Consider the following 72,089-nt stretch of genomic DNA (forward strand, 5'->3'; position numbering starts at 1 on the left):
CCAACTCTCAAAACCACAAAAGATTTCCTAATCAATGATGTGCATTCTAAGGCAATTCCTAGGGAGATCGACCCGGGATCAATACTCTCGGTCATAGATTTTAGAATTGTTTGATGCGATATTTGCGTGTTGGCGCCTGATAAACCACTATTTTATGGTTTATAAAGTGTTTAATTGTGTGGTTTTATCATGATCTTTACCCACTTATTCATATGATTAGCATGCATTTATATTTCCTTCCTAAAATTATTACATGATTGAAAACTTGCTTCCTAGAGACTTTTAATTATGTATTTTAATTCTCTTTTATTCCATTCGATGCCGTGATCTGTGTGTTAAGTGTTTCAGGCTTTATAGGGCATGAATGAGTTGGAGATTGGAAAGGAAGCTTGCAAAAATGGAAGGAACACAAGAAATTAAGGAGATGACCAGCGAAAAGTGATGTAGCCGCATGGCTCACGCGACCGCGCAGAAGAGAGGAAATCGTAGTGACGCGGCCGTATGGCTCACGCGACCATGCGGATTGGAATAGCACAAGTTACGCGGTGGCGTGGACAACGCGCCCGCGTGGCAAAGCAAAACGCCGCATGACGCGTCCACATGAATGACGCGATCGTGTCACATGCGCGATCTGTATAATCTGCAGAATTCGCTGGGGGCGATTTTGGGCCCTGTTTTGACCCAGTTTTCGGCCCGAAAAAGTAGACTAGAGCCAGTGGACATGCAGAAACCAAATACAACATTCATTCTGCACAGTTTTAGTTTTGAGATCTAGTTTTACTCCTCCTCTAGGTTTTCTCTCTACACATTCATAGTTCATAGGATTTTTTATTTCTATTGCTCTTTGCATTGGGATACTGAGAAGAGTTATTACCTCATCAAGACTTCGTCATTCTAGTTCGTTTTCTTTACTTGGATTTACTCTTACATGTCCTTTAATTTACTCAATTTTACTATTGGATTATTTTAGAATTTACTAATACAAGAGTTACTTTTATTTTTAATTGTTTCCTTTGAGTTTTATTTATCATGTCTTTCTTTAATTCCCTTTCCTATGTTATGAGTTCTACATTCACAATGAGCGAGTAGTTCCCTAACTTGATGGAGAGTTGATTGAAAGGAACCCTTGAGTTGGAATGCTCAAAAGAGAGATTGTAATTGGGTTTATTGTTGGATGGCTCTCTAGTCACTAACGCCAGTCCTTCCAAGTAAGCGGATTGGGACTCGTGAATAGAAACAGCATTCCAACTTGTTTGACTTTCCCTTACCTAGTAAGGGATAACTAAACAGAACAACCTTCAATTATCAATTAATCATGAGAGTCTTACAACAAGAATAGGGCTTCCAACTAATCTACCCCCAGTCAAGGCTTTTATTTAAATTACTTAATTTCCCCAAATTTAATTTCCTGTTTATTCAACTCAAACTCTTTTTGAAAATATCTGATTAATAAAGTAGTACACTTTTCTGCAACTCGTTGGGAGACGACCTGGGATTCATACTCCCAGTATTTTAATTTTAATTTTTGTGACAACCCTTCTAAATTGATAAGCGAATTTTTGGTTGGTTAAGAACTATACTTGCAACGCATATCTTACAACAATTCTTGACTCGCCCATTTCCGCCACGTCAATTTTTGACACCGTTGCCGGGGAGTTGCAATAGAGTGCTAAAGTTATTGATTGGATTTTATTTATTTGCATTTTATTTTATCTTGATACTATGAGCTGCTTGTTTCTTTCGTTAGATGACGCGTTCACTTCCTGATCCAAACTTGCCAGCATTCGATCCTGAGATTGAAAAAACTATTTCACGAATAAGGCAAGCTCGACGTCGGTTAGTCCTCTCTGAGGGCGAATCTGAAACGTCACTTGAGAAGGAAACCAGCCCCCGTTCTATTGATTTGGTTGATTTACGTGCAGGTAACATGGCAGCAGCTAGGAGAGTTACTATCCAGGAGGCTGGAGCCCCTGATTTTACAATTCAACCATTTCAAGTGCATCACCTAGCTGTGGCTACAGACTTTGAAATAAAGGCCGCACTGCTCAATTTGATGCCCAAGTTTCATGGTTTGCCTGCTCAAGAGCCTATCAAGCACCTGAGAGATTTTCAAGCAGCCTGTTCTACCGTCAGGCGTGATGGTGCAGATGAAACTTCAATTTTGCTGAAAGCTTTCCCGTTTTCTCTTGAGGAGAAGGCAAGAGAGTGGTACTACACTCAACCAGCAGTAACTGTATCCAACTGGGATACACTGAGAAGAGAATTCTTGGAAAAATTCTTTCCAGCTGAAGTTGCTGATAAACTGAGGAAAGACATTTCCATGATTGTTCAGGATGAATCTGAGACTCTCTATGAATACTGGGAGCACTTCAATAATCTTCTGGAAGCATGCCCCCACCATATGATTGACAAGATAGTATTACTCGGTTACGTCACACAGGGCATGAGGCCCCAAGATAAGACCACATTGGAAAGTGCTAGCAATGGGTCTATGAAAAAGTACAAGACCACTGACGAGGCATGGCAATTGATCAGCGACTTAGCTGAATCTACTCGGAATCATAGGCAGAAACAAGGCCGTTCAAAAGCCATTGCAGAAGTATCCTCTAGCAGAGAGACTGCTGCTCTGACTCAGAGTATCTGTGAAATGACCAACTTGCTGAAGTGGATGCAATTGAATCAACAACAAGTTTAGCAAGCTCAACCTTCTCCACCACAGCAAGGCCAACAGTTAGTCCCACAGAGAGTTTGCAGAATCTGTGCTGATTATAGCCACTACACTGATGAATGTCCGCAGCTCCAGCAGGAAGACAACACCGTGGCAGCCACTCATAACTTCTATGACCACCCCAACCAAGGGTACAATCAAGGTGGCAATTACAACCATAGATGGCAGGACAATTCTAACCAGAATTGGAGGGACAACAACAACAACAGAGGAGGTAGAGACAATCAGGGAAATCAGAGGTGGAATAATAACAACAACAGGCAGCAGAACCAGAACCAGCCTTACAGAGCACCTCACTTGAGACAATCCCAAGGACCACAGAATACCCAACAGTAGACCTCTCAAATTACTTATCCTTCCTCATCTTCTAATGATGATTTACTACAATCCATTGATTGGAGACAACAGACCATGGAAAATAACATTAATGCCACTCTAATTGGTCTGAACGCTACTTTGCAAGCTCTTGTCTCATAGATTGGATCAATGAATAACTCCAATAACCAGCCTTTGAGCTCCAGTGGAATTCCCTCTCAAGCATTACCCAATCCAAAGGGTGGCATTAATGCCATCACCCTAAGGTCCGGAACCACACTACAGGAAAGGAATCAGGAGGAGCCAAGCCCACCCGAATACGCCTCAGCTGAAGAGGTAGTGGAAATAGAAGATGTTGAAGAGGAAGAGGACATACAGGACATAGTTGAAAAAGAAGAAGTTCAACCACAGAAGAAAGCACCATAGGATGCAGATATTGCAGAAGACACCACTCCTATTCCATTTCCACAACTTGCAAGGAAGCCCAGGAAGCAGCTGGAACCTGATCCCAAAATGGTAGAGATATTCAAAAAGGTTGAGGTAACTGTTCCTCTTTTTGATGTTATTCAGCAGGTACCTAAATATGAAAAGTTTCTAAAAGATTTATGTATACATAAAAACAAAATTATTGAATTAGAAACTATTCCTTTAGGTAGTTCCATATCTGCTTTAATGGGAGGTTTACCTGAAAAGTGTAGTGACCCAGGTCCTTGTATGGTTAATTGTACTATTGGTGGTGTGATAATTTCTGACTGCATATGTGATTTAGGAGCATGTGTGAGTATAATGCCTTTGTCTATATATGATATTTTGAGGCTCCCTCCCTTAAAAAGGTCGGCAGCTCGTTTTGTGTTAGCAGATAAAAGCATTATTACAGTGGTTGGAGTTGCTGGAGATGTATTAGTGGGCATTAAGGGACTCACATTCTCCACTGATTTTTATATTCTGGAGATGCCCCAAAATGACTCAGAGAAGCCATCATCAATCCTACTTGGAAGACCTTTCCTGAAGACATCAAAGTTCAAATTAGATGCTTTTTCAGGAACATACTCTTTTGAAATAGATGGCCGGTTAGTAAGTTTCAATCTGAATGGAGTTATGAAGCACCCTCCAGAAGATCATTCTATCTTCCAGTGTGACATCATTGACGAAACCGTAGCTGAAGTTCACCAGGAGGAGTTAGAGGAGAAGCACACAGGACAAGGTCCGAGTGTGGGGACACTCTTGAACAACAATGAGGGCACTTTGCCATTATCACCAGCTTCAGACAATCCAGAGCCTAACCATGAGCAGTAGTTAGAGTTAAAACCCCTTCCTTCACACCTCAAATATGCTTACCTTGAGGACAAGCAAGAGTGTCCAGTTATCATTGCAAGGGAACTCACTTCTCAACAAGAAGAGCAGTTACTTAGTGTGCTGAGGAGGCACAAGAAGGCAATTGGGTGGAGTTTGGCAGATATAGTAGGCATCAACCCTTAAATATGTGAGCACAGAATATTTTTAGAAGAGGGAGCTAGGCCCGTTTGTCAACCCCAGAGAAGACTGAACCCCACTATCTTAGAGGTTGTCAAAAAGGAAGTGACCAGACTACTGGAGGCAGATATCATCTATCCCATCTCAGACAGTGAATGGGTAAGCCCAGTACAAGTAGTGCCAAAGAAGTCTGGAGTCACTACAGTGAAGAATGAGCATGGAGAGCTCATAGCAATCAGAGTACAGAATGCTTGGAGGGTCTATATTGACTACAGACGCCTCAACCAAGCAACCCGTAAGGATCACTATCCTCTTCCATTCATTGATTAAAGACTACTTTTACATGTCCTTTTGGGACTTATGCTTATAAGAGAATGCCCTTTGGCTTGTGCAATGCACCAGCTACCTTCCAAAGGTGCATGATGAGTCTTTTCTCTGATCTTATTGAGGACTGTATGGAAGTTTTTATGGATGATTTTAGTGTTTATGGCGATTCCTTTAGCCTTTTCTTAAGTGGATTATCTAGAGTATTAGATAGATGTGTTAGTACAAACCTTGTATTAAATTTTGATAAATGTCACTTTATGATTAAACAAGGGATTGTACTAGGACATGTTGTGTCTAATACTAGCATTTCTGTAGATTCAGCAAAGGTGGACGTTATTTCTAGTTTACCTTACCCCTCTTCTGTGAGGGAAGTCCGCTCGTTCCTTGGCCATGCAGGTTTTTACAGGAGATTCATTAAGGACTTCAGTATGGTAGCACTTCCCTTATCCAGACTACTGCAGAAGGATATTGAGTTCGAGCTCAGTGAAGATTGCAAACAAGCGTTTGATAAGCTGAAGACCGCCCTGACTCAAGCTCCAATTGTGAAAGGACCAGACTGGAGCTAGCCATTTGAAATAATGTGTAACGCTTCCAACCATGCAGTAGGAGCAGCATTGGCTCAGCGTGAAGGTAAGGATCCTTTTGTTATTGCTTATGCGTCTAAAACTCTAGATGCCGCTCAGTCCAATTACACTACTACTGAGAAAGAGCTTCTTGCTATTGTCTTTGCTCTGGATAAATTCCGAGCCTATTTACTTGGTACGAAGGTAGTAGTGTACTCGGACCACGCAGCTCTAAAGTAACTATTAGCTAAAAAGGAGTCCAAACCAAGGCTTATACGTTGGATACTGCTATTACAAGAATTTGATTTAGAAATTAAGGATAGGAATGGTAACCAGAATTTAATGGTAGACCACTTGAGTCGCCTTGAGCACATTTCAGATGACCCCACTCCTATAGCTGATAATTTCCCATTTGATAATCTGCAAGCAGTATCTGAGGTAGTCCCTTGGTATGCACCTGTAGCTAATTATCTAGTTAGCCGCATCTTTCCTCCAAACTTTTCTAAGCATCAAAGAGAAAAGCTGAAAAGTGAGTCTAAATATTATATATGGGATGACCCATATTTATGGAGATGTGGCGCTGACCAGGTAATTAGATGGTGTGTGCCTCAATCAGAATTCCAGTCCATCTTAGAGGCCTGTCACTCATCTGAGAGTAGAGGACATTTTGGCCCTCAAAGAACAGCTAGAAAAATCTTAGACTGTGGATTCTGGTGGCCTACACTTTTTAGAGACGCTGCTGAATTTTGTAGATCTTGTTTCCCATACCAAAAATTTGGTAATATATCCAGGAGGGATGAGATGCCTCAACAAATTATGCTTTTCTGTGAAATTTTTGACGTCTGGGGAATTGACTTCATGGGTCCATTTCTAAATTCTAATGGTTATTTTTATATATTGTTAGCTGTGGATTACGTTTCCAAATGGGTGGAAGCAATTCCTACCTGCACTGATGATGCTAACACTGTTGTTTCCTTTGTGAGAAACCACATTATTTGTCGCTTTGGATCACCACGAGCATTGTGAGCGATCAAGGCACTCATTTTTGTAACAGGAGGCTAACAGGATTAATGAAGAGGCATGGAATCATTCATAAGGTTGCAACAGCATACCATCCTCAGACTAATGGGCAAGCCAAGGTGTCAAACAGAGAGATAAAGCGTATCTTGCAGAAGATAGTCAAACCTCATAGAAGAGACTGGAGCACCAGGCTACAAGATGCACTTTGGGCGTACAGAACCGCATACAAGACACCCATTGGGATGAGTCTTTTCCGCTTAGTCTATGGAAAAGCTTGTCATCTCCCTGTTGAAGTCGTGCACAAAGCCTTTTGGGCAGTAAAGGAGTGCAACATGGGAATTGAGGAAGCCGGAGCTGAAAGGAAATTGCAACTGCAAGAATTGGAAAGCCTTTTCCTAGAAGCTTATGAGAACTCCAGACTATACAAGGAGAAGATGAAGGCTGTACATGATCAGCACATTAAGAGAAAAGAGTTCCAACCTGGGGACTTAGTCCTCCTTTACAAATCTCGACTGAGACTCATGCCAGGCAAGTTGAGATCAAGATGGGATGGTCCATATAGAGTAGAGAAGGCCGAACCGTACGGAGTTTATCACTTAAGCCATCCTTCAAGCTCTGAACTTATCAAAGTTAATGGACATCGTTTAAAGCTGTACCATGGAGAGAGGATGCAGAAAAACAAGGAGCTTGAGATCTTCCTCTTGGAAGATCCTCACATAGCCGAAGATTGAGCTAATGGAGCGTCCAACTTACAGATGTTAAAGCAAAGTGCTAGGTGGGAGACAACCCACCACGGTATGATCGTTCTTTTCTTTATTTTTAGTTTTTCTATTTAATAACTCTTCTCTTTATTAGTACATTTCGTGTATCTGCATTTACATACTTTTAATTTAAAAAAAAAATTTTACGTGACGCGACCGCCTCATTGACGCGTTCGCGTCGCAGGAGATGGGAGGAATTAATAAAATGAACAGAGAGTCACGCAAGAGCGTGGCTGGAGGCGTGCCAATGGCACAAATTACCCCACGCGACCCGTCGCTGACGCATCCGCGTCACATGGGAACATTGGCCTCCCACGCAACCGCGTGACCCACGCGGCCGCGTGCCCTGGATTTCGACGTAAAAAGGGTGCACGACCGAAAGTTGTGCAAGAGTGGTGATGGATTGGTGCTAACGCACAAATTCTTCCCACGTGGCCGCATGACCGACGCGACCGCGTCATATCCTCATAAATGGCCACTCACGCGATCGCATGCCTCACACGATCGCGTCACCCAATATTTGGCAATTAATGATTTTGAACAGAGAGTTGTGCGAGTGCGAGGCTGCGCTCGCGCCAGTAGCATAAAACGGGTCACGCGACCGCGTGACCGACGCGACCGCGTCAATTATTATAAGCGCAAATCGCGCGACCACGTGCCCCACGCAACCGCGTTGATTGAGCCGCACAGCTCCCCTGATTTGCCACTTATCTTATCTTTTTCTCCTCAAATCATATTTTCTCTTTTCCCTCCTTATTTCTTCCTCCTCGCTTCTTCCTTCTTCCTTCTTTCTCACTTTTTACACTCTCACTCTCTCTCTCACCCCCATTAACAAGGTTTTTCTTTTTCTTCTTCTCTCCTTACTTTTCTATTTTTCTTCTTTTTTTATCTGTTATCTTCTTTTCTTTTCTTTTTACTTTCATTATTCATATTTTTTTTTTCTTTCTTTTTTTCCTTTTTACTTGGTGTTAAAAATTTATTTGAGTCATTATTTCTCATTATATGCTTGTGGATTGTTCTAAATTTTTTTGGCAATTATATAATACTTTTTAAAGGGTTGCTTGCATGTTCAATTTAATACTTTCCATACATTATTTCACCATGCATGCTATGTGTTTGTGAAAAAGCCCATATGGCATTATGCACTTTTCTACGTTATTCTATTCTACTATTAAATGCCCATTTTCCACAAAACCCCTTTTATATTTTATTCGTTTTAAATAATTGTCAATGCAAATGTGATGGTTTGTTACAAGTGATGCTTGATCTATGCTACTCATGCGCTTGCCGGCATGCCAATAAACACCTTGCATTCACTTGTCATCATATGCACTAACTCTTTTCCATTGATGACTTTTCACATGTAGTCATGACCATGTGTTAACATCATTTACCTTTTAATGTGCATTCATAACCACCCATTTCCATTCTCTTCCTTGCTCTATCTCTTTGAATTTAATTTACTTTCCCTTCCCTTTTTCAGAATGGCCACCAAGAAGGGAAAAGAGAAAGCTACTCCCAAATCAACAGCAAGGAGAGGAACAAAGAGAGCACTAGCGGCAGAGCCTTCTTCAACTATGGTAAAGCCCTCAACAAAGAGACTTAAGAGGATTATAAGGTTGATGATAAAGAAAAAGCCTTCCCAGCAAAGGACACTGCGCGATTTTCCAATTGCTACTGTGAGCAGATGTTCCCCATCCTGGCAGAAAGGAGCTACAACGACGAATATCTTCTTATCCTTCCGCCCAATATTGCTGCCTTTGTTGAGCCACAAATTGCACAAAGACAATGGGGTTTTCTCAAGAGACAGCCGAGGCAGGTCAATCTTTCTTGGGTAGTCGAGTTGTACTCCAACTTCCACCTGTCAACCCTGTAGTCTGTCTTTGTCCGTCAGAAGCAAGTCCCCATTACAGAAGAGGCCATTCAAAAAGCTTTAGGTCTTCCCCCTATTCCAGAAGGTTTGGACGCCTTTCAAGAAGCCGCACTCAAGCGCCAGATGTACCAATTTGACTGGGACGCCGTTCTCAGAGTTATCGCACTACCTGGCAGCCGATAGATCTACGGATACCATCATACGCGCCCTAAGGGAATCTCGGCTTTGGCACTTACCTTGGCGACTCGCGTATGGGCACAGATCATGTCCCATTACGTCTTTCTGAGCACTCACGAGTCCTCCTTCACTATGGACATGGCCGTTCTACTATGGTGCATCCTTACTGACCAACCTCTGAACCTACCAAGACACATTCAGAATACGATGGGACACGTACAAATTGCGGGTAACTTACTTTTTCCCGCCTTGGTCTCAGATCTCATCTCCGCAGCCGGAGTTTCCTTCAGAGCTGGGGACACCAAAGCCATGCTTCCACGGGATGATCAATATGTCCCTAATGAGAAATATATCAGACCCTCAGCAGCCACTACAAGCCAGCCTATTGAACCGGCTACAGACATTCCTCCTTCAACACCACAAGCACCTACCACAGACCAACTGCTCCATCAGATACTCGAAAGGTTGGATCGACAGGAACACAAAGCTAAGATGAGAGAGCGCCATAACAAGCGCCGATTCACATACCTCAAGGAGCTGATCATGGGAAAATTCAAGGACTCAGACACTCCGGACTCCACTTCTTTTACCAGCACAGGGAGCCATGATGGTCCCGACTATGGAGATACTGCTACCAGCCCACCCCTGTTCCTGACAGATGGCACCGAGGACGGTGCAAAGCCTTAAGTGTGGGGAGGTCGGTCAGTACCTGACTTCCGAAGGTAATTTCTCTTCCCTAAACACCAATAAATTAGGATATTTAGTTAGTTTTTCTTTTATAGAATAGGATAAAATGCAAAGTAATAGATTAGTTGCATGCATGTTCTACTTGATTGAAAAGACAATAAGTTTCTTCTAAGACTCTATTTTTGGAACAAAATTTCACTAATTTTAATAAAAAATTTTATGTTAAATTTGCTTGAAGTTGTATTTGGAACATGATTTTTGAGCTAAAGAACACACAACCTGTGAGATTTGAGCCTTTATGCATGGTTACATTATTTAACCATAATTATTTTATTCTTGTGTGTTTACTTCTCTGTGATTGTAATCTATATTTTGTTTCATCCTATATGTCCAATATTTATTATATTTATATGTTTGCATATGATTGAGGCCATTAATTTTTTAGCTCACTTATCCAAATTAAGCCTACCCTTTCAATTACCTTTGTTAGCCACTTTGAGCCTTTGAATCCCATTTGTTCTATATTTTGCCACATTACTAGCCTTAAGCGGAAAAATAATTATATATCCCAAACTGAATCTTTGGTTAGCTTAAGATAGAATTATGTGTGCTAATTAAGTATGGAAAATTGTGGGAACAAAAGATAATAAGGGAATGTGTCATGATAATATAATGGAAATTTGGAGACCTACTCATGTGAAACTATAAAAAAAAAATTGAAAATCTATGTGCATTGATAAGCTATGTTTATTTTTATGCTTATGAAAAAAAATATTCAATAAATAAATAAGGGGACAAAATTACCCCAATGTAAAGTTAAGAATTCAAAGATCAATGCATGTATGATAAAATTAAGATAAAAAGTTGACACATGAGTATGGAATGTGAAAGGAAAATTATGGGTGGCTAGGTATGAATTCTAAAGTTATATAGAATATATATAGGTTATGTTAAAGCTTGGGTTAATTAAAGATTCAGTTTATAAGCTTACTTAGCCATATATGTATCCTTACCATTACCTTAGCCCCATTACAACCTTGAGAAGACCTCATGATGTTTGCATTGATATATTAAATGTTGTTGATTGGTTAGGAGAAGCGCAAAAAAATTAGAGAGCATGATTAGAGAAGGATAGCGTGATTACCCTATACACTAGAGAGACCAGAGTATACATACATCATCAGTGAGGGTTCAATGCTTAAAATTCTATGTTCCCTGCTTTCATGAGCTGCCTTCTTGCATTTTTATCTGTTCTTACTGCATGAGAATTGAATTAGTGGAATTTGATTTATAATTGTTTTGAAGAGCTTATTTACTATTGATCAAGTGGACAAGAATCATATAGTTGCATTTACATATATAGGTTGCATTGCATTGCATGAGTTTTTACATGTTCCTACTCATTTGTTTTATCTCCTTCAACTAAGCATGAGGACATGCTAATGCTTAAGTGTGGGGAGGTTGACAAACCACTATTTTATGGTTTATAAAGTGTTTAATTGTGTGGTTTTATCATGATCTTTACCCACTTATTCATATGATTAGCATGCATTTATATTTTCTTCCTAAAATTATTACATGATTGAAAACTTGCTTCCTAGAGACTTTTAATTTTGTATTTTAATTCTCTTTTATTCCATTCGATGCCATGATCTGTGTGTTAAGTGTTTCAGGATTTATAGGGCATGAATGAGTTGGAGATTGGAAAGGAAGCTTGCAAAAATGGAAGGAACACAAGAAATTAAGGAGATGACCAGCGAAAAGTGACGCGGCCGCATGGCTCACGCGACCGCACGGAAGAGAGGAAATCGCAGTGACGCGGCCGCATGGCTCACGCGACCGCGCGGATTGGAATAGCACAAGTGACGCGGAGGCGTGGACGACGCGCCCGCATGGCAAAGCAAAACGCCGCATGACGCGTCCGCATGAATAGCGCGATCGCGTGACATGCGCAATCTGCATAATCTGCAGAATTCGCTGGGGGCAATTTTGGGCCCTGTTTTGACCCAGTTTTCGGCCCGGAAAAGCATACTAGAGCCAGAGGACATGCAAAAACCAAATACAACATTCATTTTGCATAGTTTTAGTTTTGAGATATAGTTTTACTCCTCCTCTAGGTTTTCTCTCTACACATTCATAGTTCATAGGATTTTTTATTTCTATTGCTCTTTGCATTGGGATACTGAGAAGAGTTATTACCTCATCAAGACTTCGTCATTCTAGTTCATTTTCTTTACTTGGCTTTACTCTTCCATGTCCTTTAATTTACTCAATTTTACTATTGGATTATTTTAGAATTTATTAATACAAGAGTTACTTTTATTTTTAATTGATTCATTTGAGTTTTATTTATCATGTCTTTCTTTAATTCCCTTTCCTATGTTATGAGTTCTACATTCACAATGAGCGAGTAGTTCCCTAACTTGATGGGAAGTTGATTGAAAGGAACCCTTGAGTTGGAATGCTCAAAAGAGAGATTGTAATTGGGTTTATTGTTGGATGGCTCTCTAGTCACTAACGCCAGTCCTTCCAAGCAAGCGGATTGGGACTCGTGAATAGAAACAACATTCCAACTTGTTTGACTTTCCCTTACCTAGTAAGGGATAACTAAATAGAACAACCTTCAATTATCAATTAATCTTGAGAGTACTACAACAAGAATAGGGCTTCCAACTAATCTACCCCCAGTCAAGGCTTTTTTTTAAATTACTTAATTTCCCCAAATTTAATTTCCTGTTTATTCAACTCAAACTCTTTTTGAAATTATCTGATTAATAAAGTAGCACACCTTTTTGCAACTCGTTGGGAGACGACCTGGGATTCATACTCCCAGTATTTTAATTTTAATTTTTGTGACAACCCTTCTAAATTGATAAGTGGATTTCTGGTTGGTTAAGAACTATACTTGCAACGCATATCTTACAACAATTCTTGACTCGCCAATTTCCGCCACGTCAGCGCCGTTGCCGGGGAAGCATTGGTTGAGATAAGAGCATGTTGCTTTTGTTGAAAATATTGGGAAGTGGATACATACTCATGTGTTAATTAAATGTATATATATATAGAAAAGAAAAGAAAAAAAATATATATATATAGAAAAAAAAAGAAAAAAGAGAAGCAATAAAAGGGCATAAAACGCCCCAAAATAAGACTTAGACACAAATCAATGCATATGTGTAATGATCAAAAGTAAATGCATGAGTATGTGAAAGAGTGAAGAATGGGTAGCTAGGTTAGTCCATAATTGTATAGGATGTTATATAAGTTAGGAGGGGGGCTTAAGTTAATCAAATGATTCAATTTTCAGCCCACTTAGCCAATTATATAACCCTACCTTAACCCTAACCCCGTTACAACCCAAGGAAAGACCTCATGATGTATGTATGCATGCATAAAACAATTGTTGATTGTTAGAGAAAGAACAAATTTTGGAAGAGCATGAAGTAGGAGAGGATTGAGTGATCAACCCTATACACCGAGCGAATAGAGTGCAAATACTTTCGGTGAGGGGTTTGAAGCTCAATTCCTTGTTCCTGGCTCTCGCGAGCGTTCTTCATGCAAGTTATGCATATTTCACTTTGGGTGACTAAAATTGGTAGAATTCATACATTGCCCATCATCTTGCCCTATGTGCACGTATATACGTATGTTCTAGGAAGATTGAATTGCTCTTGACCAAGTAGATAATGGCATACACCCTAGTTGCATTCATGTAGGTAGATTGCATCCCATGAGTCCCACTCTCTTGTGATCCTTTGATCTTTTGCTTTCGTTTAGCATGAGGACATGCTATACTTTAAGTGTGGGGAGGTTGATAAACCCCGTTTTTAGGGTTTATCATGTATAGAATTTAAGGGTTTTATCAATTATCTTCCATACTTATTCATATAAAACTGCATGATTTTGTGTTCCTTTCCCCATTTTGCCTCATAGATGAAAACATGCTTCTTTTGCATCAAAATTGATATATTGTAATCCTCCTCTATTACTATTCGATGCCTTGATCCGTTTGTTAAGTGGTTTCAGAAGTTATAGGGCAAAAATGGATGAGAGAAGTGAAGGTAGCATGCATGAATGGAAGGAGCATGGAATAAAGCAAGCTTTGAAACTTGGGCATGTGCGCGCACGCGCACCGTGCGCATATGCGCGGATGTGTACACCCAGAGCCGGCTGGGTGGAGCTGAGACGAGAAACTGGCGCGCTTATACGGCTGGGTCACAAGTCATTGGACGCGCACGCGCACTATGCGCCTGCGCGCAGATCGCAGAGGACCCCAGGTGCGCGTACGCGTACGCGCCGATGTGAGCATGTGATTTTTTAAAAGGAAAATGTGCCCAGCAATTTCAGGGAGTCCCAGGCCCTGTTTGGAGCAGAATTTTGGAGGAAAAAGCTTAAGAAGACCAAGGATTAGGAGTGTTAGGACAATTAGTGATAATTCTAGATATTTTTAGGGAGTTAGTTACATTTTGTTTTTAGAGAGAGAGGAGCTTCTCTCTAGGATTTCACTTCCGCCATTGCAAGTTTCCTTTGATTTCTTGGGGAGATCTATGGCTAATTCACTTTTGTTTTGATACAAGTTGTAAATTCACTCTTCTTCTACTCTTAATTGATGTTCTTTTAATTCAATCTCTTAGATCTAGATTTGTTTGACTTTGTTACTTTGATTTTGGATTAATAAATAATGGAATTTCATTCAATTGCTTGATTGTTGATGATTGTTTGGATTAGATAGCTTTAATTCAATTTTCTTCTCTCAATTACATCATGTCTTCTATGATTGCCTACCAATTGTTTGTGATAATGAAAACCCTAGCTATGGAGTAGATTTCTCTTACTTGGCTTAGGGGTTGAGTCATTGGAGACACTTGAATAGTGGATATCAATTGTAGATTATGAATTGAGAATTGCTAGTTGACTTGGAGTGCACTAAAGCTAGACTTTCCTAGGGTGAGACTAGGACTTGTGACTCAAGTTAGTTACTCTCACTTGACTTTCCTCCATTGTTAGGGGGTTAACTAAGTGAAACAACAATCAATTCCTATCATAATTGAAGGAAGCTATAATGATGGAACTTTCAATACCTACCCTTAGCCAAGGCCTTTATCTCAATTAATTGTTGTTTGCTTTTATTAGCTTGAATTCTTGCACCAACTCTCAAAACCACAAAAGATTTCCTAATCAATGATGTGCATTCTAAGGTAATTCCTAGGGAGAATGACCCGGGATCAACACTCTCGGTCATAGATTTTAGAATTGTTTGATGCGATATTTGCGTGTTGGTTAGACTATACTCACGATTGAATTCATTACTAATTTCTAACCGGCATAAGTATATTCGGTTCATCAAACACACAAACACAAAGTAGAATCCAAAAATATAAATTTTGCACCAAAATATATGAAAATATAATGAAACTTAAACAAAACATAATGAAAACTATATGAAAATGATGCCAAAAAGCGTATAAAATATCCGCTCATCAGTACGCATGAGAGATTCCTAGCCTCCTCCAAATTGGTAAATGCTCCCCTCTTTGTGTTTCTTGCTTATAGTTATTCCTAGGCTCTTCTTTCTCTTTAATCTTTGCCAATTCTCTTCCAAATTCTCCTGTAATCAATGAATGCACACTAACTCAGAGTATTGCTCAATATACCATGAATCATTGCTTATCTTACAATAATTCTTAGTTTATTGAATAGAATTCTAAGGGAAAAACAATAAAGATGCAAACGCATCGCAATACCAAACTTAATATTTTGCTTGTCCTCAAGCAAAAGAGAAGAAAAGAAATGAGTTGTTTTAAATGAAGTGGGTTAAATCATTCTTGAAGCTCATGCCTCTCTTAGGAGTGGGATTTAGCAAACCATATGAGTGTCACTAATTCTCTTCCTTGTCAATGAATCTTGAATTCTTAGGAATGAAGTATCCCTAAGAGTTAAGGCTCGGATCAAATTATGAGACCCTTCTTGCAAGTTTCTTTGATTGATCCTTAAATGCTTTACTTATAACGGAGTGCTTTTTTGGTTGACAACTCTAAATGCTCCGTGTTCAAGGCAACTCTTGATCATGGGCATTCGATCGATAATCCCGGGCCAGTTGGTCCAAGTTATTGGGTAATAAGGCACCCCTTCGATCTAATTACACGAGCCATTCCTTGATACGTTTGCACCATAAATATATAATTAAAGACTTTAAATTACTAGCCATTCATGTCCAGAGCCTCTTTGGACTTCTAAATGTTTTGTCTCAAGGGAGCTCTTGATGATGGGTTTTCGATCGATAATCTCGAACTAGTTGGTCCAAGTTACTGGGTGATGAAGCACCCCTCGGATCTAATCACCCGAGCCCTATCCTTGGACAATCAACAACATAGACATATAATTGGGCTCTTTAACCATTGATGCTCAGAGCATTGTGATGCGTGAGCATATTTTCTATCTTTTCCTAGTGAATTTGCATTCAAATTGTTGAGTTTAATCAAGATTTAAATATCTTTTAGCCACTATAGATGCTACTTTGAGTCGTGTGCAATTCAATTTATTTCAGGTGGCATTCAGATGGATTTGATGGAGTTTCTATAGAAAAAGAGAAGAAAGCAAATGATGCTGTCAACCCTGACCTCCCTACACTCTAACATAAATAACTCAAGCTACAGAGGTCCAATTGACGTGATTTCAGTGCCATTAGAAAGATAACTTCCATAGCTTTCCAACAATGTATAATAGTTCATACTTATTTTCCAGAAAATTGGCAAGGGTGGTGCCTAACTTGGGATTCTCCAAGTTAGGCGCCAAGACAAACTTAATCCATCAAGTCAAGGCTGCATAGGTGGCGCCTAACTTGGGTTTTACCAAGTTAGGTGCCAGGAAAAAGGGAAAGCTTCAACTGGTTGCTTCCAAGGTGGCACCTAACTTGAGGGTTTTGATGGGGGAAAATTTTCCACACAAAACTCACCGGCAAGTGTACCGGGTCGTATCAAGTAGTAATAACTCACAAGAGTGAGGTCGATCCCACAGGGATTGATGGATCAAGCAATTTTAGTAAGGTGATTAGTTTAGTCAAGCTAACATTGGTGAATTAAGTGAAATGTAACCAATAGAAAGGAAATTGCTAGGAATTTTAAAATACAGAAAGTAAATTGCAGTGAAAGTAAAGAGCATAATGTAAATTAGCTGAAGCTTAAATGACAAGGAAAGTAAAATTTCATCAGATCTAGCTTGCAAGAAATAATTGACAAAACCTTAAAGAACAAGGAATGTAAATTGCATCAAATGTAAGGGGGGCTGGGTGCTGGAAAATTAAATGAAAGTAGTAGATTGATCTCAGAACAATTGCAGAAAATTAAACTTGCAGGAAGAGTAAATCAGATTGAATCAAGAACAGAAATGTAAAGTTGTATAGATGTAGAAGTGCAGAAGAGTAAATCAAGCTCAATGAAAACGAAATTGTGAAATTGAATTTAAGACTGAAATATGACAATTACAGAAAAATAAAAGTGAATCAAAGAGAGCTTTCTATTCTATCCTACTCCTACTCCTATTGCTCTCTAGCAGAGCTAGCCTTCTCTAATGAAATGAAATTGATGCCTTTATATAGACTTTACAAAATGAAAAATGAAATTGAAATTGAAAACAAATTACAATTTAAATAAAATTCCTATTCTAACTATTTTTTGTGCCTTTGAGTGATGATATTGGGCTCTGCTTGCTTTGGGGCTTTTGTTGGTTTGGCCTTGAATAAGTGTGGGTTAGGGTGGTTTGGTGCAGCTTGGTTCAAGTGGATCAGGATGCATTTGGTTGTGCTCCCAGTGGAGCGTTAAGTTCACTTTGCCAAGTGTGCTTCCTCACGTGCCAATTTCCCCTCTAGCGTTCACTTAGTAAACGTCACGTTCACTTGTTGAACGTTGCTCCTTGGTTGAGCACTCTTCCTTGTTGAAAGTCACGAAAACGTTAAGAAAGTGAATGCTACGTTTGCTTCTTTGAACTCTAGCCAAGTGTGGTTTTTGGGCCTTAAAGATTCCTTTCACTTGTGCTTCAATTTCATGCCAAATATAGATTGTTATATATTGTTGGAAAGCTCTAAATGTCAGATTTTCAACGCAACTAGAAGCACATCAATTGGACATCTGTAGCTCAAGTTATGGTCCTTTAAAGAAGGCATGGTCATGCTATCAGTGCCAAGTTAACAAAAGTGAACGCCAAGTTAACAAAGTGAACGCTCCCCTTGCTTTCAGGCTAAAATTCACGAGAAAGTTAACAAAAGTGAACGCCCAGTTAACAAAGTGAACGCTGATTGTGAACATGGAGCATGCTTTCTTGATTTAGTTATGGGCCACGCTTTTAAAAGCGTGGCCTAAGGCTCTAAAGTGTGCCTCCAAAATGTGCCCAAAATTCCTCTTTTCTTCCTTTTAGCTTATTTTGTGCTTTTTTGCTTCTTTTTCTTCTTATTTCCTACAAAGTTTATAAAATCAAAAGATAAAAAAATATACCATTTAAGCACAAAAAGCATTCAATATTTAAGCACTAATCATCAATTTCGTGTATGAAAAAGCATAGAAAAACATGAGACGATGACATGTCATCAGGTTCTCAAGTTACGTGCCAGGTACAACAAACACACACAATTGGATTCGGCCAACATGAAGTTAGGCGCCACCTCAACTAAGTTAGGCGCCAAGGCATACTCAACTTGCCCAACCCATGCTGCCTCCTCTAAGTCTAACTTGAGGTTTCTCAAGTTAGGCGCCACTCTTATGGAAGGCAACGGTCCCCACGTCTTTATCAAGCTATGCAACGAAGATCTTTATTTATTTTTTATTAAACTTTTATTTCATTTATAAATAGGAAAATGTATTATTTAGTTTTAGAAAAAATATTTTGCATTAATTAGGATTAGATATAAAAGGGAAAAGAATCAGCCCTTCAGGCTCTTCTCTTCTCTTCTACCTCATTCTGCAATTTACAGTTTTACAGAATGCTAGTTTCCTCTCTGAACCATGAGCAACTAAACCTCCACTGTTAAGGTTAGGAGCTCTCTCTATTGTATGGATTGATACTATTACTTTTCTATTTTAATTCATGTACTAATTTCTGTTTCAAAAATTATTTTCGTTCTTTATCTTATGAATTTGGGTGGAACGGATGTATGACTCTTATTCTAATTGAGTTCTTGTAAAACTTGGAAAAGCTCTTTACTTGAACAACAACTTGAAAATAATTTCTCCTTAACTTCTAATTATCTGGACTTAAAAGGATATGTGACATATAATCCTCTTATATTTGGGTAATTAGGGTTTCTGTGGCATATAAACTAGAATTGAACTTAACCCTCTAAATCTAATTGGAATCAAGTGACAAGGAATTGGCAGTTGATGAAGGTTAGAGGAGACTAAAAAGGTCTAAGGAATTAGGGTTTAGTCACATATAGTTTGCCATGAATTGAATCTTGCATGATTAAAATAGTTAGTAAGAAAAGTCAATTCGGAAGATAGATATCTCTGAAACCTTAACTATTTTCTCCATATATATTTCACCTCAATTTACTGCTTGTTTTCTGATTCTCTAAATTACTGTTTGATGCATTTGAACTCTCAACACTCTTTTCTATTTGTCTAACTAAGTAAATCACTTAACCATTGTTGCTTAGTCCATCAATCCTCGTGGGATCGACCCTCATTTACTTGAGGTACTACTTGGTACGACCCGGTGCACTTGCCGGTTAGTTTGTGGGTTATAAATTCTGTACCAAGTTTTTGGCGCCGTTGCTGGGGATTGACTGTGATTGACAACTGTTAGTTGTTTGATTGCTTAGATTAGGCATTTTAGTTTTAATTTTATTTAATTTTTCTTTATAATTTTTCAAAATTTAGTGCTATTATTTTTTCTTAATTTTTGAAATTAAGTTTGGTGTTACCTAGTTAATTTTATTTTAATTTTCCTGTTTAATTTTATTTATATATTTCGAATTTCCTAGCTTCATTTTAGTCATCATTTTCAAAAATTTTTAGCTTTAATTGTTTAGTATTTTATTCTATTTCTTTACACAGGTTACCTCACTGGGAATTCTCTACACTTTGACGTCGAGAATCCCACTTTCCTTGTTTTCTGTCTGTTTATGAGCAGGAACAAAGACAAGGAACCTCTTACAAATTTTGATCCTGAACCTGAAAAGACTTTGAGGTGGCGCGCAACAAGCTAGACTTTATAAGTTTAGTGAAAATCTGACAGAGACCTTTGAAAGGGAAGCTGTAGAGTCCACCATGGATCATAATCGTGCTGTCAATGCCAATGTGGCAAATCTGAATGAGAATGAACAACCTAGAAGAGTGCTTGGCTCATACACTGCCCCCAATGCAGATATTTATGGGAAAAGTATTGTGGTGAAGCATCAGCTAGTCACTCTTGTGCAACAAAATTGTCAGTATCATGGACTTTCTCAGGAACACCCAAATCAATTTATTTCTAATTTCCTGTAGATTTGTGATACTGTGAAGGCAAATGGAGTGAATCCTGAGGTTTACAAACTCACGCTCTTCCCATTTGCTGTGAGGGATAGAGTAAAGCTGTGGCTAGATTCTCAACACAAGGAGAGCCTGAACACTTGGGATAAGGTGGTCACTGTATTTCTGACTAAATTTTTTCCACCACAAAAGATGACTAAGCTAAGGGTGGAGGTTCAGACCTTCAGACAGAAAGATGGTGAGACCCTCTATGAATCCTGAGAGAGATACAAGCTACTGACCAGGCAATGTCCTCCGAACATGTTTTCTAAATGGACTCAGCTGAATATATTTTATGAGGGCGTATATGAAATGTCCAAAATATGTTTAGATAATTCTGCAATGGTTCATTGCACATGAAGAAGACACCAGAGGAGACTACTGAGCTTATTAAGTTGGTTGCTAACAACCAATATCTCTACTCATTTAATAGGAATCCTGTGAACTCTGGGTCCCCTCAGAAGAAAGGCATTTTGAAAGTAGAGGCTTTTGATGCTCTTCTTGCTCAGAACAAAATTTTATCTCAGCGGATGAATTTGATTACTCAATAATTGAGTGGGATGCAGGTTTCAGCTGTTAATACTCAGAATGCACCTCAAGAGGCTCATTATGACATAACTGGTAGCTTTATGCAAGGTGAGAATTATGATTATGCTCAATCTTCTTCTGAACAGGTCAATTACATGGGGAATGCTCCTAGAAATCCCAATAATGATCCTTATGCTAAGACCTATAATCAAGGGTGGAGAAATCACCCAAATTTGGGGTGGAAAGAGCAATCTCAGAGATCACAGAATTTTAACAATAATTCTCAGAGCGATTTTCAGCAGAATAATCATAACGACCACCAGTTTCAGTCTCATCAATAACAACCACCTCAGCAGGCAAATTCTTAGCCTCAGAAGAACACTGATTTGGAAGCACTACTAGCTAGTTTTATACAGGAGACTAGAGCTTCACTCAGAAACTTGGAGGTGCAAGTAGGCCAGTTGAGCAAGCAAATACCTGAGAGGCCTCCAAGTACATTTCCTCGTGATACAGTGGTAAACCCAAGAGAAGACTGCAAGGTCATTCAATTGAGAAGTGGTAAAGTAGCTGGTTCTGAGACTCAGTTCAATGAGGAGCTAGTTGAAAAAGAAGCTCCAAAGGAGAAGAAAGAAAAGGTGGAGCACGTTCCTCTTAGGCATGCAGATAACCCATTCACAGTTTCTCTTGACACTCATCCTTCATTGCCAAAGGCTCCTGAGTACAAGCCTAAAATGTCATATCCCCAGAGACTTCAGAAGGCTTCCAAAGACAAGTAATTTTCCATATTTTTAAAAGTCTTCAAGAAGCTTCAAATCAACATTTCTTTTGCTGATGCTCTTGAGAAAATGCCTCTCTATGCAAAATTCATGAAAGAACTATTGACTAACAAGAGGAATTGGTGGGAAAAAGAGACAGTGGTATTAATTAAGGAATGCAGTGCTATTATTCAACATAACCTTCCTGAGAAGATGCAGGATCCAGGAAGCTTTGTAATTCCTTGCACCATTGGAGATGTCACTATTCAGAGAGCTTTGTGTGACCTTGGAGCTAGCATCAACCTCATGCCACTTTTAGTGATGAAAAAGCTCCAAATTGAGGAGGTAAAACCTACACGTATTTCTCTTTAACTTGCTAATCTTTCTATTAAATTTCCTATGGGGGTTGTTGAGGATTTACTTGTGAAAGTAGGGCCATTTATTTTTCCTGCTAATTTGGTCATATTGGATATAGAAGAGGATAAAAAGTCCTCTATTATTCTTGGAAGACCCTTTTTAACTACAGGTAGAGCTCTGATTGATGTGTAAAAGGGTGAATTAACCTTGAGGGTCAATGAAGAATAGGTGGTCCTTAATGTGTTTAAAGCTATTAAACACCCCAATGATTCTGAGGGGTGTGTGAGAGGTGATGTTGTTGAACCACTTGTTCAAGAGGTTGTAGAGGCTGAGGTACTTGATGATATTTTGGATCCTCTCTATGAGTATGAATTACTTGAGATTGATAATTCACCACCCCAAAAGGACATGGTGAGCACACCTAAGGTGGAAGGAGAAGTTCCTAAGTTTGAGCTCAAGCCGTTGCCTTCTTCTTTGAAATATGTCTTCCTAGGGGAAAATGATTCATATCTAGCGATTATTAGCTCCTCCTTGAAACCTGGTGAGGAAGAGGCATTGATTATAGTGCTCAAGAGCCATAAAACAGCTCTTGGGTGGACCATTGGTAATTTAAAGGGGATTAGTCCAACCAAATCTATGCACAAGATCCTTCTGGAAGATGAAGCTAAACCGGTTGTGCAACCACAAAGGAGACTCAATCCAACTATGAAAGAGGTGGTCCAAAAAGAGGTAATCAAACTATAAGAAGCCGGTATTATATACCCTATTTCTAACAACCCTTGGGTGAGTCCTGTGCAGGTAGTTCCCAAGAAAGGTGGGATGACAGTGATAAAAAATGAAAAGAATGAGCTAATTCCTACAACGACCGTCACAGGATGGAGAATGTGCATAGACTACGGGAGGCTCAATACTGCTACAAGGAAGGATTACTTCCCCCTGTCTTTCATTTATCAGATGCTTGAGAGGTTAGCTGGTCATGCTTTTTATTGTTTTCTAGATGGATATTCTGGATATAACCAAATTGCAGTGGACCCTGATGAATGGAAAATTGACAGTTCAGAATTTCACAAATGAATTCTCGTTGCAAGTATAGTTTTTAAACCAACAAAGAATCCTTTCATACAAAAATTTGGTTGTCACAAGTAATAAACCCCTAAAAATAATAACCAAAGTATTCAAACCTCGGGTCATTCTCCCTAGGAATTGCAATAAAGTGTTCTTATCATTGGTTATGAAGTATGTTTTGGGGTTTTTGAATTAAGAGACAAGAAATGTAAATGGCAAAGGAAATAAACTAACAACTAGAAAAGCTCTTGGCAAGGTATGAGAACTAGAAGTCCTATCCTAGCTATCCTTATCAATTGTGACAACAATTGTCCATTGCTCCCACTTAGTTAACCTCTAACTATGAAGGAATGTCAAGTGGATGAATTAACTTGATTCCACAAGTCCTAGCCTAATCATGATGAAAGACTAGCTTTAGTAGCATTCAAGTTAATTAGGAACTTCTAATTATCAATCAGCAAAAGAGTTTGATAACTCAAGTGTCAATAATTACTCTACCTAGGCCAAGAGGAACAAAATCTAACTCATAACTAAAAGAAGCATTTCATCAAACACATAAAAGGCAATAAAGTTAAACAACATGAATTGCAAGAATTAAAAAGAGATCTAACTACAATAGCAAGAGATCAATAATAGAAAACCAAATTAAACATGAAAAGACATGGAAATCATAAATTGCATTGAAAGAGAAATAGAAATCTACATAAGAATTCATAAAGCAAAAGGAAAATTAAAGCAAGAGAAGGAGATCTAGATCTAGAAGAAGAAAACTAAAACCTAATCCTAATCCTAATTCTAGAGAGAAGTGAGAGATTCTCTCTCTAGAAACTAACTTTTCCTCCAAAACTAAACTAAACTAATGTATTCAAAAGTTGTGATTCCCCTTCAGTCCTTGGATTAAATAGCATCAAAAATGAGTTGGATCTGGGCCTGGGAAGCCCAGAAATCGCCCCCAGCGAATTCACTTTTAGTGGGTCACGTGCGAACATCGATGCGTACGCGTACATCACGCATGCACGTTGCTTGACGATCTTGCTTTCCATGCGTACGCATCATGTACGCGTATGCATCCCCATGCAACTCCACAATCCACGCATGCGCGTCTGCTGTGCGTACACGTGGGTATCAGCATCCCAAATCCTTGTTTTTCCATGATTTCTCCACTTTGCATGCTTTTCTCTTCATTTCTTTGACCCCTTTCTAGCCTTTTCAACCTGAAATCACTCAACAAACATATCAAGGTATCTAATGGAATCATAGGTGAATCAAAATTAGCAATTAAGGGCCCAAAAAGCATGTTTTCACACTTAAGCACAAATTAGGAGACAATCATGAAACCATGCCATTTCGTTGAATAAATGTGGGTAAAAGGTCATAAAATCCCCTAAATTAAGCACAAGATAAACCCTAAAAATGGGGGTTATCAACCTCCCCACACTTAAATCAAAGCATGTCCTCATGCTTAAACCAAGAGAGATACGAAGTATATCAACATTTATTCAATGTAAACTAACTAAATGCAATCTACCTATATGCAACTATCTAAATGAATGCAATTGCTTGTTCAAAAGAAATCAATTCCCTAAGAGAACATATATAAGCACAAGGCTAAGGCAATAGCAATCAAATTAAATCCACAATTGAATTGAGTTATTAAATATTTTTACAAACTTGCAAGAAGAGTGATGATCGTAGGTGGAAACATGTAATTGAGCAATCAAACCCTCACCGAAAGTGTTTGCACTCTATTCGCTCAAGTGTTTAGGGTTTATTCTCTCAATTCCCCCCTAATCATGCTGTACGTGTACGCGTCGGTGCTGGCACGTGATTTTTGAGTGAAAACGTGGCCAGCGAATTCACAGAGGCTGTGGGCCCAATCTAAACCAACTTTGCTGCCAAAACACTTAAAAGGACCAAGGATTGAAGGGGAATGCATCATTCATCATCATCAATCATCATTAGGGAGTTTAGATCTAGTTTTAGTGTTAGTTTTTAGAGAGAGAGAAGCTCTCACTTCTCTCTAGAATTAGGATTAGGTTTAGGTCAATAAGCTTAGATCTAGGTTTTAATTCATGCTTTTATCTACTTCTACCTCTCAATTCTTTGTTATTACATCTTGTTCTTCTATTCTTTTGTTGTAATTTTGTCTATGTTGTTTCTATACATTGTTGATTGATCTACTCTTGTTCCTTTTATTTTCTTTTAATGCAATTTAAGGTAATTCATGATAATTGTGCTTCCTTTGATTGTTGTTGTTAATTCTTTGCAATAAAGTATTGTTAGATTTCATTGTTGTTGTCAATTTACTATACTTTCCTTTTATACCTTCCAAGTGTTTGTCAAAATGCCTGAAAGAATGTTAGAGTAGAATTTTATGTTCTTGGCTTGGGAAGGTAACTTTGGAATTCTTGAGTTACTAATGTCCAAGTGATTGATAGTTGATAGCCATTGACTCTAGCTCTCATTAATTCAATTAGTGAATAGCTAGGACTTATGGACTTGGATAGATATAGCTCATTTGACTTTCCTTTACTTGTTAGAGGATGACTTAATCGGATCAATCCTTGCAATTATCATATTGTGGTTAGTGATAAGGATAGAGATCCTTGACCACCAAACCTTACCAAGATCTTTTCATCATTTGAATTCCTTTGCAATTTACTTTTCTTGTTTCTCATCCAAAATCCCAAAATATACATGTCCATAGCCAATAACAAGAACACTACCCTACAATTCCTTTGAGAGACGACCTGAAGTTTAAATACTTTGGTTATTAGATTCATTAGTGGTTTTTACTTGTGACAAACAAATTTTTGCATGAAAGGATTATTGCTGGTTTAGAAACTATACTTCGACGAGATTTCATTTGTGAAATTCTACACCAAGTGAATTGCAATTCCCTCACCATTTTTAGGGTTTATCTTGTGCTTAATTTAGGGAATTTTATGACCTTTTATCCACATTTATTCAATGAAATAGCATGGTTTTATGATTGTCTCCTAATTTGTCCTTAAGTGTGAAAACATGCTTTTTAGGTCCTTAATTGCTAATTTTGATTCACCTTTGATTCCACTAGATGCCTTGATATGTTTGTTAGTGATTTCAGGTTGAAAAGGCTAAGAATGGATCAGGGGAATGAAGAGAAAAGCATGCAAAATGGAGAAATCATGGAAAATCAAGGATTGGGAGAAATTCACTCCACGCGCACGCGTGAAACGAGGAGGTCGCATGGCGACGCGTACGCGTCATGTGCGCGTATGCATGGAAAGCAAAATCGTCAAGCGACGCCTACGCGTGACCTACGCGTACGCGTCGATGTTCGCACGTGACCCACTTAAAGTGAATCCGCTGAGGGCGATTTCTGGGCTTCCGAGGCTCAAATCCAATTCATCTCTGATGCTATTTAACCCAAGGACTGAAGGGGAATCACAAATTTTTTTGAACACATTAGTTTAGTTTAGTTTAGTATTGGGGGGGAAAGTTAGTTTCTAGAGAGAGAAGCTCTCACTTCTCTCTAGAATTAGGATTAGGTTAGATCTAGATTAGAATTTCTTAGATCTAGGTTAATTTCATGCTTTGATTTACTTTTCCTTTGCAATTTCTTCTTCTTCTACCTTTCCTCTCTCTACTTTAGCATTTAATTCTTATAATTCTCTACTTTTTATGTTGTTGCACTTTTGTTCTTCTATTTCTCTTTTAATGCAATTTATGATTCCTTTGTTGTTGAATTGCTTTGTTGTTGTTTAATTCCTTTTACTTTCCTTTTATGCCTTCCAAGTGTTTGATGAAATGCTTAGTTGGATTTTAGTATAGATTTTTCTCCTCTTGGCTTTGGTAGAGTAATTAGTGACTCTTGAGTTATCTAATTCCTTTGTTGATTGATAATTAGAAGTTGCTAATTGACTTGAATACCACTAAAGCTAGTCTTTCCTTTAGGATTTGGTTAGGACTTGTGGAATCAAGTTAATCCATCTACTTGACTTTCCTCATGGTTAGAGGTTAACTAAGTGGGAGCAATAGACAATTGTGGTCACAATTGAGGAGGATAACTAGGATAGGACTTCCAATTCTCATACCTTGCCAAGAGCTTTGTTAGTTGTTAGTTTATTTCCTTTGCCATTTACAATTCTTGTCTCTTATCCTAGAAACCCCAAAACATACTTCATAACCAATGACAAGAACATTTTATCGCAATTCCTAGGGAGAACGACCTGAGGTTTAAATACTTCGGTTTATAATTTTAGGGGTTTGTACTTGTGACAAACAAATTTTTGTATGAAAGGATTATTGTTGGTTTAGAAACTATACTTGCTGATGACAAGTCATCTTATGCTAGTTTTACAAGTATTTTCCATTAGTTTCATTAGGTTTTATGCACTTTCTTGCAACATAAGTAAGTAATTGGAGTGGATTTTCATGATTATGTTGAATCAATCAAACATCATTCATTTTACACAAAATCATAGGTTTTATGCTAGAATTAATTGATTTTATAAATGATGCAAAGATCTAGTGATTTTGGTGGAGCTTTGATTGGTTGTTTGGTTGCTTGAAGGTGAAGAAATGGTGGAAAGAGGAATTTTTGGCACACTTTTGAAGTTTGAGCACGCTTTGGACCTTGGCCTATGAAAATAAAGCGTGGCGCTCAACCAAGGGAGCAAGGAACATTCAAATTTGTGAACGTAGCGCTCCAAGAGGAAGCACCAAATGGTGCAGCACAAACCAAAGGCCAAGGGTAGCATTGCAAGAATTGAGCGCTACGCTCACTTTCTTTCACTTTTTCGTGGAGCTTGGCAAGGAAGCAAGGTACATAAGGCCAAGCAACAGAAGGAAACGCAATGCTCACACCAAGGCTCGAAGAGGGGAACCAAGCAAGGCAGGGCGCATCAATGACAAGGAGGAGTAGCGCTCAAAACTTCAAGCGTAGCGCTCCCTCTTGCTACCTTTTTCGTGCCTCCAAGCCAAGCAAAGCGTGCACACCAAGATGCACCAAGCAAAGGCCAAGGAAGGAGCGCTCAAAAATTCAAGCGTAGCGCTCCCTTTCCTTCACTTTTTCGTGCCTTTCATGAAGAGCTAGCCAAGGAAAGCAAAGCTCACCCACTCACCCAAGGAAGCAAGCTTCATGTAGCATTCAAAGAGTGACCGAAATGCTCACTTAGTGAACGCTATGGACAAGGAGCTAGACAAGGAGAATTGGCACCAAGGCTCACCAAAGCAAGAGTGAACGTAGCATTCACTATACCAAACGGAGCGCTCCCCTGGAAAGTTCCCACACACCAAACCAACTTGAACCAAAACCAAACTGGACCCATCCTTCTTCAAATCCATTTCTCATTCAAGGCCAACTTTGAAATGCCCACTCCAAGCTTTGAAGACCAAAATAGAAAGTGTATAAATAGGATTAAGTTTCATTTGTAAAGTGGACCTTTAGCTCATTTTTATTTTTCACTTTTAATTTTCAATTGTTTTGAATTTGGGATTTGGGGAATTTGGATCTGAGTTTTTCTTTCTGTATTTTCATTTCTTCTGCAACTTCTGCTATCTATTCTTGGAATTTGAATTGAGATTGAAGATCTCCATTGATTCTAAATCTGAGAATCATCTTTTACCTCTCTTCTCAATTGTTCTAAGAATTGGATCTGAGTTTAGTTTTCTATTTTCATTTTCTTCTTCTGCAAACTTCTGTTTTGGTTTTTTTTTTAATTGAGGTTGAAGAATTTCATTGAATCTGGATCTGAGAATCATCTTTGCTTTGCTTTCATATAGTTTTGGGAATTGAAGAATTGGATTTAAGTTTCTTTTGCTGTTTTCAATTTCATTTTCTTCTGTAATTTAATTTCTGCTTGATCAAGAGAGTAGTTGAGATTTAGATCTGCTTTCTGATGAGTGGATAATTTATACCCTTTTTGGCATTATTTTTACATAGTTTTTAGTATGTTTTAGTTACTTTTTATTATATTTTTATTAGTTTTTATTCAAAAATTATATTTCTAGACTTTACTATGAGTTGTGTGTTTTTCTATGATTTCAGGTATTTTCTGGCTGAAATTGAGGGACCTGAGCAAAAATCGGATTAAGAGGCTGAAAAAGGACTGCAGATGCTGTTGAATTCTGACCCTCCTGCACTCGAAATGGATATCCTAGAGCTACAGAAGCCCAATTTGCGTTCTCTCAGTTGCGTTGGAAAGTAGACATCTTGGGCTTTCTAGCAATGTATAATAGTCCATGCTTTGTCCGAGATTTGATGGCCCAAACTGGCGTTCAAACGCCCACCAGAAACCCTTTTCTGGAGTAAAACGCCAGAACTGGCACCAAAACTGGAGTTAAACTCCAAGAATGGCCTATGCACGTGAAAGCTTCAATGCTCAGCCCAAGCACACACCAAGTGGGCCTCAGAAGTGGATTTTTGCACTATCTACACTTAGTTACTCATTTTCTGTAAACCTAAGTTACTAGTTTAGTATAAATAGCACTTTTTACTATTGTATTCATATCTTTTGAAAAACTTTATAATCTCTGGACGTTTAGTCTTTAGACATTGGAGGCTGGCCACACGGCCATGCCTAGACCTTTTTCTCTTATGTATTTTCTACGGTGGAGTTTCTACACCTCATAGATTAAGGTGCGGAGCTCTGCTGTCATTCATGAATTAATGCAAGTATTATTATTTTTCTTTAAATTCACACCTACTTCTTCTCCAAGATATACTCTTGTGCTTAATTCAGTTAAGTCAGAATGAAGGGGTGACCCGTGACAATCACCCACTATCTTCGTTACTCGCTTAGCCAAGATCCGCGTGCCTGACGACCATGAGCGGTCTACATGATGTTCAACGTAGTCATTGGATGACAACCGAAGTATATTCTCTTGGGTCTCTAATCCACGGACTGGGTCCGGGGGATTGGAACCTTCATGGTATAGGCTAGAACCATTGGCAGCATTCATGAGATCCGGAAAGTCTAAACCTTGTCTGTGGTATTCCGAGTAGGATCTGGGAAGGGATGACTGTGAAGAGCTTCAAACTTGCAATTGTTGGGTGCAGTGACAGTGTCCAAAAGGATAGAGAGATCCTATTCCGATACTAGTCAGAACTGACAGATGATTAGCCGTGCGGTAGTTGTACCTGGTATTTTTCATCCGAGACGAGAAATCCGACAGTTGATTAGCCATGCAGAGATCGTACCTGGTATTTTTTCATCCGAGAGGATCATACAGCTTGCCATGGAAGGGAGCACGCATGATTGGAAGAAGACAATAGAAAAGCAGAGGTTCAGAAGCAATAAAGCATCTCCAAACGCTTGTCTGAAATTCTCACCAATGAATTACATAAGTAACTTTATTTTATTTTATGTTTATTTATCTTTTAATTATCAATACTCATAACCATTTGAATCCGCCTGACTGAGATTTACAAGATAACCATAGCTTTCTTCAAGCCGACAATCTCCGTGGGATCGACCCTTACTCACGTAAGGTATTACTTGGACGACCTAGTGCACTTGCTGGTTAGTTGTGCGGAGCTGTGAAAAGTGTGAATCACAATTTCGTGCACCAAGTTTTTGGTGCCGTTGCTGGGGATTGTTCGAGTTTGGACAACTGACGGTTCATCTTGTTGCTTAGATTAGGTTATTTTTGTTTTATGTTGAAGCTTTTTATTTTTTATTTTTTATTTTCAAAAAAATATACAAAAAAAAAATATGTGTTTTTGAAAATCCATTCAAAAAATTTTTAGGAATGAATTCTAGAGCTTTATGACATATGTTGAAACCTGGCTGGCTGTTAAACCATGTCTAATCTTTTGGACTGAGGTTTCCACTTTTCATTGTAGAAAGGACATGCTTGTATGTGTTATGTTAAAGCTTGGCTGGCCATTTGGCCATGCCTAATTCTTTTGGACCGAATCTTTAGAATAACATTGCATGAGCCTTTGGATTCTCAATTAAAATTCTGTGCTGAAGCTTGGCTGGCCATTGGCCATGTCTAATTCTTTTAGGACCGAAGCTTTAGACTAACATTACAGGAATCCTGGAATTCTTATTAAAAATTTTGAATTTCTTTATTTTCTGTTCCAAAAAAAAAATTTTGAAAAAAAAAATTAGTAAAACCAAAAATTTTGGGTTTCTTGTTTGAGTCTAGTGTCAAATTTTAAGTTTGGTGTCAATTGCATGTTTTAATTCTTCTTAAATTTTCAAAAATATATGCATTATGTTTGGGGTTATTTTGATCGGAATTAGCACTCTGCTTTGTTGGTGAGGAGAAAGACTTTGTTTACGACTTTGTTCTTGATCTGGGATCGGGGAAAACCTTTACCTTTTAGTAGCTCTCTTTCTGAACCAATAGATCCCGTACAAAAAGCATCTCCGTCCGAAGTGTGTCTGTCATCCCGAGTGTTGTTTGGCCAGTTCATACGAGAAGGATGGAGTCCGGAACCTGGCATTTGAGGACCCAGTTGGAGTACCGAGGGGACGAGAGCCTTGAAAGCCCCTTTTAGCTTAACCCTTACTACAATCGAGACTAGGAAGTTAGATCCTGCCCTCCGCTCGAGGAGCGACAAGCTGTAATGTCAGCTTTGGCTTTCCTTTACCTTTAAGGCGGCGAAAAGAGTAGCTGAAGCTTTAAGAAAGAAAGGGTGCTAGTGCTCGAATTGTGAATCACACTTTTCACAACTCGTACCACTAACCAGCAAGTGCTCTGGGTCGTCCAAGTAATACCTTACGTGAGTAAGGGTTGATCCCACGGAGATTGTTGGTTTGAAGTAAGCTATGGTTATCTTGCAACTCTTAGTCAGGATATTAATTTGTGGTTATCAGTTGACTTGCAAATGAACAAGAGAGCATGAATTAAAGGTTACTTGTTATGCAGTAATGGAGAATATGTTGGGGTTTTGGAGATGCTTTGTTTTCTGAATTTCAGCTTTTCTCTTGTATTCCTCTTCCCTCATGCATGCAAAAGTGCAAAGTTCCTTCCATGGCAAGCTGTGTGTTGGTGGATCACCGTTGTCAATGGCTACCATCCATCCTCTCAGTGAAAAGGGTCCACGTGCGCTGTCACTACACGGCTAATCATCTGTCGGTTCCCACACATGCTGAAATAGGATCCATTGACCCTTTTGCGTCTGTCACTATGCCTAACACTCGCGAGTTTGAAGCTCGTCACAGCCATCCAATCCCAGAATCCTACTCGGAATACCACATACAAGGTTTAGACTTTCCGGATTCTCATGAATGCCGCCATCAATCTAGCTTATACCACAAAGATTCTGATTAAGAAATCTAAGAGATACTCATTCAATCTGATGTAGAACGGAGGTGGTTGTCCGACACACGTTCATGGATTGAGGAAGGTGATGAGTGTCACGGATCATCACCTTCTCTATAATTAAGCGCGAATGAATATCTTAGATAGGAACACGCATGTTTGAATGGAAGATAGAAATACTTGCATTAATTTATCGAGACGCTGCAGAGCTCCTCACCCCCAACAATGGAGTTTAGGGACTCATGCCGTCAAAGAGTACAAAGTTTAGATCTAAAATGTCATGAGATACAAAATAAATCTCTAAAATTTGTTTAAATACTAAACTAGTAACCTAGGTTTACAGAAAATGAGTAAACTATGATAGATAGTGCAGAAATCCACTTCTGGGGCCCACTTGGTGTGTGCTGGGACTGAGACTTAAGCTTCTCACGTGCCTGGGCTGTTTTGGGCGTTCAACACCAGGTTGTAACCTGTTTCTGGCGTTGAACTCCAACTTGTAACCTGTTTCTCGCGCTGGACGCCAGACTGCAACATGGAACTGGCGTTGAACGCCAGTTTACGTCATCTATCCTTGAGCAAAGTATGGACTATTACATATTTCTGGAAATCCCTGGATGTCTACTTTCCAACGCAATTAGAAGCGCGCCAATTGGACTCTTGTAGCTCCAGAAAATCCATTCCGAGTGCAGAGAGGTCAGAATCCAACAGCATCAGCAGTCCTTTTTCAGCCCGAATTAGATTTTTGCTCAGCTCCCTCAATTTCAGCCAGAAAATACCTGAAATTATAAAAAAACACACAGACTCATAGTAAAGTCCAGAAATATGAATTTTTCCTAGAAACTAATGAAAATATACTAAAAACTAACCAAATCATACTAAAAACTATATGAAATTAACCCCAAAAAGCGTATAAAATATCCGCTCATCACAACACCAAACTTAAACTGTTGCTTGTCCCCAAGCAACTAGACAAATAAAATAGAATACAAATAAGTCATGAAGCAATAATATCTCAGAGTTCTTGAGTGAAGCTCAGATTCTAATTAGATGAGCGGGACTAGTAGTTTTTTGCTTCCGAATAGTTTTGGCATCTCACATTATTCATTGAAGCTCAGAATGATTGGCATATATAGGAACTTAGAATTCAGATAATGTTATTGATTTTCCTATTCAGTATGTTGATTCTTGAACACAGCTACTTTATGAGTCTTGGCCGTGGCCCTAAGCACTTTGTTTTCCAATATTACCACCGGATACATAAATGCCACAGACACATAATTGGGTGAACCTCTTCGGATTGTGACTCAGCTTTACTAACGTCCCCAATTAGAGGTGTCCAGGGTTCTTAAGCACACTCTTCTTTTTGCTTTGGACCTTGACTTTAACCGCTCAGTCTCAAGTTTTCACTTGACACCTTCACGCCACAAGCACATGGTTAGGGACAGCTTGGTTTAGCCGCTTAGACCAGGATTTGATTCCCTTAGGCCCTCCTATCCACTGATGCTCAAATCCTTGGATCCTTTATTACCCTTGCCTTTTGGTTTTAAGGGCTATTGGCTTTTTCTGCTTGCTTTTTTTTTTGCAAGCTTTGTATTCACTGCTTTTTCTTGCTTCAAGAATCATTTTTATGATTTTTCAGATTATCAATAACATGTCTCATGTTCATCATTCTTTCAAGAGTCAACATATTTAACATTTAAGAACATCAAATTCCAAAGACATATACTCTGTTCAGGCATTCATTCAGAAGGCAGAAAGCATTGCCACCACATGTAAATAATTAGAATTTCTTTTATTAAGAATTCGAAAAAAATATTGCCTCCTTATTCTAAAGAAAATCTTCTATTTTATTCATGTTTAATGATGATGAGAAAAATAAATTATAGCTTAATTGAAGATAAAATCACTACTAGTTACTACTATAACTTCTAAGGTAAAACTCAAATAAGAACAATTATCACAGAGTTAAGGCTATGATTAGAACTCAACAACCTTGAGTTTGGGATGTGGATGTTCCTCTAGTCTGTGGGGTGCTTGGTCCTTCAAGAGATAACTTCTGACGCTTCAGTTCCTTTAAGTCACGCCCTTGCTCTTCTTGTTCCCTGAGCAGTTTGCAGAGCACACTGTTTTGATTTTGCTGTTCTTCCTTTATTTGGTCCATAGATTCTTGCAACTTGGTAACAGATACTTCAAGCTGTTCCCAATATTCAAATTGAGGGATTTCCGGGAGAAATTCTTGCGCCCTCCTCTTGATGGGGTCATCCTGCACTTGTTATTTTTCCATTGTGGTTTTAGTGATTGGTTGCTCCACTGAGATGTATTCCGTTATTCCCATCCTTACTCCAGCATCCTAGCAGAGCATAGAGATTAGGCTTGGATAAGCCAATCTGGCATCCTTGGAGTTCTTGTTTGCAAGTATGTAAAATTCAGATGGAATCAGTTGATGAACTTCCACTTCTTTTCCCAACATAATGCAATGGATCATCACTGCTCTTTTAACGGTGACTTCAGAACGGTTGCTAGTGGGCAATATAGAACGCCCAATGAAGTCCAGCCATCTTCTGACGACTGGTTTGAGATCTTCTCTCTTGAGTTGATTTGGGACACCCTTGCTGCTGGTGGTCCACCTGGCTCCAGGGATGCATATATCCTCTAGAATCTTTTCCAGGACCTTGTTTGTTCTTATCATTCTCCTATTGAAGGAGTCTGGGTCATCTTTCAGCTGAGGTAGCTTAAAGATCTCCCTGATTTTGTCAGGGTGGATGTGAAAAATCTTTCCTCTGACCATAGTCCAATAGTCATAGAGGGCAGTTCCAGATATTCTCTGCCTGTCTGTTTGCCACAGATTAGCGTAGAACTCCTGAACCATATTCCTTCCCACTTTTGTTTCAGGATTAGCTAGGACTTCCTAGTTCCTGTTTTGAATCTGCTCTTGGATCTCCGGATATTCATCTTCTTTCAGATCGAACTTGACTTCCGAGATCACTGATCTTAGACCCATTATTTAGTAGTAATGGTCTGAGTGTTCTTTGGTTAAGAACTTCCCTTGATTTCAAAGTGGTTTTGGAATACTCTCTTTCTTGCCTCTTGTAGTGGGTTGTTTTCCTTTAGGAGCCATGATCTTAGTGGGTATAATTTAGTGATCATGGATAAACACACCAAACTTAGAGGTTTGCTTGTCCTCAAGCAAAAGAAAAGAAAGGAGACGGATAGAAGGAGAGCTAGTGTCGAATGGTGGATGAGAGGAGGGAGGCCGAATGTGGATTTAAAAGGGAGGGGGTGGGTTTTCGAAAATTTTAAAAAAGATAAGATAGAAGATATGATTTATAAAAATTAAGTATGATATGAAAAGATGTGATTTAGAATTGAAAAGATATGAAAGATATTTGAAAAAGATAAATTTGGATTTTGAAAAAGATAATGTGGAGATTTGAAAAAGATATTGATGAGTTGAAAAGATTTTAGAAGGAAAAGAGATAGATTTGTTTTGGAAAATTTGAAAAAGAGTTGAATTGGATTGAAAAAGGATTTGTGTTTATTGATTAAGATACATTTGATATTTTTAAAGTAGGGCTTTTAGAAATTAGGGTTTGTAACATGTTTTTGCAAGAAATCATGAATTGAAACATGAAAATTAAAATTAAAATAAAAAAATGTGAAATAAAAACGAATTTACCTCCTCCTCACCATCCTGGCGTTAAACGCCCAAATGCTACATGTTTTGGGCGTTAAACGCCCAAATGCTGCTTCTCCTGGGCGTTCAATGCCCAGCTGTTGCTTCTTTCTGGCGTTGAACGCCAGGAACTCCTTTGTCACTGGGCGTTTTCCTAAACGCCCAGGATGCTGTCAATCTGGCGTTAAATGCCCAGAAGTTGCTTCTTTCTGGCATTTAACACCCAGATGGCTATCATTACTGGCGTTAAACGCCCAGTTGTGCCTCTTACTAGCGTTTTATTGCCAGTGAGCTCTTTCTCTCTGTTTTGTGTGCTGAATCCTTCTGTAACTCTGTGAATTTATGCAATTGACTCTTTACCTTATTAATAATGAACTTTATATAAACAAATAAAATCAAGAATAGGGCAAAATAACAGAAAAAGTTTTCCCAATGGCTGGGTTGCCTCCCAGCAAGCGCTTCTTTATTGTCTTTAGCTGGACCTTGCTGAGCTTTTAATCTAGCCTCAGCCTTGAGCACTCTTGCTCAACATTGCCTTCAAGATAGTGTTTGATTCTCTATCCATTAACAATGAACTTCTTATCAGAATCAATGTCTTGAAGCTCCACATAACCATATGGTGATACACTTGTAACGACATATGGTCCCCTCCACCGGGATTTCAGTTTCCCAGGGAATAGCCTGAGCCTAGAGTTAAACAGCAGAACCTTTTGTCCTGGTTCAAAGACTCTTGAAGATAGCTTTCTGTCATGCCATCTTTTTTATTTCTCCTTATAAAGCTTGGCGTTTTCGAAAGCAGTGAGTCTAAATTCCTCTAGCTCATTTAGCTGGAGTAATCTTTTTTCTCCGGCTAATTTGGCATGAAAGTTCAGGAATCTGGTTGCCCAGTAAGCCTTATGTTCCAGTTCCACGGGCAGATGACAGGCCTTACCATACACAAGCTGGTATGGAGAGGTTCCTATAGGAGTCTTGAATGCTGTTCTGTAAGCCCACAGAGCATCATCCAACCCTCTTGCCCAATCCTTTCTACGGGTACTGACAGTCCGTTCCAGGATTCTTTTTAGTTCTCTATTAGAGACTTCAGCTTGCCCATTTGTCTGTGGATGATATGGAGTGGCCACCTTGTGGCTAATCCCATATCGGACCATGGCAGAGTAAAGTTGTTTGTTGCAGAAGTGAGTGCCCCCATCACTGATTAGTACTCTAGGGACACCAAACCTGCTGAAGATATATTTCTGGAGGAACTTCAGCACTATCTTAGTATCATTACTGGGTGTGGCAATGGCCTCTACCCATTTTGATACATAATCGACTGCCACCAGAATATAAGTGTTTGAGTATGATGGTGGGAAAGGCCCCATGAAGTCAATTCCCCATACATCAAACAACTCAATCTCCAAGATCCCTTGTTGAGGCATGGCGTAACCATGAGGCAGATTACCAGCTCTCTGGCAACTGTCACAGTTACATACAAATTCTCGAGAATCTCTATAGAGGGTAGGCCAGTAGAAGCCACATTGGAGGACCTTGGTGGCTGTTCGCTCACCTCCGAAATGGCCTCCATATTGTGATCCATGGCAATGCCATAAGATCCTCTGTGCTTCTTCTCTAGGCACACACCTACGGATTATTCCGTCTGCACATCTCTTAAAGAGATAGGGTTCATCCCACAAGTAGTACTTTGCATCAGTAATTAATTTTTTCTTTTGTTGCCTGCTGTACTCCTTGGGTATGAACCTTGCAGCTTTATAGTTTGCAATGTCTGCAAACCATGGTGTTTCCTGAATGGCAAACAAATGCTCATCCGGAAAGGTTTCAGAGATCTCAATAGAGGGAAAGGACGCCCCTTCTACTAGCTCTATCCGGGACAGATGGTCAGCCACTTGGTTTTCTGTCCCTTTTCTGTCTCTTATTTCTATATCAAACTCCTGCAGAAGCAACACCCATCTTATGAGCCTAGGTTTTGAATCCTGCTTTGTGATTAGATATTTAAGAGCAGCATGGTCAGTGTACACAATCACTTTTGATTCTACTAAGTATGATCTAAACTTGTCAATGGCATAGACCACTGCAAGTAATTCCTTTTCTGTGGTTGTGTAATTTTTCTGGGCATCATTTAGAACACGGCTAGCATAATAAATGACATGCAGAAACTTGTCATGCCTCTGCCCCAGTACTGCACCAATGGCGTGATCACTGGCATCACACATTAATTCGAGTGGTAATGTCCAGTCTGGTGCAGAGATAACTGGTGCTGTGACCAGCTTAGTGGTGCATGAAATTGTGATCTCAGGCAACAGCGCCAAAAACTCTGTACGCACGTCTTAATAAATTGTTTTTCATTCACAACTTCGATACAACTAACCAGCAAGTGCACTGGGTCGTCCAAGTAATAAACCTTACGTGAGTAAGGGTCGATCCCTCGGAGATTGTCGGTATGAAGCAAGCTATAGTCATCTTGTAAATCTCAGTCAGGCGGATATAAAATAGTCATGGAGTTTTCGAAAATAAATAATAAAATAAGGATAGAAATACTTATGTAAATCAGTGATGAGAATTTCAGATAAACGCATAGAGATGCTTTCGTTCCTCTGAACCTCTGCTTTCTTGCTGTCTTCATCCAATCAGTCTTACTCCTTTCTATGGCTGGCTTTATGTACGGACATCACCATTGGCAATGGCTACTTTTTATCCTCTCTGGAAAATGGTCTGATGCGCTGTCACTTCGTGGTTAATCGTCTAGAGGCATCACCGTTGTCAATGGCTGCATCCCATCCTATTGTGAAAATGGTCCAAATGCTCTGTCACAGCACGGCTTATCATCTGAGGTTCTCGATCATACTGGAATAGGATTCACCCTCCTTTTGCGTCTGTCACTACGCCCAGCACTCGCAAGTTTGAATAGGATACCACAGCCAAGGTTTTAGACTTTCCGAATTCTCATGAATGCCGCCATCAATCTAGCTTATACCACGAAGATTCTGATTAAGAGATCCAAGAGATAATCATTCAATCGAAGGTGGAACGGAAGTGGTTGTCAGACACGCGTTCATAGGGAATGATGATGATTGTCACGTTCATCACATTCATGTTGAAGTGCGAATGAATATCTTAGAAGCGGAATAAGTTGAGTTGAATAGAAAAACAGTAGTACTTTGCATTAATCTTTGAGGAACAGCAGAGCTCCACACCTTAATCTATAGAGTGTAGAAACTCTACCGTTAAAAATACATAAGTGAAAGGTCCAGGCATGGCCGAATGGCCAGCCCCCATGATCTAAGAACTAGGCGTCCAAAGATGATCAAAAGATGTCAAATACAATAGTAAAAAGTCCTATTTATACTAAACTAGTTACTAGGGTTTACAGAAGTAAGTAATTGATGCATAAATCCACTTTCGGGGCCCACTTGGTGTGTGCTTGGGCTGAGCTTGAATGTTACACGTGTAGAGGTCAATCTTGGAGTTGAACGTCTGTTTGTAATGTATTTCTGGCGTTCAACTCTGGCTTGTGACGTATTTATGGCGTTTAACTCCAGACAACAGCGTAGAACTGGCGTTCAACGCCCTTTTACGTCATCTAAACTCGGCTAAAGAATAAACTATTATATATTCCTGGAAAGCCCTGGATTTCTACTTTACAACACAATTTGAAGCGCACCATTTTAAGTTCTGTAGCTCCAGAAAATCCACTTTGAGTGGAGGGAGGTCAGAATCCAACTGAATCAGCAGTCCTTCTTCAACCTCTGAATCAGATTTTTGCTAAGGTCCCTCAATTTCAGCCAGAAAATACCTAAAATCACAGAAAAACACACAAACTCATAGTAAAGTCCAAAAATGTGAATTTAACATAAAAACTAATAAAAACATCCCTAAAAGTAACTAGATCTTACTAAAAACATACTAAAAACAATGCCAAAAAGCGTATAAATTATTCGCTCATCACAACACCAAACTTAAATTGTTGCTTGTCCCCAAGCAACTGAAAATCAAATAGGATAAAAAAGAAGAGAATATAATATAAATTCCAAACTATCAATGAAACATAGCTTCAATCAGATGAGCGGGACTTGTAGCTTTTTGCCTCTTGAATAGTTTTGGCATCTCACTTTATCCATTGAAGTTCAGAATGATTGGCATCTATAGGAACTCAGAGTTCAGATAGTGTTATTGATTCTCCTAGTTCAGTATGATGATTCTTGAACACAGCTATTTTATGAGTCTTGGCCGTGGCCCTAAGCACTTTGTTTTCCAGTATTACCACCGGATACATAAATGCCACAGACACATAACTGGGTGAACCTTTTCAGATTGTGACTCAGCTTTGCTAAAGTCCCCAATTAGAGGTGTCCAGGGTTCTTAAGCACACTCTTTTTTTTGCTTTGGACCTTGACTTTAACCGCTCAGTCTCAAGTTTTCACTTGACACCTTCACGCCACAAGCACATGGTTAGGGACAGCTTGGTTTAGCCGCTTAGGCCAGGATTTTATTCCTTTAGGCCCTCCTATCCACTGATGCTCAAAGCCTTGGGATCCTTTTTATTACCCTTGCCTTTTGGTTTTAAGGGCTACTGGCTTTTTGCTCTTGCCTCTTGGTTTTAAGAGCTTTTGGCTTCTTCTGCTTGCTTTCTCTTTTTCTTTCTATTTTTTTTCGCTATTTTTTTTCTGCAAGCTTTGTTCTTTGCTGCTTTTTCTTACTTCAAGAATCATTTTTATGATTTTTCAGATTATCAAATAACATGTCTCCTTGTCATCATTCTTTCAAGAGCAAACATATTTAACATTCTTAAACAACAACTTCAAAAGACATATGCACTGTTCAAGCATTCATTCAGAAAACAAGAAGCATTGTCACCACATCAATATTATTAAACTAAGTTCAAGGATAAATTCGAAACTCATGTACTTCTTGTTCTTTTGAATTAAAACATTTTTCATTTAAGAGAGGTGATGGATTCATAGGACATTCATAACTTTAAGGCATAGTTACTAAATACTAATGATCATGTAATGAAGACACAAATATAGATAAGCACTTAACATAGAAAACGAAAAACAGAGAATTTAAGAACAAGGAATGAGTCCACCTTAGTGATGGTGGCGTTTCCCTCTTGAGGAACCAATGATGTCATTGAGCTCTTCTATGTCTCTTCCTTGTCTTTGTTGCTCCTTCCTCATTGCTTTTTGATTTTCTCTAATTTTATGAAGAATGATGGATTGCTCTTGATGTTCCACCCTTAATTGTCCCATGTTGGAACTTAATTCTCCTAGGGAGGTGTTGATTTGCTCCCAATAGTTTTGTGGAGGAAAATGCAGTTGAGGCATCTCCGGGATCTCATGGTGATGAGCTTCATGCGTCTCTTGAGATCCATGAATGGGCTCTTTTGCTTGCTCCATCCTTTTCTTAGTGATGGGCTTCTCTTCCTCAATGGGAATGTCTCCTTCTATGAAAGCTCCAACTGAGTAACATAGATGGCAAATAAGATGAGGAAAAGCTAGCCTTGCCCCAGGAGAGGGCTTTTCGGCTATTTTGTAGAGTTCAAGGGAGATGACTTCATGAACTTCTACTTCCTCTCCAATCATGATGCTATGAATCATGATGGCCCGATCCACAGTAACTTCAGATCGGTTGCTAGTGGGGATGATGGAGCGTTGGATAAACTCTAACCATCCTCTAGCTACAGGCTTGAGGTCCAGTCTTCTTAGTTGAACCGGCTTGCCTTTGGAGTCAATCTTCTATTGAGCTCCTTCCACACATATGTCCATGAGGACTCGGTCCAACCTTTGATTAAAGTTGACCCTTCTAATGTAGGGGCGTGCATCTCCTTGCATTATAGGCAAGTTAAACGCCAACCTTACATTCTCCGGACTAAAATCTAAGTATTTCCCCCGAACCATTGTAATGTAGTTCTTTGGATTCGGGTTCTTACTTTGATCATGGTTCTTAGTGATCCATGCATTGGCATAGAACTCTTGAACCATTAGGATGCCGACTTGTTGGATGGGGTTTGTTAGAACTTCCCAACCTCTTCTTTGGATTTCATGTCAGATCTCCGGATACTCATTTCTCTTGAGCTTGAAAGGGACCCCGGGGATCACCTTCTTCTTAGCCACAACATCATAGAAGTGGTCTTGATGAGCTTTGGAGATGAATCTTTCCATCTCCCATGACTCGGAGGAGGAAGTTTTTGTCTTCCCTTTCCCTTTTCTAGAGGATTCTCCGGTCTTGGGTGCCATCAATGGTAATGGTAAAACAAAAAGCTTATGCTTTTACCACACCAAACTTAGAATATTGCTCGCCCTCGAGCAAGAGAAGAAAGAATAGATGAAGAAGAAGAAGAAAATATGGAGGAGAGGGGGAAGAGGTGTATTCGGCCAAGAAGAGAAGAGAGGGTTGTGTTGTGTGAAAATGAGGAAGAATGGAGGGCTTTATATAGGGAAGGGAGGGGGGGTAAGGTTCGGCCATAAAGGTGGGTTTTGGGTGGGAAAGTGATTTTGAATTTTTGAAAGTAGGTAGAGTTTATGATGTAGGTTTATGGGGAAAAGTGGATGGATGTGAGTGGTGAAGTGGTGATAGGGAAGAGATATTGAGGTGATTGGTGAAGAGTTTTGGGGAAGAGTGTTTATGGGATTGTGTGAAAGAGGGGTGAGAAGAAGTGAGTGGAGGTAGGTGGGGATCTTGTGGGGTCCACAGATCTTGAGGTGATCCTGTGGGGTCCACAGATCCTGAGGTGATCCTGTGGGGTCCACAGATCCTGAGGTGATCCTGTGGGGTCCACAGATCCTGAGGTGTTCAAGGATTTACAACCTTGCACCAAATTGGGCGTGCAAAATGCCCTTGCACACAACTCTAGGCGTTCAGCGCCAGATTGGTGCTTATTCTGGGTGTTGAACGCCCATTTGTTGCCCATTTCTGGCGTTGAACGCCAAAACCATGCTTGTTCTGGGCGTTCAGCGCCAGCTCTTCTCCAGGGTGCAATTCTGGCATTCAGACGCCCAGATGCTGCTCATTTTGGGCGTTCAGCGCCAGAACCATGCTCTGTTCTGGTGTTGAACGCCAGCCAGATGCTTCTTACTGGCGTTTAAACGCCAGTAAGGTCTTCCTCCAGGGTGTGATTTTTTTTCTGCTGTTTTTGATTCTGTTTTTAATTTTTCTATTTTTTTCGTGACTCCACATGATCATGAACCTAATAAAACATGAAAGAACAAGAAAAATAAAATTAGATAAATAAAAATTGGGTTGCCTCCCAACAAGCGCTTCTTTAATGTCAATAGCTTGATAGTGGGCTCTCATGCAGCCTCACAGATGTTCAGAGCATTGTTGAGACTCCCCAACACCAAACTTAGAGTTTGGATATGGAAGTTCAACACCAAACTTAGAGTTTGGTTGTGGCCTCCCAACACCAAACTTAGAGTTTGACTGTGGGGGCTCTGGTTGACTCTGTTTTGAGAGAAGCTTACTGTGCCTCTTTTCCATGTTTACAGAAGGATAACCTTGAGTTGTAAACTCAAGGGAGTCCTCATTCCATTAAAGGACTAGTTCGCCTCTGTCAACATCAATCACAGCTCTTGCTGTGGCTCGGAAGGGTTTTCCAAGGATGATGGATTCATCATCATTTTTCCCAGTATCCAGGACTATGAAATCAACAGGGATGTAAAGGCCTTCAACCTTTACTAACACGTCCTCTACTTGTCCATAAGCCTGTTTTCTTGAATTGTCTGCCATCTCTAATGAGATTTTAGCAGCTTGCACCCTATAGATTCCCAGTTTCTCTATTACAGAGAGGGGCATGAGGTTTATCCCTGACCCAAGGTCACATAGAGCCTTCTCAAAGGTCATGGTGCCTATGGTACAAGGTATTAAGAACTTTCCAGGATCCTGTTTCTTCTGAGGCAATGTCAGTTGATCCAGATCACTCAGTTCATTAGTGAACAAGGGAGGTTCATCTTCCCAAGTCTCAATACCAAATAATTTGGCATTCAGCTTCATGATTGCACCAAGGTATTTGGTAACTTGCTCTTCAGTAACATCCTCATTCTCTTTAGAAGAGGAATACTCATCAGAGCTCATGAATGGCATAAAGAGGTTTAATGGAATCTCTATGGTCTCTAGATGAGCCTCAGATTCCTTTGGTTCCTCAGAGGGAAACTCCTTATTGATCACTGTACGTCCCAGGAGGTCTTCCTCCTTGGGATTCACGTTCTTCTCTCCTCTTGTGGGTTTGGCCATGATGGTCAATTCAATGGCCTTGCACTCTCCTTTTGGATTTTCTTCTGTATTGCTTGGGAGAGTACTAGGAGGGATTTCAGTGATCCTTTTACTCAGCTGGCCCACTTGTGCTTCCAAATTTCTAATGGAAGACCTTATTTCATTCATAAAACTCACAGTGGCCTTAGATAGATCAGAGACTAAGTTTGCTAAATTAGAAGTGTTTTGTTCAGAGTTCTCTGTCTGTTACTGAGTGGATGATGGAAAAGGCTTGCTATTGCTAAACCTGTTTCTTCCACCATTGTTAAAGCCTTGTTGAGGCTTTTGTTGATCCTTCCATTAGAAATTTGGATGATTTCTCCATGATGTGTTATAGGTGTTTCCATAAGGTTCACCCATATAATTTACCTCTGCTATTGCAGGGTTCTCAGGATCATAAGCTTCTTCTTCAGAAGATGCCTCTTGAGTACTGTTGGATGCAGCTTACATTCCATTCAGACTCTGAGAAATCACATTGACTTACTGAGTCAATATTTTATTCTGAGCTAATATAGCATTCAAAGTATCAATTTCAAGAACTCCCTTCTTCATAGGCATCCCATTACTTACAGGATTCCTCTCAGAAGTGTACATGAACTGGTTATTAGCAACTATGTCAATGAGTTCTTGAGCTTCTGCAGGCGTTTTCTTGAGGTGAATGGATCCACCTGTAGAAGTATCCAATGACATCTTTGATAGCTCAGATAAACCATCATAGAATATATCCAGGATGGTCCATTCTGAAAGCATGTCAGAAGGACACTTTTTGGTCAGTTGCTTGTATCTCTCCCAAGCTTCATAGAGGGATTCACCTTCTTTCTGTCTGAAGGTTTGAACATCCACTCTAAGCTTACTAAGCTTTTGAGGAGGAAAGAACTTGGCTAAGAAAGCCGTGACCAGCTTATCCCAAGAGTTCAGGCTATCTTTGGGTTGAGAGTCCAACCACACTCTAGCTCTGTCTCTTACAGCAAAAGGGAAAAGCATGAGCCTGTAGACTTCAGGATCTACTCCATTAGTCTTAACAGTATCACATATCTGCAAAAATTCAGTTAAGAACTGAAAAGGATCTTCAGATGGAAGTCCATGGAACTTGCAGTTCTGCTGCATTAGAGAAACTAATTGAGGTTTAAGCTCAAAATTGTTTGCTCCAATGGTAGGGATGGAGATGCTTCTTCCATGTAAATTGGAATTAGGTGCAGTAAAGTCACCAAGCATCCTCCTTTCATTATTATTATTTTCGGCTGCCATCTCCTCTTTTTGTTTGAAAATTTCTGAAAGGTGCTTGCTGGATTTTTGTAATTTAGCTTCTCTTAATTTTCTCTTCAGAGTCCTTTTAGGTTCTGGATCTGCTTCAACAAGAATATTCTTGTCCTTGCTCCTGCTCATATGACAAAGAAGAAGGCACAGAAAAATAACAATAATAGGGATCCTTTTTACCACAGTATAGAGGTTCCCTTATGTGAGTAGAAGAAAAGAAGAAGAGAAAATCTGAACTCAGAGAGAGAGGGTTCGGATTTTTGGTGAGTGAGGGAGAGATGTTAGTAGATGAATAAATAAATAGAAGGAGATGAGAGAGAAGGATGATTTTCAAAAATAATTTTTGAAAAAGAGTTAGTGATTTTCGAAAATAGTTTTTGAAAAAGGTTAGTGATGAGCGGATAATTTATACGCTTTTTGACACTGTTTTTAGTATGTTTTTAGTAGGATCTAGTTACTTTTAGGGATGTTTTCATTAGTTTTTATGTTAAATTCACATTTCTGGACTTTACTATGAGTTTGTGTGTTTTTCTGTGATTTCAGGTATTTTCTGGCTGAAATTGAGGGACTTGAGCAGAAATCAGATTCAGAGGTTGAAAAAGGACTGCTGATGCTGTTGGATTCTGACCTCCCTGCACTCAAAGTGGATTTTCTGGAGCTACAGAACTCGAAATGGCGCGCTTCCAATTGAGTTGGAAAGTAGACATCCAGGGCTTTCCAGCAATATATAATAGTCCATACTTTGGCCAAGAATTGATGACGTAAACTGGCGTTCAACGCCAGCCTTCTGCCCAAATCTGGCGTCCAGCGCCAGAAAAGGATCCAAAACCAGAGTTGAACGCCCAAACTGGCACAGAAACTGGCGTTCAACTCCACAAATGGCCTCTGCACGTGCTACACTTAAGCTCAGCCCAAACACACACCAAGTGGGCCCCGGAAGTGGATTTATGCATCAATTACTTACTCATGTAAACCCTAGTGACTAGTTTATTATAAATAGGACCTTTTACTATTGTATTAGGCATCTTTTGATCATCTTAGGATCTTAGGACCATCTTGGAACGCATTGTTCTTAGACCATAGGGGCTGGCCATCTCGGCCATGCCTGGACCTTCACTCATGTATTTTTAACGGTAGAGTTTCTACACTCCATAGATTAAGGTGTGGAGCTCTGCTGTTCCTCAAAGATTAATGAAAGTACTACTATTTTCTATTCAATTCTTCTTATTTCGCTTCTAAGATATCCATTCGCACCCAAGAACGTGATGAAGGTGATGATTATGTGTGACGCTCATCACTATCTCCCCTATGAACGCGTGCCTGACAAACACTTCTGTTCTACATGAAATAAGCTAGAATGAGTATCTCTTAGATCTCCTAACCAGAATCTTCGTGGCGTAAGCTAGAATGATGGCGGCATTCAAGAGAATCCGGAAGGTCTAAACCTTGTCTGTGGTATTCTGAGTAGGATTCAATGATTGAATGACTGTGACGAGCTTCAAACTCGCGATTGCTGGGCGTTAGTGACAGACGCAAAAGGAGGGTGAATCCTATTCCAGCATGATCGAGAACCGACAGATGAATAGCCGTGCCGTGACAGGGTGCGTGAGCATATTATTCACTGAGAGGAGGGGATGTAGCCACTGACAACGGTGATGCCCTTGCATACAGCCAGCCATGGAAAGGAGTAAGACTGATTGGATGAAGATAGCAGGAAAGCAGAGGTTCAGAGGAACGAAAAGCATCTCCATTCGCTTATCTGAAATTCCTACCAATGATTTACATAAGTATCTCTATCCCTATTTTATTATATAATATTCGAAAACAACATTATCACTTTATATCTGCCTGACTGAGATTTACAAGGTGACCATAGCTTGCTTCATACCAACAATCTCCGTGGGATTCGACCCTTACTCACGTAAGGTATTACTTGGACGACCCAGTGCACTTGCTGGTTAGTTGTATCGAAGTTGTGACAAATCATGAATTAAGATCAAAGCACCAAGCTTTGGAGCCATTACCAGGATTTGTTCGAGCCTGGAGATCACAATTTCGTGCACCAAGTTTTTGGCGCCGTTGCCGGGGATTGTTTGAGTTTGGACAACTGACGGTTCATCTTGTTGCTCAGATTAGGTAACTTTCTTTTCGTTTTCTTTTCAAAAATTTTTCAAAAAAAAATTTCTAAAATTTTCTCATCTGTTTTCGAAAAAAATAAAAATGTTTTCAAAAATAAATTATTCTATGGCTTCAAAATTTTTAAGAATGAATTCTAGTGTTTCATGAAATATGTTGAATCATATCTGGCTGTAAAGCCATACCCAAACTACTTTGGGATTAGTATTCAACTAATCACTCCAGCCCATGTAATTATATGTTGCAGCCTGGCTGGCTGTAAAGCCATGTCTAAATTTATTTGGACTGAGGCTTGCAATTTATTATCAAGAGCAATTTAGTTGTTGCTCATCTCCTGCTGCTGATCCATGATCACCTGCTGAAGCTTGGCTGGCCATTGGCCATGTCTAGTGTTTTGGACTGGAGCTTTCTTTGAAAGCTTGGCTGGCTAGTGAGCCATGTCTAATTCCTGGACTGAAGCTTTAGACTAACATGGCAAGATTCCTGGAATTCATATTAAAAATTTTGGAATCCTTATTTTTCTTTTAATTTTCGAAAAATATAAAATAAAAATCCAAAAAAATTAGAAAATCATAAAAATAAAAATATTTCCTGTTTCTTGTTTGAGTCTTGAGTCACATTATAAGTTTGGTGTCACTTGCATATGCATCTTGCATTTTTTCGAAAATATTATGCATTCATAGTGTTCTTCATGATCTTTAAATTGTTCTTGGTAAGTCTTCTTGTTTGATCTTGATGAATTTTTGTTTTGTGTCTTTTCATGTTTATCATATGCATTCTTGAATTCTTAGTGTCTAAGCATTAAAGAATTCTAAGTTTGGTGTCTTGCATGTTTTCTTTGCATTAAAAATTTTTCAAAATTATGTTCTTGATGTTCATCATGACATTCAAAGTGTTCTTGGTGTTCATCTTGACATTCATAGCATTCTTGCATGCATCACATGTTTTGATCTAAAAATTTCATGCATTGCATTTTTTTTTGTGTTTTTCCCATGCATCATAAAAATTCAAAAATAAAAAAAATATCTTTCCTTTTTTCTCTCATCAAATTCGAAAATTTGGATTGACTTTTTCAAAAATTTTTAAAATCAAATTGTTTTTCATGAGTCAAATCAATTTTTCAATTTGAAAATCTTATCTTTTTCAAAATCTTTTTCAAAAATCAAATCTTTTTCAAAATTCTTAATTATTTTCGAAAATTCCAAAAATATTTTTCAAAAATCTTTTTCTTATTTTTATAACAAATTTTCGAAAATAACATAATCAATTAATGTTTTGATTCAAAATTTGAAGTTTGTTACTTGCTTGTTAAGAAAGATTCAAACTTTAAGTTCTAGAATCATATCTTGTGATTTTTTATGAATCAAGTCATTAATTGAGATTTTAAAAATCAAATCTTTTTCAAAAACTAATCTCAATCATATCTTTTCAAAAATATCTTCTTATCTTATCTTTTTCAAAGATATCTTTTCAAAATATCTTTTCTAACTTCCTAACTTCTTATCTTCTCAAAATTTGTTTCAACTAACTAACTAACTTTTTGTTTGTTTCTTATCTTTTTCAAAACTACCTAACTAACTAACTCTCTCTCTCATTTTCGAAAATATCTCTCCCCTTTTTCAAAATTTCTTTTTAATTTATTAATTATTTTAATTTTTAAAACTTAATTTTCGAAAATTACTAACAATTTTTCAAAAACCATTTTCAAAAATCACTAACTCCTTTTCAAAAATAATTTTCGAAAATTCCCTCCTTCTCTCTCATTCTATTCTATTTATTCATTCATATCCTAACATCTCATCTCACATCTCTTCCATTCGTACAGTTGCATTTCTTCCTTTACATCACATTCTTTGTCTCCCCCTTCTCTTCCACTCACAAAGGGATCCCTATACTGTGGTATAGAGGATCTCTATTATTATTATCATTTTTCTGGCCATTCTTCCTTGTCATATGAGCAGGAGCAAGGATAAGAACACTCTTGTGGAAGCAGATCCAGAACCTGAAAGGACTCTGAAGAGAAAATTAAGAGAAGCTAAAATACAACAATCCAGAGATAACCTTTCAGAAATTTTCGAACAAGAAAAGGAGATGGCAGCCGAAAATAATAATAATGAAAGGAGGATGCTTGGTGACTTTACTGCACCTAATTCCAATTTACATGGAAGAAGCATCTCCATTCCTGCCATTGGAGCAAACAACTTTGAGCTGAAACCTCAATTAGTTTCTCTGATGCAGCAGAACTGCAAGTTTCATGGACTTCCATCTGAAGATCCTTTTCAGTTCTTAACTGAATTCTTGCAGATATGTGATACTGTTAAGACTAATGGAGTAGATTCTGAAGTCTACAGGCTCATGCTTTTCCCTTTTGCTGTAAGAGACAGAGCTAGATTATGGTTGGATTCTCAACCTAAAGACAGCCTGACTCTTGGGATAAGCTGGTCACGGCTTTCTTAGCCAAGTACTTTCCTCCTCAAAAGCTGAGCAAGCTTAGAGCTGATGTTCAAACCTTCAGACAGAAAGAAGGTGAATCTCTCTATGAAGCTTGGGAAAGATACAAACAGTTGACCAAAAAGTGTCCTTCTGACATGCTTTCAGAATGGACCATCCTGGATATATTCTATGATGGTTTATCTGAGCTATCAAAGATGTCACTGGACACCTCTGCAGGTGGATCCATTCACCTAAAGAAAACGCCTGCAGAAGCTCAAGAACTCATTGACATGGTTGCTAATAACCAGTTCATGTACACTTCTGAAAGGAATCCTGTGACTAATGGGACGCCTATGAAGAAGGGAGTTCTTGAGGTTGATACTCTGAATGCCATATTGGCTCAGAACAAAATATTGACTCAGCAAGTCAATATGATTTCTCAGAGTCTGCATGGAATGCAAGCTGCATCCAACAGTACTCAAGAGGCATCTTCTGAAGAAGAAGCCTATGATCCTGAGAACCCTGCAATAGCAGAGGTAAATTATTTAGGTGAACCTTATGGAAACACCTATAACTCAACATGGAGAAATCATCCAAATTTCTCATGGAAGGATCAGAAGCCTCAACAAGGCTTTAACAATGGTGGAAGAAACAGGTTTAGCAATAGCAAACCTTTTCCATCATCAACTCAGCAACAGACAGAGAACTCTGAACAAAATGCTTCTAATTTAGCAAATCTAGTCTCTGATCTATCTAAGGCCACTGTAAGTTTCATGAATGAAACAAGGTCTTCCATTAGAAATCTGGAAGCACAAGTGGGCCAGCTGAGTAAAAGGATCACTGAAATCCCTCCTAGTACTCTCCCAAGCAATACAGAAGAGAACCCAAAAGGAGAGTGCAAGGCCATTGACATAAGCGCCATGGCCGAACCTGTAAGGAAAGGAGAGGACGTGAATCCCAAGGAAGAAGACCTCCTGGGATGTCCAGTGATCAATAAGGAGCTTCCCTCTGGGGAATCAAAGGACTCTGAGGCTCATCTAGAGACCATAGAGCTTCCATTGAACCTCCTTATGCCCTTCATGAGCTCTGATGAGTATTCCTCTTCTGAAGAGAATGAGGATGCCACTGAAGAGCAAACTGCCAAGTTTCTTGGTGCAATCATGAAGCTGAATGCCAAATTGTTTGGCATTGATGCTTGGGAAGTTGAACCTCCCTTGTTCATCAATGAACTAAGTGATCTGGATCAACTGACATTGCCTCAGAAGAGACAGGATCCTGGAAAGTTCATAATACCCTGTACCATAGGCACCATGATCTTTAAAGCTCTGTGTGACCTTGGTTCAGGAATAAACCTCATGCCCCTCTCTGTAACAGAGAAACTGGGAATCTATGGGGTGCAAGCTGCTAAAATCTCACTAGAGATGGCAGACAGCTCAAGAAAACAGGCTTATGGACAAGTAGAAGATGTATTAGTAAAGGTTGAGGGCCTTTACATACCTACTGATTTCATAGTCCTGGATACTGGAAAGGAAGAGGATGAATCCATCATCCTAGGAAGACCTTTCCTGGCCACAGCAAGAGCTGTGATTGATGTTGACAGAGGTGAAATAGTCCTTCAATGGAATGAGAACTCCCTTGTATTCAAAACTCAAGGATATCCCTCTGCAACCATGAGGAGGAAGTAGGAAAAGCTTCTCTCCAAGCAGAGTCAAGCAGAGCCCCCACAGTCAAACTCTAAGTTTGGTGTTGGGAGGCCACAACCAAACTCTAAGTTTGGTGTTGAACTCCCATATCCAAACTCTAAGTTTGGTGTTGGAGAGTCTCAACAAAGCTCTGCACATCTGTGAGGCTCCATGAGAGCCCACTGTCAAGCTATTGACATTAAAGAAGCGCTTGTTGGGAGGCAACCCAATGTTTATCTAATTCTTATTTTTCATGTTTTCTTAGGTTCATGATCATGTGGAGTCACAAAATAAATAGAAAAATTGAAAACGGAATCAAAAACAGCAGAAGAAAAATCACACCCTGGAGGAGCATCTGTCTGGCGTTCAGCGCCAGAACAGAGCATGGTTCTGGCGCTGAACGCCCAAAATGGGCAGCTTCTGGGCGCTGAACGCCAGAACAGGCATGGTTCTGGCGTTCAACGCCAGAAATGGCACACAAATGGGCGTTGAACGCCCAAAATGGCCACCAACCTGGCGCTGAACGCCCAGAGTTGGGTACAAAGGCATTTTTACATGCCTAATGGGTGTAAGGATGTAAATCCTTGAACACCTCAGGATCTGTGGACCTCACAGGATCCACTCAGGATCTGTGGACCCCACAGGATCCACTCAGGATCTGTGGACCCCACAGGATCCCCACCTACCTCCACTCACTTCTTCTCACCACTCTCTTTCACACAACCCCATAAACACTCTTCCCTAAAAACCCCTCACCAATCACATCAATCTCTCTTCCCCACTAAACCTTCACCACTCACATCCACCCACTCTTCCCAATAAACCTACCTCATAAACTCCACCTACCTTCAAAATTCAAAACCAATTTCCCACCCAAACCCACCCATATGGCCGAACCTTTATCCCCCTCCCTTCCCTATATAAAGACCTCCATTCTTCATCAAATTCACACAACACACCCCTCTACACTCCTCTTGGCCAAAACCTCCTATCACTCTCCCTCTCCATATTTCTTCTTCTTCTTCTTCTATTCTTTTGTTTATTGCTCGAGGGCGAGCAATATTCTAAGTTTGGTGTGGTAAAAGCATAGCTTTTTTGTTTTTCCATTACCATTGATGGCATCTAAGACCGGAGAATCCTCTAGAAGAGGGAAAGGGAAGACAAAAGCTTCCACATCCGAGTCATGGGAGATGGAAAGGTTCATCTCCAAAGCCCATCAAGACCACTTCTATGATGTTGTGGCCAAGAAAAAGGTGATCCCTGAGGCCCCTTTTAAACTCAAAAGAAATGAGTATCCGAAGATCCGACATGAAATTCAAAGAAGAGGTTGGGAAGTTCTAACAAATCCCATCCAACAAGTCGGCATCCTAATGGTTCAAGAGTTCTATGCCAATGCATGGATCACCAAGAACCATGATCAAAGTAAGAACCCGGATCCAAAGAACTATGTTACAATGGTTCGGGGGAAATACTTGGATTTTAGTCCGGAAAATATGAGGTTGGCGTTCAACTTGCCATACATGGAAGAGAACGCACGCCCCTACACAAGCAGAGTCAACTTTGATCAAAGGTTGGACCAAGTCCTTATGGACATATGTGTAGAAGGAGCTCAATGGAAGATTGACTCCAAAGGCAAGCCGGTTCAACTAAGAAGATTGGACCTCAAGCCTATAGCTAGAGGATGGTTGGAGTTTATTCAATGCTCAATCATTCCCACTAGCAACCGGTCTGAAGTTACTATAGACCGAGCCATCATGATCCATAGCATCATGATTGGAGAAGAGGTGGAAGTTCATGAGATTATACCTCAAGAACTCTACAAGGTGGCTGACAAGTCCTCCACCATGACAAGTCCCGCTCATATGATTGAAGCTCTGTTTCATTGATAGTTTGGAATTTGTAGTATATTTTCTTCTTTTTATCCTATTTGATTTTCAGTTGCTTGGGGACAAGCAACAATTTAAGTTTGGTGTTGTGATGAACGGATAATTTATACGCTTTTTGGCATTGTTTTTAGTATGTTTTTAGTAGGATCTAGTTACTTTTAGGGATGTTTTCATTAGTTTTTATGTTAAATTCACATTTCTGGACTTTACTATGAGTTTGTGTGTTTTTCTGTGATTTCAGGTATTTTCTGGCTGAAATTGAGGGACTTGAGCAGAAATCAGATTCTGAGGTTGAAAAAGGACTGCTGATGCTGTTGGATTCTGACCTCCCTACACTCAAAGTGGCTTTTCTGGAGCTACAGAACTCGAAATGGCGCGCTTCCAATTGCGTTCGAAAGTAGACATCCAGGGCTTTCCAGCAATATATAATAGTCCATCCTTTGGCCAAGAATTGACGATGTAAACTGGCGTTCAACGCCAGCCTTCTGCCCAAATCTGGCGTCCAGCGCCAGAAAAGGATCCAAAACCAGAGTTGAACGCCCAAACTGGCACAGAAACTGGCGTTCAACTCCACAAATGGCCTCTGCACGTGCTACACTTAAGCTCAGCCCAAACACACACCAAGTGGGCCCCGGAAGTGGATTTATGCATCAATTACTTACTCATGTAAACCCTAGTGACTAGTTTATTATAAATAGGACCTTTTACTATTGTATTAGGCATCTTTTGATCATCTTAGGATCTTAGGACCATCTTGGAACGCATTGTTCTTAGACCATAGGGGCTGGCCATCTCGGCCATGCCTGGACCTTCACTCATGTATTTTTAATGGTAGAGTTTCTACACTCCATAGATTAAGGTGTGGAGCTCTGCTGTTCCTCAAAGATTAATGAAAGTACTACTATTTTCTATTCAATTCTTCTTATTTCGCTTCTAAGATTTCCATTCGCACCCAAGAACGTGATGAAGGTGATGATTATGTGTGACGCTCATCACTATCTCCCCTATGAACGCGTGCCTGACAAACACTTCTGTTCTACATGAAATAAGCTAGAATGAGTATCTCTTAGATCTCCTAACCAGAATCTTCGTGGCGTAAGCTAGAATGATGGCGGCATTCAAGAGAATCCGGAAGGTCTAAACCTTGTCTGTGGTATTCTGAGTAGGATTCAATGATTGAATGACTGTGACGAGCTTCAAACTCGCGATTGCTGGGCGTTAGTGACAGACGCAAAAGGAGGGTGAATCCTATTCCAGCATGATCGAGAACCGACAGATGAATAGCCGTGCCGTGACAGGGTGCGTGAGCATATTATTCACTGAGAGGAGGGGATGTAGCCACTGACAACGGTGATGCCCTTGCATACAGCCAGCCATGGAAAGGAGTAAGACTGATTGGATGAAGATAGCAGGAAAGCAGAGGTTCAGAGGAACGAAAAGCATCTCCATTCGCTTATCTGAAATTCCTACCAATGATTTACATAAGTATCTCTATCCCTATTTTATTATATAATATTCGAAAACAACATTATCACTTTATATCTGCCTGACTGAGATTTACAAGGTGACCATAGCTTGCTTCATACCAACAATCTCCGTGGGATTCGACCCTTACTCACGTAAGGTATTACTTGGACGACCCAGTGCACTTGCTGGTTAGTTGTATCGAAGTTGTGACAAATCATGAATTAAGATCAAAGCACCAAGCTTTGGAGCCATTACCAGGATTTGTTCGAGCCTGGAGATCACAATTTCGTGCACCAGTTAGTAATTTCCGAAAATTAAAATAAAAAATTAAAATAATTAGTTAATTAGAAAGAAATTTTGAAAAAGAGGGAAGGAATTTTCGAAAATTAGAGAGAGAAAGTTAGTTAGGTAGTTTTGAAAAAGATAAGAAACAAACAAAAAGTTAGTTAGTTAGTTGAAACAAATTTGAAAATCAATTTTGAAAAGATAAAAAGATAAGAAGTTAAAAAAGATATTTTAAAATCAAATTTTTGAAAAAGATATGATTTTGAAGATATTTTTTAAAAGATATGATTGAAATTAGTTTTGAAAAAGATTTGATTTTTAAAATCACAATTAATGACTTGATTCACAAGAAATCACAAGATATGATTTTAAAACTTAAAGTTTGAATCTTTCTTAACAAGCAAGTAACAAACTTGAAATTTTTGAATCAAAACATTAATTGATGATGATATTTTCGAAAATTATGATATAAAATTAAGAAAAGTATTTTTGAAAAATATTTTTAAATTTTCAAAAATAGACAAGAAAAATGAAAAAGATATATTTTTGAAAAAGATTTTGAAAAAGATAAGATTTTTAAATTAAAAATTTGATTTGACTCATAAAAACAACTAGATTTTAAAAATTTTTGAAAAAGTCAATCCAAATTTTCGAATTTATGAGAAGAAAAAGGGAAAGATATTTTTTTTATTTTTGAATTTTTAATGATGAGAGAGAAAAACATGAAAAATGATGCAATGCATGAAAATTTTGGATCAAAGTATGTGATGAATGCAAGAACACTATGAATGTCAAGGTGAACACTAAGAACACTTTGAATGTCAAGATGAACATCAAGAACTTATTTTTGAAAAATTTTATATGCAGAGAAAACATGCAAGACACCAAACTTAGAGATCTTTCATGTTTAGACTCTATGGATGCAAGAATGCATATGAAAAACAAGAAAAGACACAAAACAAGAAAACATCAAGATCAAACAAGAAGACTTGCCAAGAACAACTTGAAGATCATGAAGAACACCATGAATGCATGAATTTTCGAAAAATGCAAGATGAATATGCAATTGACACCAAACCTAAAAATTGACTCAAGACTCAAACAAAAAACACAAAATATTTTTTTGATTTTTATGATTTTATTAGTTTTTTTGGATTTTTCGAAAATTATTTGAAAAAGAAAAATAAGGATTCCAAAATTTTTAATATGAATTCCAGGAATCTTGTGTTCTTAGTCTAAAGCTCCAATCTGAGGGTAAGGCATGGCTTAATAGCTAGCCAAGCTTTAGTATGTAACTCAGACATGCCACATCTAACATTCCAATTAACTTGCCTCTATGCTGATGGTTGGAAGCCTCTATCCAAAGGAATTAAACATGGCTTTACAGCCAGCCAGGCTCCAACATTTTTCATGAAACTCTAGAATTCATTCTTAAAAATTCTGAAGAAAAATATATTTTAATTTTTTTGGAAATTTTTTTCGAAAACAAAGGGAAAATTTTTGAAAAATTTTTTGAAAATAAAACAAAAAGAAAATTACCTAATCTGAGCAACAAGATGAACCGTCAGTTGTCCAAACTCGAACAATCCCCGGCAACGGCGCCAAAAACTCTGTACGCACGTCTTAATAAATTGTTTTTCATTCACAACTTCGATACAACTAACCAGCAAGTGCACTGGGTCGTCCAAGTAATAAACCTTACGTGAGTAAGGGTCGATCCCACGGAGATTGTCGGTATGAAGCAAGCTATGGTCATCTTGTAAATCTCAGTCAGACGGATATAAAATAGTCATGGAGTTTTCGAAAATAAATAATAAAATAAGGATAGAAATACTTATGTAAATCAGTGGTGAGAATTTCAGATAAACGCATAGAGATGCTTTCGTTCCTCTGAACTTCTGCTTTCCTGCTGTCTTCATCCAATCAGTCTTACTCCTTTCTATGGCTGGCTTTATGTACGGACATCACTATTGGCAATGGCTACTTTTTATCCTCTCTGGAAAATGGTCCAATGCGCTGTCACTGCATGGCTAATCGTCTGGAGGCATCACCGTTGTCAATGGCTGCATCCCATCCTCTTGTGAAAATGGTCCAAATGCTCTGTCACAGCACGGCTAATCATCTGAGGTTCTCGATCATACTGGAATAGGATTCACCTTCCTTTTGCATCTGTCACTATGCCCAACACTCTCGAGTTTGAAGTTCGTCACAGTCATTCAATCCCAGAATCCTACTCGGAATACCACAGACAAGGTTTAGACTTTCCGGATTCTCATAAATGCCGCCATCAATCTAGCTTATACCACGAAGATTCTGATTAAGAGATCCAAGAGATAATCATTCAATCGAAGGTAGAATGGAAGTGGTTGTCAGGCACGCGTTCATAGGGAATGATGATGATTGTCACGTTCATCACATTCATGTTGAAGTGCGAATGAATATCTTAGAAGCGGAATAAGTTGAGTTGAATAGAAAAACAGTGGTACTTTGCATTAATCTTTGAGGAACAGCAGAGCTCCACACCTTAATCTATGGAGTGTAGAAACTCTACCGTTAAAAATACATAAGTGAAAGGTCTAGGCATGGCCGAATGGCCAGCCCCCATTATCTAAGAACTAGGCGTCCAAAGATGATCAAAAGATGTCAAATACAATAGTAAAAAGTCCTATTTATACTAAACTAGTTACTAGGGTTTACAGAAGTAAGTAATTGATGCATAAATCCACTTTCGGGGCCCACTTGGTGTGTGCTTGGGCTGAGCTTGAATGTTACACATGTAGAGGTCAATCTTGGAGTTGAACACCAGTTTGTAATGTATTTCTGGCGTTCAACTCTGGCTTGTGACGTATTTCTGGCGTTTAACTCCAGACAACAGCGTAGAACTGGCGTTCAACGCCCTTTTACATCTCCTAAACTCGACCAAAGCATGGACTATTATATATTGCTGGAAAGCCCTGGATGTCTACTTTCCAACTCAATTAGAAGTGCGCCATTTTAAGTTCTGTAGCTCCAGAAAATCCACTTTGAGTGCAGGGAGGTCAGAATCCAACAGCATCAGCAGTCCTTCTTCAACCTCTGAATCAGATTTTTGCTCAAGTCCCTCAATTTTAGCCAGAAAATACCTGAAATCACAGAAAAACACACAAACTCATAGTAAAGTCCAGAAATGTGAATTTAACATAAAAACTAATAAAAACATCCCTAAAAGTAACTAGATCCTACTAAAAACATACTAAAAACAATGCCAAAAAGCGTATAAATTATCCACTCATCACTTAGCTTTCAGAGTTTCAAACGCCTGCAGGCACTTTATGTCAAACACAAATGGCGTGTCAGCAGCTAGCAGGTTGCTTAGAGGTTTTGCAATTTTTGAAAAATCCTTTATAAACCTCCTATAGAATCCTGCATGCCCCAGAAAGCTTCTGATTGCCTTAACATTGGCAAGTGGTGGTAATTTTTCAATTACCTCTATTTTAGCTTGATCCATCTCTATCACTTTGTTCGAAATCTTATGCCCAAGGACAATCCCTTCAGTCACCATAAAATGACATTTTCCCAGTTTAAAACCAGGTTGGTCTCTTGGCATCTTTTCAGAACAAGTGCTAAATGGTCAAGGCAGGAGCTGAATGAGTCTCCATATACTGAGAAGTCATCCATGAAGACTTCCAGAAATTTTTCCACCATATCAGAGAAAATAGAGAGCATGCATCTCTGAAAGGTTGCAAGCGCATTACACAGCCCAAATGGCATCCTTCTGTAAGCAAACACTCCAGATGGACATGTGAATGCTGTTTTCTCTTGATCCTGGGGATCTACTGCAATTTGGTTGTAGCCTGAATAGCCATCTAAAAAACAGTAATAATCATGACCTACTAGTCTTTCTAGCATCTTGTCTATGAATGGTAAAGGAAAATGATCCTTTTTGGTGGCTGTATTGAGCCTTCTGTAGTCAATACACATGCGCCACCTTGTAACTGTTCTTGTAGGAACCAGTTCATTTTTTTCATTATGAACCACTGTCATGCCTCCTTTTTTCGAGACAACTTGGACAGGGCTCACCCAGGGGCTATCAGAAATAGGATAAATAATCCCAGCCTCCAATAATTTGGTGACCTCTTTCTGCACCACTTCCTTCATGGCTGGATTTAGCCGCCTCTGTGGTTGAACCACTGGCTTAACATTGTCCTCCAATAAGATCTTGTGCATGCATCTAGCTGGGCTTATGCCCTTAAGGTCACCTATGGACCACCCAAGAGCTGTCTTGTGTGTCCTTAGCACTTGAATTAGTGCTTCCTCTTCCTATGGATTTAAAGCAGAGCTTATGATCACTGGAAAAGTGTCACCTTCTCCCAGAAATGCATATTTCAGGGATGGTGGTAATGGTTTGAGCTCGGGTTTATGAGGTTTTTCCTCTTCCTGAGGAAATTTCAGAGGCTCTTTCAATTCCTCTGAATCCTCAAGATCAGGCTGAACATCTTTAAAGATATCTTCCAACTCTGATTCGAGATTCTCAGCCATGTTGATCTCCTCTACCAAAGAGTCAATAAGATCAACTTTCATACAGTCTTTTGGTGTGTCTGGATGCTACATGGCATTGACAGCGTTCAACTTAAACTCATCCTCATTGACTCTCAGGGGTGACTTCCCCCTTTTGGACATCAATGAGAGTTCGTCCAGTTGCTAGGAAAGGTCTTCCTAGAATGAGAGTAGCACTCTTGTGCTCCTCCATTTCTAACACTACAAAGTCAGTGGGAAAGGCGAATGGCCCAACCCTGACAATCATGTCCTCAATCACGCCTGATGGGTATTTAATGGAGCCATCAGCAAGCTGGAGACATATCTGGGTTGGTTTAACTTCTTCAGTTAAACCAAGCTTTCTGATAGTGGATGCAGGTATTAGGTTGATGCTTGCCCTAAGATCACATAAGGCTGTCTTGGTGCAATTACCCTCTAATATGCATGGTATCAGAAAGCTTCCGGGATCTTTAAGCTTTTCTGGAAAGCTTTTCAGAATGACTGCACTGCATTCTTCAGTGAGGAGAACTCTTTCAGTTTCTCTCCAATCCTTCTTATGACTCAAGATCTCTTTCATGAACTTGGCATAAGAAGGTATTTGCTCAAGTGCCTCTACAAACGGAATCTTTATTTCAAGAGTCCTGAGATAATCTGCAAAGCAAGCAAATTGCTTATCCTGCTCCTCTTGGCGGAGTTTTTGAGGATAAGGTATCTTGGATTTATATTCTTCAACCTTAGTTGCTGCAGGTTTATTTCCTACAGAGGTGGTTGGAGAAGCCTTTTTAGAGGGGTTGTTATCAGCACTTGTGTATGTTTGATCCCTCACTGGCATTTGAATGCTAGGGTTAGAAGCTGGAGTGACGTTGGATGCCAACTCCTCACCTGTTCCTGGCGTCTGAACGCCAGAACTGTGCTTCTTTTGGGCGTTCAACGCCAATTCCTTGCTTGTTTCTGGCGTTGAACGCCAGGACTGAGCATGGTTTGGGCGTTCAACGCCAGCTTTCCACCCAATTTCTGGCGTTTGATTGCCAGAATTATTCCTCTCCGGGCTCTTACTGTCCTCAGATGGATTTTGGGTAGTTTGCTCATTTCTTAGCTTCTTGCTACCTTGAAGTGGGGCAACTAATGTTTTCCCACTTCTTAATTGAACTGCTTGGCACTCTTCTGTTATTTGTTTTGACAGCTGCTGCTTTGTTTGCTTTATTTGTACTTCCATATTTATATTAGCCATTCTTGTCTCTTGTAGTCTCTCCTTGAATTCGGCTAACTGTTTTGTTAGAAAATCCAATTGCTGATTGAATTCAGTAGCTTGTTCTGCAGGACTAAGTTTAGCAGTCACTGTTCTAGCCTCTTCTTTCATGGAAGGTTCACTGCTTAGGTACAGACGCTGATTTCTGGCAACTGTATCAATGAGCTCTTGAGCTTCTTCAATTGTCTTTCTTATGTGGATAGATCCACTAGCTGAGTAATCTAGAGAAATCTGAGCCCTTTCTGTAAGCCCATAATAGAAGATGTCTAACTGAACCCACTCTGAAAACATTTCAGAGGGGCACTTTCTTAGCATCTCTCTGTATCTCTCCCATGCATCATAAAGAGATTCATTATCTCCTTGTTTAATGCCTTGGATGTCCAGCCTTAGCTGATCTACTTCCTTATCATGGACTGCGTCAACAATTTGTAAAAACTGTGCCAGAAACTCTGTAGGTTCTTCCTGTGGAAGACCAGAATACTGGCAACTTTGCTGCACCATGATAATGAGCTGAGGATTTAACTCAAAGCTACTGACTCCAATGGAGGGTATACTGATACTACTCCCATATGAAGTAGTAGTGGGATTAGCATATGACCCCAGAGTCCTTCTGGACTATTCATTTCCACTTAGATCCATGATGGAGAAAGGGAGATGATGTAAAATAGAGAAAAATATTTTTATTTATTTATTTATTTATTTATTTCAAAAATAAAATAAACTAAAATAAAATAAATAAAGATGGGTGAAGATTTTCGAAAAATGAAGAGAGAGAAAGAAGAAAAATGGTTAGGAAGTTTTGAAAAAGATATGATTGAAAGGATTTAATTGGAAAAGATATGATTTGAAAAAGATATGATTTTTAAATTTGATGACTAATTTAATGCTAATTTTTCGAAAATTATGAGTGGAATGAAGAAAAGATATTTTTTTTTTATTTTTAAATTTTATGATGAAAGAGAAAAACACATAAAAGACACACAACTTAAAATTTTTTGATTTAATGCTCCTTGTTTTCAAAAATTTTGGAGGGAAAATACCAAGGAACACCAAACTTAAAAATTTTAAGATCAAAACACAAGGAAGACTCAAGAACACTTCGAAGAATCACAAGAACAACAAGAACATGAAGGTAGAACACCAAACTTAAAATTTTTAGAAAACCAAAATAAAATTTTCGAAAACCAAAGAGAAATCAACAAGAAAACACCAAACTTAAAGTTTGGCACAAGATTTAATAGAAAAATTATTTTTGAAAAAAAGAATTTAAAAAGACACTACCCAATTACCAAGAACATAGACCAACGCTCTAGCCAATTGGGCAGTAAATGTAACACTTGTTTTGAAGAAGTATTTTTAATAACTAAGAATAATAATTTTTTTTGAAAACTAATGTTTTGAAAAGGCACACGAAAAACAAGAAAAGAAACAGAACAAGAAAAACTAAATATCAAACAAGAAAAATAAACAAGAACAACTTGAAGATGAAGGAAGAACAAAGAACACAAATTTCGAAAATTTTAAAAGAAATTTTTTTTTCCTAATCTAAGCAACAAAATAAACCGTCAGTTGTCCAAACTCGAACAATCCTCGGCAACGGCGCCAAAAACTTGGTGCACGAATTGTGAATCACACTTTTCACAACTCGTACCACTAACCAGCAAGTGCACTGGGTCGTCCAAGTAATACCTTACGTGAGTAAGGGTCGATCCCACGGAGATTGTTGGTTTGAAGCAAGCTATGGTTATCTTGCAACTGTTAGTCAGGATATTAATTTGTGGTTATCAGTTGACTTGCAAATGAACAAGAGAGCATGAATTAAAGGTTACTTATTATGCAGTAATGGAGAATATGTTGGGGTTTTGGAGATGCTTTGTCTTCTGAATTTCAGCTTTTCTCTTGTATTCCTCTTTCCTCATGCATGCAAAAGTGCAAAGTTCCTTCCATGGCAAGCTGTGTGTTGGTGGATCACCGTTGTCAATGGCTACCATCCGTCCTCTCATTGAAAAGGGTCCACGTGCGCTGTCACTATACGGCTAATCATCTGTCGGTTCCTACTCATGCTGGAATATGATCCATTGACCCTTTTGCGTCTGTCACTACGCCCAACACTCGCGAGTTTGAAGCTCGTCACAGCCATCCAATCCCAGAATCCTACTCGGAATACCACAGACAAGGTTTAGACTTTCCGAATTCTCATGAATGCCGTCATCAATCTAGCTTATACCACAAAGATTCTGATTAAGGAATCTAAGAGATACTCATTCAATCTGATGTAGAACGGAGGTGGTTGTCAGACACACGTTCATGGATTGAGGAAGGTGATGAGTGTCACGAATCATCACCTTCTCTATAATTAAGCGCGAATGAATATCTTAGATAGGAACACGCATGTTTGAATGGAAGATAGAAATACTTGGTGCACGAATTGTGAATCACACTTTTCACAACTCGTACCACTAACCAGCAAGTGCACTGGGTCGTCCAAGTAATACCTTACGTGAGTAAGGGTCGATCCCACGGAGATTGTTGGTTTGAAGCAAGCTATGGTTATCTTGCAACTGTTAGTCAGGATATTAATTTGTGGTTATCAGTTGACTTGCAAATGAACAAGAGAGCATGAATTAAAGGTTACTTGTTATGCAGTAATGGAGAATATGTTGGGGTTTTGGAGATGCTTTGTCTTCTGAATTTCAGCTTTTCTCTTGTATTCCTCTTCCCTCATGCATGCAAAAGTGCAAAGTTCCTTCCATGGCAAGCTGTGTGTTGGTGGATCACCGTTGTCAATGGCTACCATCCGTCCTCTCGATGAAAAGGGTCTACGTGCGTTGTCACTACACAGCTAATCATCTGTCGGTTCCCACTCATGCTGGAATAGGATCCATTGACCCTTTTGCGTCTGTCACTATGCCCAACACTCGCGAGTTTGAAGCTCATCACAGCCATCCAATCCTAGAATCCTACTCGGAATACCACAGACAAGGTTTAGACTTTCTGGATTCTCATGAATGCCGCCATCAATCTAGCTTATACCACAAAGATTCTGATTAAGGAATCTAAGAGATACTCATTCAATCTGATGTAGAATGGAGGTGGTTGTCAGACACACGTTCATGGATTGAGGAAGGTGATGAGTGTCACGGATCATCACCTTCTCTATAATTAAGCGCGAATGAATATCTTAGATAGGAACACGCATGTTTGAATGGAAGATAGAAATACTTGCATTAATTCATCGAGACGCTGTAGAGCTCCTCACCCCCAACAATGGAGTTTAGAGACTCATGCCGTCAAAGAGTACAAAGTTTAGATCTAAAATGTCATGAGATACAAAATAAATCTCTAAAAGTTGTTTAAATACTAAACTAGTAACCTAGGTTTACAGAAAATGAGTAAACTATAATAGATAGTGCAGAAATCCACTTCTGGGGCCCACTTGGTGTGTACTGGGGCTGAGACTTAAGCTTCTCACGTGCCTGGGCTGTTTTGGGTGTTCAACGCTAGGTTGTAACCTGTTTCTGGCATTGAACTCCAACTTGTAACCTGTTTCTGGCGCTGGACGCCAGACAGCAACATGGAACTGGCGTTGAACGCCAGTTTACGTTGTTTATCCTTGAGCAAAGTATGGAATATTATATATTGATGGAAAGCCCTGGATGTCAACTTTCCAACGCAATTGGAAGCGCGCCAATTGGACTCCTGTAGCTCCAGAAAATCCATTCCATGTGTAGAGAGGTCAGAATCCAACAGCATCAGCAGTCCTTTTTCAGCCCGAATAAAATTTTTGCTCAGCTCCCTCAATTTCAGCCAGAAAATACCTGAAATTACTAAAAAACACACAGACTCATAGCAAAGTCCAGAAATATGAATTTTTCCTAGAAACTAATGAAAATATACTAAAAACTAACCAAATCATACTAAAAACTATATGAAATTAACCCCAAAAAACGTATAAAATATCCGCTCATCAGGAGCTTTCAAAAGAACCTCTCGTGAGTGAGTGATTCCAGATAGATTGAAGACGATTTTTGGCATCCTTTACTTTCTTTAGTACTTTCCCCTGGCCTGGATAGATAGAGTTGAAATGTAAGTGACTGGCACCAACCACTAGTTGATTAGAAATGTCAACCCGGAGTGACACTCCAAGATCATGAATGTTAATCGGGCTTCAACAGTCTTCAAGAGGTTCTTGCTGATTATCCTTGTTTGATCTTTAATATTGCTTGTTTTGTGTCTTTTCCTGTTTTTCATATGCATTTTCAAATTCATAGTGTCTAAACATTAAAAATTTCTAAGTTTGGTGTCTTGCATGTATTTCTTTTCTTAAAAATTTTCAAAAATATGTTCTTGATGTTCATCTTGATCTTCAAAGTGTTCTTGGTGTTCATCTTGACATTCAAAGTGTTCTTGCATGCATTATTTGTTTTGATCTTAAATTTTTATGTTTTGTTTCATTTTGTTGTTTAATGAAGAAAGAGAAAAACAACAAAATAATATTCCTTCATTAATTCAAAAAAATCAAAAATAATATCTTTCCCTTATTTTACTCATAAATTTCGAAATTTTAGGTTGTCTTAGTAAAAAAAATTTAAAATTTAGTTGTTTCTTGTTAGTCAAGTCAAAATTTCAATTTAAAAATTCTATCTTTTCAAATCTTTTTCATTTTTCTTTCATGTTTTTCGAAAATTCTCCAAAATTAATTTTCAAAATCTTTTTCTTATTTTTAGTTCATATTTTAGAAATCATTGCTAACATTTAATGTTAAAATTAAAAAATTTCAAGTTTGTTACTATCCTATTAAGAAAAGTTCAATCTTTAAATTCTAGAATCATATCTTTTAGTTTCTTGTTAGTCAAGTCATCAACTTTAATTTTAAAAATCAAATCTTTTTAATTTCCTTTTCAATCTTTTTCCAAATAAATTTCAATTATATCTCTTTCAAAATTTAATTTCAAAATCTTTTTCTAACTTCTTATCCTTTCAAAATTGATTTTCAATTCTTTTTCAATTAACCACTTGATTTGTTTGTTTTAATTTTAAAAAGTTTACTATTTCTTATCTTTTTCAAAACCACCTAACTACTTCTCTCTCTCATTAATTTCGAAAACAACTAACCACTTTTTTAAAATTCTTTTTTATTAACTAATTATTTTAAATTCTAATTTTGTTTTATTTCTTTTCTTAAAATTTGAATTCTAACTTAATTAATTAAATAAAAATAAAAATATTTTTCTTCTCCCTCTTTTTAAGATTTGAATAACTCTCTCTCTTAACTCTTTCTATTTATTTATTTATTTACTAACACTTCTCTTCTACTCATAATTCGAACCCTCTCCCTCTCTGTGTGTTCAAACTCTTCTTACTCTCTCTCTACCTTATTCTTCTATTCTTCTACTCACATAAAGAATCTTTATACTGTGACATAGAGGATTCCTCTTCTTTTCCGTTATCTTCTTTTTCATATGAACAGAAATAGGGATAAAGACATTCTTGTTGAAACTGATCCTGAACCTGAAAGGACTCTGAAGAGGAAGCTAAGAGAAGCTAAAGCACAATACTCTGGAGAGGACCTTACAGAAATTTTCAAAAAAAAGAAGACATGGCAGCCGAAAACAACAACAATGGTGGAGATGCAAGGAAGATCCTTGGTGACTTTATTGCACCAACTTCTGACTTCTATGGAAGAAGTATCTCAATTCCTGCAATTGGAGCAAACAACTTTGAGCTTAAGCCTCAATTAGTTTCTCTAACACAACAGAATTGCAAGTTTCATGGACTTCCATTGGAAGATCCTCATCAGTTCTTAGCTGAATTCTTGCAGATCTGTGACACTGTTAAGACCAATGGGGTTAATCCTGAGGTCTACAGACTTATGCTTTTCCCTTTTGCTGTAAGAGACAGAGCTAGGATATGGTTGGACTCACAACCTAAAGAAAGCCTGAACTCTTGTGAAAAGTTGGTCAATGCTTTTTTGGCCAAATTCTTTCCACCTCAAAAGATGAGCAAGCTTAGAGTGGAAGTCCAAACCTTCAGACAGAAGGAAGGTGAATCCCTCTATGAAGCTTGGGAAAGATACAAGCAATTGATCAGAAGGTGTCCTTCTGACATGCTTTCAGAATGGAGCATCTTATATATATTCTATTATGGTCTGTCTAAATTGTCCAAGATGTCATTGGACCACTCTGCTGGTGGATCTCTTCATCTAAAGAAAACCCCTGCAGAAGCCCAGGAACTCATTGAGATCGTTGCAAATAACCAGTTCATGTACACTTCTAAAAGAAATCCTGTGAATAATGGGATGACTCAAAAGAAAAGAGTTCTTGAGATTGATACTCTGAATGCCATATTGGCTCAGAATAAAATATTGACTCAGTAAGTCAATATGATTTCTCAGAATCTGACTGGAATGCAAGCTGCATCTAGCAGTACTAAAGAAGCTTCCTCTGAAGGAGAAGCTTATGACCCTGAGAATCTTGGAATGGAAGAAGTGAATTACATGGGAGAATCCTATGGAAACACTTACAATCCTTCATGGAGGAATCATCCTAATTTCTCATGGAAGGATCAGCAGAAGCCTAATCAAGGCTTCAATAATAATAATGCTGGGAGAAATAGGTTTGGCAATAGCAAGCCTTTTCCATCATCTTCTCAGCAACAGACAGAGAATTCTAAGCAGAACTTCTCTGACTTAGAAACCATAGTCTCTGATCTATCTAAGACCACTCTCAGTTTCATGACTGAAACAAGGTCCTCCATCAGAAATTTGGAGGGACAAGTGGGTCAGCTGAGTAAAAGAGTTACTGAAATCCCTCCTAGTACTCTCCCAAGCAATACAGAAGAGAATCCAAAAAGAGAGTGCAAGGCCATCAATATGTCCAAAATGGCGGAACCTGTAGAGGAGGAAGAGGCAGTGATTTCCAGTTTAGAAGACCTCAATGGACATCCACTGGCCACTAAGGAGTTTCCTAATGAGGAACCAAAGGAATCTAAGGCTCATATAGAGACCATAGAGATTCCACTGAACTTACTGTTGCCATTCATAAGCTCTGATGAGTATTCTTCCTCTGAAGAGGATGAAGATATTATTGAAGAGCAAGTTGCTCAATATCTAGGAGCAATCATGAAGTTGAATGCCAAGTTATTTGGTAATGAGACTTGGGAGGATGGACCTCCATTGCTCATCAATGAACTGAATGTTTTGGTTCAACTGAAATTACCTCAGAAGAAACCGGATCCCGGAAAGTTCTTAATATCTTGTACCATAGGCACCATGACCTTTGAGAAGGCTCTGTGTGACCTGTGGTTAGGTATAAACCTCATGCCACTCTCTGTAATGGAAAAACTAGGGATCTTCGACATACAAGCTGCAAGAATCTCACTAGAATTGGCAGACAAATCAAGGAAACAGGCTTATGGACTTGTAGAGGATGTCTTAGTGAAGGTTGAAGGCCTGTACATCCTTGCTGATTTCATAATCCTAGACACTGGGAAGGATGAGGATGAATCCATTATCCTTGGAAGAACCTTCCTAGCCACAGCAAGAGCTGTAATTGATGTGGATAGAGGAGAGTTAGTCCTTCAATTGAATGAGGACTACCTTGTGTTTAAGGCTCAAGGATCTTCTTCTGTAACCATGGAGAGGAAGCATGGAAAGCTTCTCTCAATATAGAGTCAAACAGAGCCCCCACACTCAACTTTTAAGTTTGGTGTTGGGAGGCCACCATTAAGCTCTGAGTCTCTGTGAAGCTCTCTAAGAGCTCACTGTCAAGCTATTGACATTAAAGAAGCACTTATTGGGAAGCAACCCAATGTTATTTAATTTATTTGTTTTTCATTGTTATTTTATGTTTTCTTTAGGTTGATGATCATATGGAGTCATAAAAACAACTGCAGAATTAAAGTGGAATAAAAAATAGCATTAAAAATAGCACACCCTGGAGGACAAGCTTACTGGCGTTTATACGCCAGTAAGGATAGCAAAATGGGCATTTAACACCTACTCTGGCAGCATTCTAGGCGTTAAATGCCAGAATTGGTAGACAGACTGGCGTTTAATGCCAGAAAAGGGTGTCTGGTGTCGGGCTGGCGTTAAACGCCAGAATTGGCAGATAGACTGGCATTTAACGCCAGAAAAGGGTGTCTGGAGGGCGTTAAACGCCAGAAAGGGGCATCAGCCTAGTGTTTAATGCCAGAAAAGGTAGCAGAGTTGGCGTTAAACACCAGAAATGGCACACAGAGGGCATTTAAACGCCAGAAAGGTGCAGGTACCAGAATTCCTTGACACCTCAGGATCTGTGGACCCCACAGGATCCCCACCTACCCCACCTCACTCTCTCACCTCTTCACACCTCTCCATAACACTCTTCCCCAAATACCCTTAACCAATCCCATCAATACCTCTTCCCCAAATACCTTTCACCTATCAAATCCTACGCTCTTCCCCACAATCTCTTCACCACTCAATCCATCCATCATTAAACCCCACCTACCTCACCATTCAAATTCAACCTATTTCCCTCCCAAACCCGACCCCTCTTACACGAATTCCCTCTCCCTCTTACCCTATAAATACCCCTCCTTACCACCTTCAATTTCACACATCATAAACACTTAACCCCCTCTTGGCCGAATCCATCACCCCCTTCCATCTCCTTCATTTCTTCTTCTTCTCCTGATTTCCTTCTTCTTTTGCTCGAGGACGAGCAAACCTTTTAAGTTTGGTATGAAAAAAGCTATGCTTTTTTGTTTTTCCATAACCATTAATGGCATCTAAGGCCGAAGAAACCTCTAGGAAGAGGAAAGGGAAGGCAGTTGCTTCCAACTCCGAGTCATAGGATATGGAGAGATTCATCTCAAAAGCCCATCACTAGAAAGAGGATGGAGCAAACAAGAGAGCCCACTAATAGACCTCAACAAGAACACTCCATTATCCTCCATGAAATCAGAGAGGACCAAAAGGCGATGAGAGAGGAGAAACAATGGCAAGGAAGAGATATTGAGGAGCTAAAGCACTCCATGGGATTTTCAAGAGGAAGAAATAGCCGCCGTCACTAAGGTGGACCTGTTCTTTAATTTCCTTGTTCTTATTTTTCTCTTTTTCGGTTTCTATGCTTTATGTTTTATCTATGTTTGTGTCTTTATTACATGATCATTAGTGTTTAGTGTCTACGTCTTAAAGCTATGAATGATTCCATAAATCCTTCACCTTTCTTAAATAAAAGAAATGTTTTCTGAAAAAGAAAAAGAAGTACATGGATTTCAAAATTTATCTTGAAATTAGTTTAATTATTTTGATGTGGTGGCAATACTTTTTATTTTATGAATGAATGCTTGAACAGTGCATTTTTTTTATATTGTTATTTATGAATGTTAAAATTGTTGGCTCTTGAAAGAATAATGAAAAAGGAAAAATATTATTGATAATCTGAAAAATCATAAAATTAATTCTTGAAGCAAGAAAAAGCAGTGAAAAACACAAAGCTTGCGAAAAAAAAATGGCAAAAAAAAAGAAAAAAAAAAGAAAAAGCAAGCAGAAAAAGCCAATAACCCTTTAAACCAAAAGGCAAGGGTAAAAAGAATCCAAGGCTTTGAGCATTAATGGATAGGAGGGCCCAAAGGAATAAAATCCTGGGCTAAGCAGCTAAATCAAGCTGTCCCTAACCATGTGCTTGTGGCATGAAGGTGTCAAGTGAAAAGCTTGAGACTGAGCGGTTAAAGTCGTGGTCTAAAGAAAAAAGAGTATGCTTAAGAGCTCTGGGCACCTCTAACTGGGGACTCTAGCAAAGCTGAGTCACAATCTAAAAAAGTTCACCCAGTTATGTGTATGTGGCATTTATGTATCCGGTGGTAATACTGGAAAACAAAATGCTTAGGGCCACAGCCAAGACTCATAAAGTAGTTATGTTTAAGAATCAACATACTGAACTAGGAGAATTAATAACACTATTTGAATTCTGAGTTCCTATAGATGCCAATCATTCTGAACTTCAAAGGATAAAGTGGGATGCCAAAACTGTTCAGAAACAAAAAGCTACTAGTCTCGCTCATGTAATTGGAACTGAACTTCATTGATATTTGAAATTTATTGTATTTTCTCTTCTTTTTATCCTATTTTGTTTTTAGTTGCTTGGGGACAAGCAACAATTTAAGTTTGGTGTTGTGATGAGTGGATAATTTATACACTTTTTGACATTGTTTTTACATAGTTTTTAGTATATTTTAATTACTTTTTATTATATTTTTATTAGTTTTTATTCAAAAATCACATTTTGGGACTTTACTATGAGTTTGTGTATTTTTCTGTGATTTCAGGTATTTTCTGGCTGAAATTGAGGGACCTGAGCAAAAATCTTATTCAGAGGCTGAAAAAGGACTGCAGATGCTGTTGGATTCTGACCCACCTGCACTCGAAATAGATTTTCTCGAGCTACAGAAGCCCAATTGGCGCGCTCTTAATTGCGTTGGAAATTACACATCTTGGGCTTTCCAGCAATGTTAATAGTTCATACTTTGTCCGAGATTTGATGGCCCAAACTGGCGTTCAAACGCCCACCAGAAACCCTTTTCTGGAGTAAAACGCGAGAACTGGCACCAAAACTGGAGTTAAACTCCAAGAATGGCCTATGCACGTGAAAGCATCAATGCTCAGCCCAAGCACATACCAAGTGGGCCCCGAAAGTGGATTTCTGCACTATCTGCACTTAGTTACTCATTTTCTGTAAACCTAAGTTACTAGTTTAGTATAAATAGCACTTTTTACTATTGTATTCATATGTTTTGAAAAACTTTATAATCTCTGGACATTTAGTCTTTAGACATTGGAGGCTGGCCACACGGCCATGCCTAGACCTTTTTCTCTTATGTATTTTATACGGTG

The 72,089-nt window shown here is 38.9% G+C and overlaps 3 non-coding genes across 3 annotated transcripts; 1 reads left to right on the top strand and 2 right to left on the bottom strand.

Moving 5' to 3' along the window:
- Nucleotides 1-45,047: 45,047 nt before the first annotated feature.
- Nucleotides 45,048-45,155, top strand: LOC112724481 (small nucleolar RNA R71). The gene has a single exon (XR_003163642.1). It is a non-coding gene; the product is annotated as a small nucleolar RNA R71 (small nucleolar RNA).
- A 5,027-nt stretch (nucleotides 45,156-50,182) lies between these two features.
- Nucleotides 50,183-50,290, bottom strand: LOC112725561 (small nucleolar RNA R71). The gene has a single exon (XR_003164662.1). It is a non-coding gene; the product is annotated as a small nucleolar RNA R71 (small nucleolar RNA).
- Nucleotides 50,291-67,217: 16,927 nt separating this feature from the next.
- On the bottom strand, nucleotides 67,218-67,325 carry LOC112725116 (small nucleolar RNA R71). Its single transcript, XR_003164244.1, has one exon. It is a non-coding gene; the product is annotated as a small nucleolar RNA R71 (small nucleolar RNA).
- Nucleotides 67,326-72,089: the final 4,764 nt, after the last annotated feature.

Source organism: Arachis hypogaea, chromosome 11, assembly GCF_003086295.3.
Source record: "Arachis hypogaea cultivar Tifrunner chromosome 11, arahy.Tifrunner.gnm2.J5K5, whole genome shotgun sequence".
NCBI classification, from domain to species: domain Eukaryota; kingdom Viridiplantae; phylum Streptophyta; class Magnoliopsida; order Fabales; family Fabaceae; genus Arachis; species Arachis hypogaea.